At 34.3% G+C, this 72,089-nt stretch overlaps 2 protein-coding genes and 1 pseudogene across 2 annotated transcripts in view; 2 read left to right on the forward strand and 1 right to left on the reverse strand.

Annotated features, from left to right (window-relative positions):
• Positions 1–28,700: 28,700 nt before the first annotated feature.
• On the forward strand, positions 28,701–29,442 carry LOC114378936. The gene is made up of 5 exons (XM_028337538.1): positions 28,701–28,747; positions 28,820–28,924; positions 29,002–29,071; positions 29,171–29,266; positions 29,347–29,442. Exons 1-5 carry the CDS (start codon positions 28,701–28,703, stop codon positions 29,440–29,442), a joined length of 414 nt encoding a protein of 137 aa, XP_028193339.1.
• Positions 29,443–31,165: 1,723 nt separating this feature from the next.
• On the reverse strand, positions 31,166–47,270 carry LOC114379005 (annotated as a pseudogene).
• Positions 47,271–71,747: 24,477 nt separating this feature from the next.
• The window catches only part of LOC114379091 (transcription factor bHLH140-like), a 537-nt gene continuing 195 nt past the window's right edge, over positions 71,748–72,089 (forward strand). Inside the window, exon 1 of the mRNA XM_028337694.1 lies at positions 71,748–72,089. This exon is cut by the window's right edge and continues 195 nt beyond it. Coding sequence (XP_028193495.1) covers positions 71,748–72,089 — 342 coding nt within the window.

A 72,089-nucleotide genomic window follows, 5' to 3' on the forward strand; every position in this document is an offset into this window, starting at 1 on the left:
AATCTAAAAAAAAGCTGCAACCATTAGCAGAACAAGCTGTGTCGATGGACCAACCTTCCAGTTTACACTTCTTTCTCCTCCCATGTAGGATTGATCAGATATACTAATTTCATTAATCAAACTTTTGTTTCTGATATCTAATTTTCTAGTGTTATGTATGTTCAAGAAGATGAAAATAAAAAAAAAAATTAAAATTAAAATAAAATGTAAAAGATATGGAACTCATATGAGATCCATATAATTTCTGTTGTATTTTTCTCTTCCCTCAACCAAATACAACATAAGGGGTTGATGCAATATACAAGGGATCCAATATGTTTCACTTATAGACCAGCTTTCTCACAACTTTCTCACAACCATTGAAAAAAAACAATTCATCTTTGACAAAGCCCCAAAGATGTCCATTATTGTGTATGTGAGAAGAGGGAGTTGCTATTATTACCTCCTTTTTTGTTATTCTCACACCCTGGCCTTGTTGTATTTTTACTATTCCAAAAATATCCTTTGACTAAAACTTGATTTTGTTATTTATTATTCAAAAACAAAACCATGTTTCCATTACAAAGGAAATAATTATGCAACAAAACATGATTTTGATATATTATAACTATACCAAAAAAATTACATTTCCATTACATGATTTTAAAAAATATATATGAGGATGACATTTCTATTATATATATATATTTTTAAAAAAGCTCAACTAAAACTTGATTTCATTATATCTTTTATTATTTTTAAGCCTTTACTAAATATTGTAAATAGTAGCAATTTAATTAATAAGTCAATATCATATGGAAGGCATAACGATTAAATGACATGTGGATGGTCACTACTACGAAAAATAGTTTATATGTCGATTAATTTATGCATTTTACATTGATTATTAACCGTCGTCGTAAGAAAGTTTTCACTTTCTACGACAGTTTCATAGAGAATCATCTTAGAAAAATGTATCATTCTAAGACGATTCTTAGTTAAAAACTGTCTTAGAAAATACACTTTCTAATATGGTTTTTCAGAGAACCGTCTTAAAATGTATTTTTTAAAAAAATTAAAATATATTTAAGATTCTAAGATGATATTTTAAGAGAATCGTCTTAGAATGTAAGCATTCTAAGATGATTTTTCAGAGAATCGTGACTCAAACTTGCAAGTGCTAATTTACATTTTTCTCGACAATATAATTGTTAATTTGACTATCACACACAACCAATCAGGTCAAAATACCTTTAATGTGAAAAAATGCCTTTTGTCCAAGATGCATTCTATGTTTTGGGTTCAATCAAGGGAAAGAAGAATCAGGGACCACTGCGGAAATAAGACATTACCACATCAATTCAAGCTACCACTACTACAAAAACCAGATTTAACATCGGGAGATTAACATCGGTTTTTGATAAAACCGATGTTAACATAAACGCGGTGGCATAATTATGAATAGTGTGCATCCGTTAACATCGGTTTTCTTAAGATCCGATGTTAACGAAGTGACGTTAACATCGGTTCTTGTAAAACCGATGTTAACTTTAATTTGTTAACATCGGTTTTAGAAAAACCGATGTTAACCGATGTACGCTAACATTGGTTTTATGAAAACCGATGTTAAGTTATGACTAGTTAACATCGGTTTCTTGGAAAAAACCGATGTTAACGTTAACATCATTTTGTTAACATCAGTTTTGTATTGGAAATCGATGTTGGACTTATATTTTAAATTATGTCATACGCGACCTAGTTTGCTCGTGCTCTTCTTCTCTGTGTAACCTCGCGTGTGACATACCCTTTTTTTGCTCGCACTTTCTTCCTCTCCGTGTAACCTCTAAAGGTATATTTCGTCTAAGCTTCATATATTCAGCTTCATATCTTCATTGTAACTTAGCTGTGTCATTTCGGTTAACCCTAGGTACATTTAGTGGTGACTTGAGGTACGACAAAAGCTTCAAGTCTGCACGCCATTGTGACTGATCTCACTTCCAGTCTCGATGCCATTGTCACTGTTGGGTTCGAGGTAAGCTTCGTCTATTTTTCATTTCTAGTTTAGTTAGCAAACATCTTCAAGTTTGTTTCTGTTAAGAGTTTGATTTTTCTAGCAATTTATTACTCATTTGGTTTGCTGCAACCCAACCTAGATATTGAAGGATTAATGTGTATAGTTGTGTGCTTTGGTTTGAGAAAAGATCATGATTTCTTTGTTGTGTGCTTTGGTTCAATTTAAAAATACAATGTGTATAGTTGTGTGCTTCTTTGCTATGCTCTGAAGTTTGCAATAGAATATTACCCTCATCTGTAGAATGACTGTGTGTAGCTTCTTCAACACTTTTCATGCTCTTTCAATTCCTTGCACTGCTAAGACAAAGTCTTCATTTGCCTCGGATTTTCATCTCCTTCCCAAATAAGGAGCCTAAGATGCTTTGGTTTTAATACTTTAGTTTTAAGTATGTGATATAGAAACTATTTGCTTTAGTGTAGCAGCTGCTTTGCTGTACCAATATAGCATATAGGGGTCAGGTATTGCACTATATAAGGGTTAGGTACTGTAACAATATTGTTGTACCAATATAGCATACAATGCTCCTAATCTGGACATGGCTTAAAGCTATCGAGAAGGATTTCACACTGCATTTGAATCACTGGTCCACTCATCTCACAGAAGCTTTTCGTAATTAGGAAAGGATGGTATGTGAATGTATGTATACATGATTTTGATGATGTCAAAGAAGAATCTAACAAGGCTGCTTCAAATGATAAGCATTTGCTTCAAGAATAATTCAAGATTGCTTCAACAAACAAAGCCTTGTTTCAAGATTCACTAAAGACCAAGCCTTGCCTTAAAACAAAGTGCTTTCAAGACATGCAAGGCTCTGGTAATCGATTACCAGGAAGTGTAATCGATTACCAGAAGACAGGGTTGAGAAATAGCTGTTGAAAAAGGTTTTGAATTTGAATTTTCAACATGTAATCGATTACCATATGTCTGTAATCGATTACCAGCAACGAAACTTTGGAAATTCAAATTCAAAAGTCATAACCCTTCAAATTATAACTGTGTAATCGATTACACAAACATTGTAATCGATTACCAGTGGAAAGTTTTCAAAAAATCTGCCAACAGTCACATCTTTTCATTAGATTTGTGAATGGTCATCAAAGGCCTATAAATAGGTGACTTGGGCACGAATTTTAGACAGAGAGTATTTTTGGTCCAAAATGTCTTATCCTCTCAAAAGACAATGAGAGAGATTCCAAAAGAACTTCATTGTCAAATGCTCTCTCAAAAGAAATCCTTGACCAAACACTTGCAAAATCTATAAGGATTCTTACATGATCTTCATTGTAATATTCTTCTCTTGAAGAGAGAATTCTTCTTCTATTCTTCTTATTCAATGAGATTGGTTAAGAGACTGTGAGTCTCTTGTTGTAAAGCATCTGAACACAAGGGATGGGTTGTCCCTGTGTGGTTCAGACTTTGTAAAGGATTTTACAAAGATAGTGGAAATCTCAAGTGGGTTGCTTGAGTACTGGACGTAGGCACGGGTTGTGGCCGAACCAGTATAAAACTGTGTTTGCATTCTCTCTTCCCTTATCTTATTTATTTTGTTGCAATCAATTGTGTCTTGCATGTTTAAAGAACATTGTTAAATTGATTGTTGTTGCTTCTTCTATATTCTAAGCCTATCCCTCTTAAGATTATTGAGGCCACAAGGTCCAACAAGTGGTATCAGAGCAGGATTCTTGTATAAAGTTTAAAAACTTCAAGAATGGATATGGCATCATCCAAATTTCCATTTTCTGAGGGAAATTCTATCAATAGGCTCTTATGTTCAATGGTGAGGGTTATCATTATTGGAAAACCCGAATGCAGATCTTTATAGAAGCCATAGATCTAAAGATATGGGAAGCCATTGAATTTGATTCCTTTATTCCTACAATGGTAGAGAGAAATGCAACTATATAAAAAAAAACTAGAGAAGAAAGAAGATGATGATGAAAGAAGAAAGAAGAAGATTCCTCTTTAGCCCCAAAATGCTAAGTGCGATCAACTTGGGCACATGAGATTCAATTGTCCTGTGTTTAAAAGAAGAATGGAAAAATCCGACAAGATGAATTTCAAAGAGAAGAAAGAAAAGAAAGGATATATCACTTGGGAAGATAATGTCATAAATTATTCAAGTGATTCAGAGAAGAAAATCATAAGTTTGGGTATCATGATGAAAGACTATGAAAATGGAGAAGAACAAAGTCGATACATTGATAGCAATTTCTCCAAACACATGGCATGCATCAAAGTTTATTCATATTTCTCCCCAAGATAAATGAATATGTGATTTATGGAGACAACAAACGAAGGCCACATTTCTCCCCAAGAAAAGTGAATATGCGATTTATGGAGACAACAAACAAAGGCCACTTGATCAACAACCCCAACAAGTAATATCAAATGATACCAACAGGTCACTTGTCTTTGATTGATTACTTTTGATGTTTGTTTTCTACTTGAGTTTAGACTGTCCTTGATGATTGTGATTGAATTTGATTGACTGTGTTTGATGATTGATTGATTGTATTTTTTATTGTGTGTTTGATTGTCTTTGATGTTTGTTCCTGATTGAGTTTTTGATTGTTTTTAAAGAATCTATTAAACTTTTCAAATTAGTTTCATGTTTTAAGAAAACTATTTAATTTAGAAAAGGAAATTTTGAAATTGAAAATTGAAATTTGAAAAGTTAAATTTGAAAATTGAAAATAAAAATTTGAAATTTGAAATTAAAATTTGAAAGTTACTGGAAGTTGGAAGTTGGAAATGAAAGTTATTGGAAGTTGAAAGTTGAAAATGGAGGTTGGAAGTTGGAAGGGGAAGTTACTAAAAGTTGAAATTGGAAGTTGGAATTTAAAATTTAAAATTTAAAATTTAAATTTTAAAAATTTGAAATTTGAAATTTGAAATTTGAAATTTGAAATTTGAAATTTGAAATTTGAATTTTGAATTTTTTTTTAATAATAGAAATTATTGTGTATAGTTAGTTGATTGTTAATTTAATTAATTTGATTTGAAATATTTGATGATTGATTGTGTTTGATTGATGTGTTATTGTACTTGTTTTTGCTTGATTAATATTGAATGATTGTTTTAATGCCTTTTGGTATCACTTATTCTCATACAATTCAACAAGTGGTAACATCTTTCTCCTTTCTATTCATGATTTGTTTTTGATGTTGACAAAGGGGGAGAGAAAGATAAAATAGTAAGAAAAATTATCTATTGTTTTATGAGACAACTTTTTATATATGAAAAATATGAAATCTTCAATTGTCTCATATAAGCAATCATTGTAAAACCAAGGGGGAGTAAACTATATGCAAATAGATATTTTCTTTGTTGTTGCTCCTAACCTACAGGTGGTTGTCATCATCAAAAAGGGGGAGAATGTAAATCATGAAGATTTTGATGATATCAAGAAGAATTTGCTTGAGAAAGAGGGAGATGTAAATCATGCAAGCTTTGATGGTGTCGAGAAGAAATCACATGTTTGTCATCATCAAAAAGGGGGAGAATGTGAATGTATGTATACATGATTTTGATGATGTCAAAGAAGAATCTAACAAGGCTGCTTCAAATGATAAGCATTTGCTTCAAGAATAATTCAAGATTGCTTCAACAAACAAAGCCTTGTTTCAAGATTCACTAAAGACCAAGCCTTGCCTTAAAACAAAGTGCTTTCAAGACATGCAAGGCTCTGGTAATCGATTACCAGGAAGTGTAATCGATTACCAGAAGACAGGGTTGAGAAATAGCTGTTGAAAAAGGTTTTGAATTTGAATTTTCAACATGTAATCGATTACCATATGTCTGTAATCGATTACCAGCAACGAAACTTTGGAAATTCAAATTCAAAAGTCATAACCCTTCAAATTATAACTGTGTAATCGATTACACAAACATTGTAATCGATTACCAGTGGAAAGTTTTCAAAAAATCTGCCAACAGTCACATCTTTTCATTAGATTTGTGAATGGTCATCAAAGGCCTATAAATAGGTGACTTGGGCACGAATTTTAGACAGAGAGTATTTTTGGTCCAAAATGTCTTATCCTCTCAAAAGACAATGAGAGAGATTCCAAAAGAACTTCATTGTCAAATGCTCTCTCAAAAGAAATCCTTGACCAAACACTTGCAAAATCTATAAGGATTCTTACATGATCTTCATTGTAATATTCTTCTCTTGAAGAGAGAATTCTTCTTCTATTCTTCTTATTCAATGAGATTGGTTAAGAGACTGTGAGTCTCTTGTTGTAAAGCATCTGAACACAAGGGATGGGTTGTCCCTGTGTGGTTCAGACTTTGTAAAGGATTTTACAAAGATAGTGGAAATCTCAAGTGGGTTGCTTGAGTACTGGACGTAGGCACGGGTTGTGGCCGAACCAGTATAAAACTGTGTTTGCATTCTCTCTTCCCTTATCTTATTTATTTTGTTGCAATCAATTGTGTCTTGCATGTTTAAAGAACATTGTTAAATTGATTGTTGTTGCTTCTTCTATATTCTAAGCCTATCCCTCTTAAGATTATTGAGGCCACAAGGTCCAACATGGTAGTTGCAGGAATCTGAATAATTAGTGCAGGGCATTTGTAATCCTTATATTGGGGTCAGCTAGGTTCCTAATATAAATTGTTTACTCTAGTATTCAGAACCAGCTGCATACCCAATCTCATTATGTATCTATAGTACCTCTGGTACTCTTTAATATATATAATACTTACCTTTGCCGAGCAAAAAAAAAATTAGCTTTTACATCCAAAACAACAGTAGTTTTGACAACAGGAAATAAAAATATGTGTGGTATTTTGACAGGTTATTGGGATTTGGGATTTTAGTACCTTTGTGAATGCTGCTGGTAGTGATTGATAGCTTGCGTCATCCTGAAGTTCAACTTTGTGATGCTGATAATAGTTGTATTGATTTAGTGATTCCAGTTTTCAAAATCAAGTTGAAGGTTTATAATTTGTAGTTTCTAAAGTAAGCATTAGAAATTAGAAAAGAAAATTGTTTAGAGCTAAGGAAATAGACAAGGCAAGTGTGTAAGAGCTAAAAGGGTTTCAATTAAAAGGAAAGGAATATGGACTTACAGAAATGAGTTATGTGATTCTCCTTCAGCCACATAATGCATGAGTAGTGTAGTAGTGTTAATTGAGAGGTGTATATGGAAGTTTTTGTGTTGTGGTGCAGCTAGCTAGCTGAATCCATGAGAGCCATCATTATAGAAGCCACTAAAGGAGAAGTCCAAAGGGATAGCATGATCCCAAATAAAATTAATATTTTGAGTGAGAAAGAGAGAAGAACATTGAAGCTTGGATTTGGGATCAATGTGATCCCTTTGGATGCCTCCTCTAGTTGTAGTGGAATAACCAAAATCTCTCCTTCTTCTGATGAAGGAATTGGTTCAGAACCCTCTCTCTCTTGAGGGTGTTGAATATTTGTTGATATGTGAGGCAAAGTGGGTAGGTTTGAGTTTGAGGCCTTTTAGTGTAAAGAGAAACAAACTAGTAGTGCTTATGTTAATAAAGACTATTGTTTCAATCATCATTTTGTTTTTATAAATTTATTTATTTATACTTGTCAATGTAGATTTGCCAAATGAATCATCCGAGAAGACTAAGTTATTTTTTGTTGAATGTAGACCCCATTCCCTATCAATTCAAACACACAGAAATAAATATTACTCGGTATAAGGAGCTTAAGATGCTTTGTCCAAGATTTGATGTGTTGGATTGTTATTCTGTTTACATTTAACATAGTCTCTTGCTCTGTCTCTCCATAAGCTTATATGATAAGAGAGATGCCTTGTCCCCTTAAATGGTCCTCTCACATTAGTACTTATGTTGTCCTTGACCTCCTTTCTTGTTCCTCTCCTTATTAAAATATTAAAATCTGTTACATATTTGCTAAATTTGTTACATTGTTAGTTTGGTTTTTTTGCTTATGTAGCAAGTATCAGAAAAACTACATAATATGAAATTATCAAAGACTAAAAAAGTTCAAGAAGAAAATAAGAAATTCAAATGATAACCTTCCTTATCTGCTATTCTGAGTGTCAAAGATGCCATCATCTTCTCTTCTACCTTTGATTGTGGTGTCAACTTCGGCCAAATTGTCATCCTTTTCACAACCAAATAGACCAATTTCACTTACTTCGAAATCGTCTCGATGATAATCCAATTCAGATGCAGGTCCATAACCACTAACATTATCAGTGTCCCCACTTATTAACTTGTTGTTTGTAGAAGCAAATGCCTTTGGTGTTTTGATGATGATCATGATGATATGATGCAAATGATGCAAATGGGCTTTTCAAGTTTAAATTCAAGACAATGATTCAAGAATACAAGTCACAACATCAAGATGATCACTAGTATATTAGGAAGGGAATTCCTAATTGAATTAGCAAAAGGTTTGGCCAAGTAATTTAAATTATAAAGTGTTTTTCAAGAGATTTACTCTCTGGTAATCGATTACCAGAGGATGTAATCGATTACCAGTGGCCAAAAATGCTTTACAACAGCTACTAAATATTTGAATTCAAATTTTAGACTGTGTAATCGATTACACAATTTTGGTAATCGATTACCAGCAGTTAATAAACGTTTTAATTCAAATTTTAAAAGCTGTAATTGATTACACAAATCCTGTAATCGATTACTAGACAAGATTTTCAGAAAAATATTTCTAAGAGTCACAACTTCTCAAAAGGTTTTTTCATGATCACCAATGGTCTATATATATGTGACTTAGAACACGAATTTGCTGAGAGTTTTTCAGAACAACAAGTGTTTATTCTCTCAAAGAGCAAAATCATTTTATCCTCTTAAGAATTCCTTGGCCAATTCAATTACAATTCATTAAGGAATTATTTGAGTGCTCAAACTGTAAAATCTATCTCTTTCAAGAGAGATTCATTCTTCTTCTCTTTCTAATTCTCTAAGGGATTAAGAGACCGAGGGTCTCTTGATGTAAAAGAATTCTAAACACAAAGGAAGGATTGTCCTTGTGTGTTTAGAACTTGTAAAAGGAATTTACAAGATAGTGGAACTCTCAAGCGGGTTGCTTGGGGACTGGACGTAGGCACAAGGGTGTGGCCGAACCAGTATAAATCTGAGTTTGCACTTTCTCTTCCCTAAAACTCCTTTATTTATTATTGTTTTATATTCATATTCAACTTGTTCTATTTGAATCAATATTTAAGAAGTTCATTATTAAGGGAATTTATAACTTGAATAGAAAGTGAAATAGAATTTTAATTGGGGAAGTAGTTTGTAATATCTTAATTCAACCCCCCTTCTTAAGATATCTGAGACCACTTGTCTAACAAGTGGTATCAGAGCTTCATTCTTGTATAAAGTTTAGAAGCTTCAAGAAAAAGATGGCCTCAGCAAACTCCTTATTTCCAGAAAGGAATTCTATCAATAGACCACCAATCTTTAATGGAGAGGGTTACCACTACTGGAAAACCCGAATGCAAATTTTTATTGAGGCAATAGACTTAAATATTTGGGAAGCCATAGAAATAGGGCCTTATATACCCACCACAGTAGAAAGAGTTACAATAGATGGTAGTTCATCAAGTGAAAGCATAACAATAGAAAAACCTAGAGATAGATGGTCTGAAGAGGATAGAAGACGAGTACAATACAATTTAAAAGCCAAAAGCATAATAACATCTGCCCTGGGAATGGATGAATATTTCAGGGTTTCAAATTGTAAGAGTGCTAAGGAAATGTGGGACACTCTACGATTAACACATGAAGGAACTACAGATGTTAAAAGATCTAGGATAAACACACTAACCCATGAGTATGAACTGTTTAGAATGAATGCAAATGAAAGCATTCAAGATATGGAAAAGAGATTTACACATATAGTAAATCATCTGGCAGCCTTAGGTAAAGAATTTCAAAATGAGGATCTCATAAACAAAGTGTTAAGATGTTTAAGTAGAGAATGACAACCTAAAGTAACGGCCATTACTGAATCAAGAGATTTATCTAACATGTCTCTTGCCACTTTATTTGGAAAGTTACAGGAACACGAGATGGAATTATTGAGATTACGCCAACATGAAGAAAATGACAAGAAAAAGAAAGGAATTGCTCTTAAAGCATCATCTTCAATCCAAGAAGAAAGTGATAAGGAAAATGATCTAGATGATGATGATGATTTAAGCCTTTTTGTCAAAAGATTCAACAAGTTTATTAAAGTAAGAGGAAATCAAAGGCGACCCAATTTTAAATCTAAGAGAAGGACGAAAACTTCATCCTCTACTCTAAAATGCTTTGAATCAACCTGGACATCTGAGGGTTGATTGTCCCATCTTCAAGAAAAAGATGGAGAAGTCTGAAAAGAAAAATCTTAGTGAAAAGAAATTGAAGAAAGCATACATCACATGGGATGAAAACGATATGGAATCTTTTGAAGATTCAGAAAATGAAGAGATAAATCTCTGCCTTATGGCTAAAAGTTATGAAAGTGATGAAGAGGTAACATCTTCAAATAACTTATCTATTTCTTTTGATGAATTGCAAGATGCATTTGCTGATCTACATAAAGAGTCAATTAAACTTGCAAAATTAGTTTCATCTTCTAAGAAAACAATTTCAAATTTAGAAAATGAAATTTCAAAATTAAACCAAGAATTAGATCATCTTAGAAATGAAGTTTCAATTTCTAAAACAAATGAAAAAGTTCATATCTCTACTATTTCTGACAAGAAAATATCAGATTCTTGTAGTTGTTGTGAAAAATATGAAAAAGAAATTAAAGAGTTAAAAAACTCACTTGCAAAATTTTCTTATAGTAAAAATAATTTAGATGTCATATTAGGTAAACAAAGATATGTTTCCAATAAGGCTGGACTAGGGTATAAATTTGAAAAACAACAAAAGTTTCATAAAAACTTCTCTACTTCCACACAAAAATATAATTCTAGTTCTATCACGTGTTTTTACTGTGGAAGAAAAGGACATGGCATATCTACTTGCTACTTTAAGAAAAGTTACAGCAACATTAAAATGATATGGGTCCCAAAAGGATTCTCAGTTTATACTAACATACAAGGACCCAATAAAGTTTGGGTACCTAAGTCAAAAACTTGATTATGTAGGTGTCTTTGAGGAAGAAGTGGTACATAGATAGCGGATGCTCAAAACATATGACTGGGGATGCATCAAAGTTTACACATATCTCTCCAAAGAAAAGCGGGCATGTAACATATGGTGACAACAACAAAGGTAGAATCCTTGGAGTTGGTAAAATAGGTACAAATTCTTCAAACTCCATTGAAAATGTTCTACTTGTTGAAGGTCTTAAGCACAACCTGCTTAGTGTTAGTCAATTATGTGACAAAGGCTATCTAGTATCATTTGATTCTCTTAAATGTCTTATAGAACATAAGCATGAAATTACTATAAAGCATGTAGGACATAGAGTCAACAATGTTTACATGATAGACTTAAGCCTAAAACTAGAAAACAATCATTGTTTTCTTAGCAAAGATGAAGATCCATGGTTATGGCATAAAAGAATTGCTCACATAAACATGGATCACTTAAATAAATTAATTTCAAAAGATTTAGTAGTTGGTTTGCCTAAATTGAAATTTGAAAAAGATAAACTATGTGATGCATGTCAAAAGGGCAAACAAACTAGAGTCTCATTCAAACCTAAAAATATTGTTTCAACCACTCAACCCTTACAATTATTGCATATGGATTTATTTGGTCCGTCCAGAACCATGAGTTTTGGAGGAAATTACTATGCCCTTGTTATAGTTGATGATTTCTCTAGATATACTTGGACATTATTTATTACACATAAAAGTGATGCATTCCAAGCATTTAGAAAACTTGCTAAAGTTATACAAAACAAGAAAAATCTTAAGATTGCATCCATTAGAAGTGATCATGGGGGTGAGTTAGAAAACAAAGATTTTGAATCATTTTGTGAAGAACATGGTATTGAACACAATTTTTCTGCACCAAGAATGCCTCAACAAAATGGAGTTGTTGAGAGGAAAAATAGGTCATTGGAAGAAATTGCTAGAACTTTATTAAATGATATTTTTCTTCCAAAATATTTTTGGGCTGAAGCGGTCAATACTGCATGTTACATCATGAATAGGGCCTTAATAAGACCCATTTTAAAGAAAACCCCATATGAATTATATAATGGTAGGAAACCCAACATTTCACATCTACATGTTTTTGGTTGCAAATGCTTTATGCTTAATAATGGTAAAGATAATCTAGGAAAATTTGATGCAAAATCTGATGAAGGCATCTTTCTTGGATATTCATTACAAAGCAAAGCATATAGGATATATAATAAAAGAACTATGAATATTGAGGAATCCATTCATGTTACCTTTGATGAATCTAATGCTATCTTGTCAAGAAAGAATATGCTAGATGATATTGCAGATTCTTTAGAACAAATGCATATTCATGGACAAGATTCTAAAGGAAATGATAAAGGAAACAATGAAGATCCTCCAGAAGAAGTCAAATCCAATGATGAACTTCCAAAAGAATGGAAAGCTTCAAAAGATCATCCCCTTGACAACATTATTGGTGATATCTTAAAAGGGGTAACAACTAGACATTCTCTTAAAGATTTATGCAATAATATGGCTTTTGTATCTATGATTGAACCTAAAAATATAAAAGAAGCCATAGTAGATGATAATTGGATTATTGCCATGCAAGAAGAACTGAATCAATTTGAAAGAAACAATGTGTGGGAACTTGTAGAGAAACCTAAAAATTATCCCATCATAGGAACAAAATGGGTATTCAGAAATAAGTTAGATGAACATGGAATAATCATAAGAAATAAGGCTAGGTTAGTAGCAAAAGGGTATAATCAAGAAGAGGGAATAGACTATGAAGAAACATATGCTCCAGTTGCAAGATTAGAAGCCATTAGAATGCTCTTAGCATATGCATCCATAATGAATTTTAAGCTTTATCAAATGGATGTTAAAAGTGCTTTTCTAAATGGCTTAATTCAAGAAGAAGTATATGTTGAACAACCACCAGGTTTTGAAATATTGGACAAGCCAAATCATGTTTATAAATTGAAAAAGGCTTTATATGGCTTGAAACAAGCCCCTAGGGCTTGGTACGAGCGTTTAAGTAAGTTCCTTTTAGAAAAGAATGTTTCTAGAGGAAAAGTGGATACTACTCTTTTTATAAAGAGAAAATCACATGACATTTTATTAGTTCAAATTTATGTTGATGACATTATTTTTGGATCCACTAACGAATTGTTGTGCAAGGAATTCTCCCATGACATGCAAAGTGAGTTTGAAATGTCAATGATGGGAGAACTTAACTTCTTTCTTGGATTGCAAATTAAGCAAACTAAGGATGGTATCTTTGTCAATCAATCCAAGTATTGCAAAGAGTTAATCCATAAATTTGACATGGGAAATGCTAAGCACATGGCTACACCAATGAGCACTACTTGCTATTTAGATAAAGATGAAACCAGTCAGTCAATAGATGTTAAGCAATATAGAGGTATGATCGGATCACTTCTTTATTTATCTGCTAGTAGGCCTGATATAATGTTTAGTGTGTGTATTTGTGCTAGATTTCTATCAAATCCTAAACAATCACATCTTAGTGCTGTTAAAAGAATCATTAGATATTTGGTAGGCACTACAAACATAGGTTTATGGTATCCTAGAAATTCCACATGCACCTTAATTGGATATTCTGATTCAGACTTTGCCGGTTATAAAACAGATAGAAAGAGCACTAGTGGAACTTGTCAATTCATTGGATCTGCTCTAGTTTCTTGGCACAATAAGAAACAAAATAGTGTTGCTTTATCCACTGCAGAAGCGGAATATATTTCTGCCGGCAGTTGTTGTGCACAAATCTTATGGATGAAACAACAACTTTCTGATTATGGAATCCTTCTTGACCATATACCTATTAGATGTGATAATACAAGTGCAATTAATCTCTCCAAGAATCCAGTTCAACACTCTAGAACCAAACATATAGAAATTAGGCACCATTTTCTTAGAGATCATGTTCTAAAGGGAGATTGTGTATTAGAGTTTGTTGATACTAAGAATCAACTTGCTGATATTTTCACAAAACGTCTCCCCAAAGAAGCATTCTTCTCTATTAGAAGAGAATTAGGCCTCTTAGATGTTAGTGATTTAGAAAAATAAGGATTGATTGATTAATTTACTCTTATGATTGATTGTTTATATGTTATTTTGATTGATTTTGTTTAAATTCTTGTTATTATGATAGAATTTATGATTTCCTGTGTATTTAATGGTTGAATGATTGAATTAAGTGCATTAGTAGTGATAATTAATCATATTAGATGTGTTTAGCATAAACATAGATATTTTTCTTAAGAAACTAGCCTAGGTTAGGCTCTGGTAATCGATTACCATCTAGTGTAATCGATTACACATGAACAGGCAGCCTGTAATCGATTACAACATCCTGTAATCGATTACCAGAAGGCTTATTACTCCTGTAATCGATTACCAATCCCTGTAATCGATTACAACTCGTCTTCGTCTATAAATACTCACGAAATCAGAGTTGCTGCGTAGCCAAGACTCCCCTCACGCCTCCTCCATACCTAAATCTTCTAACCTTCGTATCTCACTCAAATCTTCACCAAATCAAGTCTCGTAAAGCCCAATCTTCCTCTTTTTCACTCCTCTTTCACTTCCACCGATTGAAATCCACTGAAACTTCATCAAAATGGCAGAACCATCGAAGAAGAGAAAGGGATCATCCTCCACCGCCGCTGCTGCTGCCCATCGCCGCCACGGACCATCCGGAGCACCCACAACACCTATTCATCCCTCTTTATCATCTCTAAGATCATCCACATTGTTTTTCATCTGATGATCAGCGTCTACGGTACCTTTCTCAATTTTCTTCTAGGATTATCTTAGACCCTAAGTACCTAGACGTAGAATTCTTTAATGATGAAACGTTTGATTGCTATCAAGTGTTTCAAAATTCTGGCCTTGTTGATTTCATGTCATTAAAATTGCCACATTATCCTGAACTTGTAAAGGTCTTCTACTACAATTTAAAAATTCAGGATGGCATTACTACCTCCGAGGTGCATGGTATTCCTATGGTCATTGATCAGTCATTGTTCTTTTCTTTAACTCATTTACCCAGTCAAGGTGCACCTTTTGAGGGCACCATTGTTGATGACTGGAAATTTGATTATTCTAGTCATGATGCTCGCCGTATGGTCTGCAATGATCAGGCTGAAATGACCGGTAGATTGCTGGCCAGGTCATTAACATTTGATAATTGCATCATGCACTATATAATTGTTAGAAAATTTTGCTTCCCCGGTCTTCAAATTTAGCACAAGCCTCTGAGGAGGATTTGATTCTGATGTGGGCTTTCCTTACCGGTCGTCAGATCGACTGGGCCCATTTGGTTCGGTACCGAATGCATAAGGCATTACGGGCCAATGCACCTTTTCCTTACCCTCATTTGATAACTTTGTTTCTGCGTCATTTTCAAATTCCGCTTGATGATGAACCATTTGTTCAAGTCAAGTGTTCCTTTGCAATTAGTGCTGGTGCAATGACTTCCTTTGGATACCGTAAGGATCGGAATGGTCAATGGCTAAAGAAAGACGCACTCCCTCCTCAAGATGAGCGTACTCCTTCACCTCCGCCTCAGCGAGATGATTCAGCACTCATGAATGAAGTCCTTACCAAATTACGAGGTCTTCGTTCTTATGTTGGTGACCGTTTCGACTCATTGGATACACGTTTTGCCGGCATGGATATTCGTCTCACACAGCTTGAAGAGGATGTAGGTTACATTCGTCAGAGTTTCGATCTTCCACCACCACCACCACCTTCTTAGAATTTAGTTTCTAATTATATATCTTTTATAAGCCGTGTATTTTGGCTATGCTACTTAGATCATTATGTTCAGTACTTTATTTATCTTGTAGAATTTGGATTTCAGACTTTTGTGCTTTGATACTCTGTGGTTTGGATTTTAAATTGTTTGGATTTTGTTTTGGTTATATCTAATTTGTGAGATTGATTGGTTATGATTTATACTTTGATATTGATCTATTTCCACTTCATTTTATATCCGGTTTGATTCCCATATACTTTGGCTTTTTGATGTTGCCAAAGGGGGAGAAAAATGGGGTGTAGAAAAGCTTAAAAAAAAACTTAGAAATCAAGTGATCATAAATTCCAAAACATAGGGGGAGTAAACGCAAATTATATATATATACAATTGTTTGTTGCTTGCTTGAATCTTGATTTCAGGACTTATATTGTCATTATCAAAAAGGGGGAGATTGTAGAAGCAAATGCCTTTGGTGTTTTGATGATGATCATGATGATATGATGCAAATGATGCAAATGGGATTTTCAAGTTTAAATTCAAGACAATGATTCAAGAATACAAGTCACAACATCAAGATGATCACTAGTATATTAGGAAGGGAATTCCTAATTGAATTAGCAAAAGGTTTGGCCAAGTAATTTAAATTATAAAGTGTTTTTCAAGAGATTTACTCTCTGGTAATCGATTACCAGAGGATGTAATCGATTACCAGTGGCCAAAAATGCTTTACAACAGCTACTAAATATTTGAATTCAAATTTTAGACTGTGTAATCGATTACACAATTTTGGTAATCGATTACCAGCAGTTAATAAACGTTTTAATTCAAATTTTAAAAGCTGTAATCGATTACACAAATCCTGTAATCGATTACCAGACAAGATTTTCAAAAAATATTTCTAAGAGTCACAACTTCTCAAAAGGTTTTTTCATGACCACCAATGGTCTATATATATGTATGGGACTTAGAACACGAATTTGCTGAGAGTTTTTGAGAACAACAAGTGTTTACTCTCTCAAAGAGAAAAATCATTTTATCCTCTTAAGAATTCCTTGGCCAATTCAATTGCAATTCATTAAGGAATTATTTGAGTGCTCAAACTGTAAAATCTATCTTTTTCAAGAGAGATTCCTTCTTCTTCTCTTTCTAATTCTCTAAGGGATTAAGAGACCGAGGGTCTCTTGTTGTAAAAGAATTCTAAACACAAAGGAAGGATTATCCTTGTGTGTTTAGAACTTGTAAAAGGAATTTACAAGATAGTGGAACTCTCAAGCGGGTTGCTTGGGGACTGGACGTAGGCACAAGGGTGTGGCCGAACCAGTATAAATCTGAGTTTGCACTTTCTCTTCCCTAAAACTCCTTTATTTATTATTGTTTTATATTCGTATTCAAATTGTTCTATTTGAATCAATATTTAAGAAGTTCATTATTAAGGGAATTTATAACTTGAATAGAAAGTGAAATAGAATTTTAATTGGGGAAGTAATTTGTAATATCTTAATTCAACCCCCCTTCTTAAGATATCTGAGGTCACTTGTCTAACATTGTTAATGCTGTAAATTCCATTCAAAGGTTGTCTAATTAATGGGTTTACTTCATAGAAATGTCTTTGATACTGCACAACTTTTGAGTCAAATCCATAATCATAAATTTGGAGAAAAGGGTCATCCAAGAGTTCCCTAGCGGAAAGTTTGAGGGACACAGTTGCTAAGCATTTCTCTACAAACTGCCTAACCTCTGTATTGTCTACTTTGTAAAGAGCTTCAGGCTTCTTCCCCTGTAAAATATGCATTCAAATAAGCGAAACAAGAAGAAAAACCACTGGAGGATCATAGATGTGCAACAACTTAGCTTCTATAGTTCTGTTATGCTCATAGTGTTCAATCTGCTGGCCTAGCAAGAGATTTGCTAGCTAGTGCAGTGATGAAGAATCTATTTCTAACATCGACCACCGCACCACCCATAGATTTGAACTCAGAGCATTCCATTTCAGTTTCATTGTTGTTTTCTGTTTCTTCTCTATTTGTATGTTGTTATGCTACATAGCATATGCTCTTTCTTACTGCTAAAGTTCATTTAAACTATTTGTTTGAGTAAGATTGGAGCCAATAAAGCAAATAAATAGTAAACTATTTATCAGACTTTGGAAATCAATAAAACTGTATGTCTAGCTGATACTTTTTTTTGTTAGCCAAAATTTACTTGTTATCATTAGACATGAGATGAGATAATAAGCATGGTGGACCTAACACATGAGATGAAATGCTTTTGGGTAACTAGGAAAGGATGGCAGCTGCAGGGATTTCTATAATAGGTGTAGGACATTTGTAATCCTTGTATTGGGTTCAGCTGGTCCCTAATATGAACTGTTAGGGTAGCATTTGGAACCAGCTGTGTACCCAATGTAATTATGTATCTAATATGAACTGTGGAACCAGCTGGTCCCTAATATGAACTATTTATCAAATGTGAATTGAATTCCTGCTATTTTGTTAGTGTGTTGTTGGTTCTAGGATTTGACATGTTTTGTGAATAGTTTTCTGAAAAGTAATGTTGCAGTATTTTAAAACTAAGTGTTAACATTGCAGTATTTTAAACTGCTATAATTATTAAAACTAAGTCCTATAGTCCTATATTTTAAACTGCCTTCTTGATAGAGATAAAACTGATTGATAGCAGTGATTGAAAATGTCAGGGTCGAAAAACAAGTTGTTGGCTTAACAACCCCTTGATATTGATAGCACTGATTGAAAAGGTTAAGTAATAAGTAGTTACAAATTATAGAAATATAACATCAACTTTCACCTTAAAATTTTAAATACACCAAGAATTAGTGGGCATACAATGAAGATATGAAAGACCACATAGAATACTGCTGCTTCACATAGAAATGGATGATGAGCTGGAAAAAGGGGTTGTTTGACTGTCGAAGCTGTGACATGCTGAAGGAACCCAACTTGTTGAGTCTCATTACTTCAGCCATTGATGGAAACACCAAAACTGCATCAAGCCTTTCCCTTTCTTTCTCCACTGCAACCTTTATCTTGAGGGCAAGCTCCTCCACAAAAATCAAGGACCCGATGAAGATGTTGGCATCCTCTATGTCCTTGTAGAAGGTCTTGTACGTCACCACGTCCCGAAGCTCCTCAACCAAGTAACCAAGAACCTCATAGGAAGCATGCTTCCTTTTGCTGTTGAGAGCTATCACTGCAGCAGTGAGGGATGATTGGTACTGAGCCTGAAGGTCCTCATACACAATTTTAACTGCTGGCAAGTTGTGGTCATTCTCTAAAAAAATTCTACAAACTTCTGGGGTGGTTTGAGTGAATAGGCCATTGCCAATGGCAGCACATTTCATTCTCAGAGAGGATTGTAATTGGCCATCTTGGGAAGGAAAGAGTGGAGAAAAATATGATTCTAGGCAAGAGAATGAAGTTGGTCAGGTTTAGAACTTGGTAGTGTAAATTGTGAAGATACTAAAGAAGCCATTAGTGGTATACTTCAAACACAGTTTGGAGATAAAAACTGAGTTAATGTTACATAGTCCATTCATCAAAATTCAAGATTGGCAGTATGGTGGTGGTATTTTATTGTTACTATTTTACTAGCATACAAAATCACAGGATTAAAATCCCTTGCTAGGTCATCTGTGACCAAAGTTGATTAATAGATGTTTGAATTGCTTATCCTTCAATTGGATTATGCGGCATGTTATTATTTACACAACTTGAATTGAATTGCTTCTCCTTGTTTTTTCCTTAACTCCTCAGCCTCTCTCGATGCATTTTCGTGCTGCATATGCAATTCATCTCGTTCATTCTTGTAGCTTTGTAACAAACCCACAGGAGATAAAATCTTCTGCTCCAACTCTTTTACCATAAGTTCAGATGATGCAATTTGACTCTCTAGTCATTCATTCTTATCAAGAGCAAGGAAGAGTTGTTCCTTAACCTTGTCTCTGAAGCTCTTCATATTCTTAAGTTCTTCCTTTTCTTTCCTAATATTTTCCTCTACTATTTTTGTCAGGTTCAACTCCTTTGTATATAAAGTTTCAAAAGGTTTAACCTGTCAATTAGGCAGTTTGAACATTGAAAAGGATTAGAAGCGGTATCAAGTTGCAATATCAGCCTATTACTAGATAACACAACTTAAAATGATTCCTATTGTTACTTGTTAGAACCCAGATTAGAAAATTAAGTTTAAATGTTATCCTGAAATTCATGAATTGCTGCTAATCGTTGTATCTATATTCATTGAGAACCCATATCAATATGAGAGCAATATGGTATTTAAATATTTATGAACCCAGCTGTTATACCAAAGCAAAAACAAATAACATACAACCAGCATCTCCCCTAATTGTGTGCTTATGCATTTAAATAGTTCCTAATCCTATTGAAAGCACTGTCTAATCCTGTTCATATTTTATCGATAAATAGTGCCTTTGCCGGTCCTACCAGCATCTCCCCTACATATAGTTACAATTAAAGCAGATTTTATAACTAATAGATAATTAGAAATGGTTATTTACAAATCATTAGTTGAAAAGTTTGTTGGTTGTTGATATTTCATCCATAAATAGTGCCTTTCTTGGTTGTTACTCGCTTCTTCTTATTGCTGCTTATTGTCTATTAATTGAAACCTAAAAGCTACATAGATACATAGATGCAGTTCAAACCTGAAAGCTACCAAGATGCATAGATGCACTTCAACAAGTTCAACTTTATATGCTTAGAAATATAGGCATTCATGAATTATAAAATTAACTATTGATGCTTATTGTCTATTAATTGAAACCTGAAAGCTATGTAGATACATAGAGTTATTGGCAAGTTCTGTTCTTTCTTGTTCAGCTGAGATTCCCATTGACTTAGTGGTTGTATTCACAAGAGGACAAGGCAAAGTTAGAAAAATACTTAATTAAGAAAAATTCTGATTGTATCTTAATTGTTTTTTATTGTTGAGATTATTAGCTCTGATTGATGTATGTTGTTTTGTCTTTGTCATGACAAGTTGTATTCTATGTTTGTACTCCAACATTGTAACCCATTGTTGTTCAGTACAATCCAGCATCAGCACAAGACTAGTTACAACCAGTCTCTGCTTGAAAAGCACAAGTAAGCCTTGTACCCTTCAATCTTTTCTTGCATTGGCTATGTGGCAATTTAATTTGAACTGGTAGACTACTACACGTTGTTAGTTAGAGGGAATAATTATTTATGCCAGTAGAGAATTGTGTAGTTTGTATGCATTGCAGTTGGCTAATTGTAGGGATATGCACTCACACACACACACATACACACACACCCACACACACACACATACACACACACCCACACACACACACACACAGCCTTCATAAATAAAGAAAGAAGGCCCTTACAGTAAAGTCACATGTCAATCTCCACATGGATTCCATGAGCTGTCCAGGTTCACTCTCTCTCCATAGATTCCATAAATGAAGAGAAACCCAAAAGGTGTACATAGTGAGTCACTACTACTCACCCATATTTTGAGACAAGGGAAAACTTTCTCTCTTGCATGATTTAAGGTTGTAAGAAGAAACCTTAGTAGTTGATAGTTTCTAATTAGGGTTTTAAAGTTAGACTTGTAGTTGTATTACAAATAGCAATGAAGAACAATTGTTGATGAACATTTAGTTATTTTAGTCTAATTAAGTTTATAGAAACCTTAAAAATCATAATATTGCATCTGCAATTGCGGTTGCGAACCACAATTTAAGACCATGTTTGCAATCTTATGCTTCAAGTCAATTTCCAAATTTATGTCCTCCCCTAAATTGAAATTGCGTACTTGGGATTAAGATACAATGAAGCGGCATGAAGATTGCTATGTAATTGCAAATCCCAATGAGTACCAATTATCTTCCACACTTTCTTATATCGTGACTCTTGATTCTTGTAATTTGCAGCTATTTCTTCTTTACCTCTATACATAGCTTCATAGATATATAGCATGACAGGTTTGGAGTGACACACTTAAAGCAATAGTGGATAGATTTTCAAAATCTTTAATCACACACACCCTCATGATTCCCGTTTGAGACTGAATGCAATGATTCTTGCGGACAGTTTGCATTAGTCATTGTATTTAGTCTTGAATTGTTCATTTGGACAGTTTGGGGAGACTGGTATTTTTATGTTAGATTCATTCGTTAAGGTTATTATTATTTTGATTAATTTGATGAAATTTTGGTACAATGCATTTCAAGTTGTTCTTTGAGTGCATACTTGATTATCGGGAAATTAATTTCATTGATGTCATGTTGTGTACTTGGAGACCAATGCGAAATGCTGCCGAAATTTAGTCAAATTGTTCAAAATAATGCTAACCCTAAAGTTTGAAGCTAACATAAAAGACAGTCTTCCTAAATGGGATAGGGCCACACCTATAAATAAAAAGTGAGATTTTCATGCATGGAATTGCTTAGATGGATCGAAGTTGGATGAATCAAAGTTGCATGAGCCCAGAATATGAGGATGGCGTCGAGCAGTTCTTGCAATTTGCTGCAGAAAGAGGTCGACCGAATGAAGAAGGAAAATATTATTGTCCTTGCATCAACTATTTGAACGGAAGACGACAACTACTGGACGACATACGGGAGCATCTATTGTGTGATGGGATAAAGAAGAATTACACGACGTGGATATGGCATGGTGAAGTGACTGACATGCAGAGTGGGTCCCAATCTGAACCGTTTGATGTAGAAATGGGAGATCACTTGGAGGACATGATTAGTGACCTTGGACAAAAGTCTTTTCAGCAAGCACACGCTCCTGTGTATGAAGGATTGTAGAGTGATTCAAATAAGCCTTTGTATACGGGGTGCAAGAATTCCTTAACCCTGTTGTCTGCGGTGTTAAGTCTGGTTAATGTGAAGGCCAGGTATGGGTGGAGTGACAAAATTTTCACCTCACTACTTGAGGTAGTGCACAATCTGCTTCCAGAGGACAACACGCTGCCTAAAACTTACTATAAGGCGAAAAATATATTGTGTCTGATAGGTATGGAGTATCAGAAGATTCATGCTTGCCCCAATGATTGCATACTGTATAGGCATGAATTCCAAGAAATCTCCAAATGCCCCATCTGTGGGACTTCACGGTACAAAGTGAAGGATGAAGAGGAAAGCCAACTTGATGAAAACTCAAACAAGGGCCCGTCAGCGAAGGTTTTGTGGTATCTTCCAATCATTCCAAGATTTAAGCGTCATTTTGCTAACGGGGACGATGCAAAATACCTTACATGGCATGCAAATGGAAGGATTTTTGATGGAATGGTCTGTCATCCAGCTGATTGCTCGTAGTGGAAGAAGATTGATGGTTTGTATTCGGATTTTGGGAAAGAGCCAAGAAATCTTAGACTTGGACTAGCCAGTGATGGAATGAATCCATATGGCACCTTAAGCACACAACACAGTTTATTGCCAATTATGCTAGTAATTTACAATTTTCCTCCTTGGTGTCTATGATGTTGTCTATGATGATATCGGGCCCAAGATAGTCAGGAAATGACATTGATGTTTATCTAAGTCCGTTGGTTGAAGACCTGAGAAAGTTGTGGGACGAGGGGGTTTTACTGTTTGATGCGTTTCGCAAGAAGACGTTTGAAATACGTGCAATGCTTTTTGGTACCATTAATGAATTTCCAACATATGGGAATCTCAGCGGTTATAGTGTTAAGGGTCATGATGCATGCCCCATCTGTGAAGAAAACACAAGCTACATAAAACTAAAACATTGAAGAAAAACAGTCTACAGTAGGCATCGCCATTTTCTACCACCTAATCATCCTTACAGATGACTAAAAAAAACTTTTAATGGAAGTCAAGAGCATGATATTGCACCGATACCATTGACTGGTGACCAGGTATACCAGCGGTTTCAACACCTGAATACTGTATTTGGAAAGACCCATAAAAAGGATAAAAGTCAGACTTGCATATGGAATAAGAGGTCAATTTTCTTTGAACTTCCGTACTGGTCTAATCTAGACGTTAGACATTGTATTGATGTTATGCATGTCGAGAAAAATATATGTGACAGTGTGATTGAGACACTCCTTAACATTCAGGGCAAGACGAAGGATGGCTTGAATACCTGTCAGGATCTAGCTGAGATGGGGATCACAGTTGCATCCAAGGTCTGATGGGAAGAAAATTTACTTGCCCCCAGCTTGTCATACTTTGTCCAAAAAGAAGAAGATAAGTTTTTGTCAGTGTTTTTGTCGGGTGAAGGTTCCACAAGGATACTCTTCAAATATTAAGAGCCTTGTGCAGTTGAAAGAGCTTAAGCTTGTAGGGTTAAAGTCTCACAATTGTCACGTGTTGATGCAACAATTGTTAGCCGTGGCTATACGAGACATCTTGCCAAACAAAGTCAGGTTAGCCATAACTCGCCTGTGCTTTTTCTTCCATGCCATATGTAGCAAATTCATTGATCCTGTCAAGTTTGATGAGCTAGAAAATCAGGCCGCAATTATACTATGCCAGTTGGAGATGTATTTTCCCCCTGCCTTCTTTGACATCATGATTCACTTGATTGTGCATCTGGTTAGAGAAATCAAATGTTGTGGTCTTGTTTATTTGCGGTGGATGTACTCGGTTGAGCGATACATGAAGATCTTAAAAGGATACACAAAGAATCTGTATCATCCAGAAGCATCTATTGTTGAGAGGTACATTGCAGAAGAAGCCATTGAATTTTGTTCGGAATACATTGAGAAGGATAAACCTATTGGCCTTCCTGAGTCTCAGCATGATGACAAAGTGGGTGGTAAGGGTTTAAGAGGACTGCATGTCATCACTCCGAGTCTAGAAGATTTGTTACAAGCTCACTTGTATGTCTTGAACAACAGTAATGAAGTTTTGCCATACATACTTAAGCATAAGCTTATGTCAAACAGAATAATCCAAAAATGTCAAAGAATTGGGTGTTGAAAAAGCATAACAAGACTTTATGTGATTGGTTTAAAGATACGATCTTTGCATATGAAAATGCTTCAAGAACTTTAAGAAAGCTAGCAGATGGGCCTAAAAGAAATGTTATAACTTAGCAAGCATACAACATAAACAGGTATTCATTTTACACAAAAGCACAAGATGACAAATGAACAATGCAAAACAGCGGGGTAACCCTAAGAGCTGAATCTCAACACTTCGCAAGTGTGCACGACGCCAATCCCTGTGTAGCTTCAATCCCTTACTTTGGGTTTATTGATGAAATTTGGGAGTTTAACTATGTGAAATTTACTGTTTGTGTTTTCAAATGTAAATGGGTTGACAACAACACTAGTGTGTGCATCGATGATATAGGATTTACGTTGGTAGACCTACAGAAACTTGGTTACCACAATGACCCTTTCATCATGGCAGAACAAGTTAGACAAGTATTTTACGTGCAAGACCCTTGTGATGAAAGGTGGTCTGTGGTTCTACAAGGAAAAACAATTGGTGTTAATGTAGAAGATGATGATTCATACATGGACACCTATGTTAGTCCTTTGTCCACACAAGTCACTCCTAACATTGTCGGAGAAGAAGAAGCTGACGACGTTCATGCTAATCATAATGATCATGATGAAGGAGAATTAGTTAACACCGTCTAATGTAATTTTGTATTTATATATTTGATTTTGATAGATTCATTTACATAAGTCATACAATTATTTTTTGTAAGGTTTATTAACCTGTGTTGTTTGTTGCAGGAAGTAGCTACAGAGGTGGTTCAAAATTCAGTATCCACGTGAAGCATCAACTTTGTTTATTAAGGTGAAATCTGAAGACCAATGTATTTATCCCATTTTATAGTCTTATACATAGCATGTGCAAACAAATCAATCAAATTTCAAATACACACTATACAGAATCAACATTTATATATACATGCCTCACTGCATCATTTGAAGTTAGGAAGAAAGATCTTACCAAAATTACAACTTCTATCTCACCATCACACACCCCATCTTACAATTGACAATGCACTTACCTACAAATTGGATTCTGTATGGTTTGTTCTTCAACATCACACACCCCATCTTACAAATTGACAATGAACTTACCTACATCACACACACCATCTTCAACATCTTTGTTCTTGACATTATTAACTGAACCACCCTCGATTTTCATTTTTGAATTCTTTATGGTTTGTTCTTTGTCCTTATCTTCAAATTTACTGACTTCATTATAGTTGCTTTTCATGATATTCTCTACACTACCCTCATTTGTGGCACTAACTTCTCCATTTCATAATTTTTCCTTGTGTGTTTCAGTTCTCCCTTCGTTGCCCTTATCTGTGGCACTAACTTCTTCATTTGATAATTTTTCCTTCTATGTTTCAGTGCTCTCTCCTTACTGTTGATTTATAATTCACTAGCTGCAACATCTTTGATCTCATCATTTGGTAGGCCAACTTCAGTTTTATGTTTCTAAATCTGCCATATTTCAAGTTTGTGCAATCTCTTGACAGGCTTTATTTTCAACTGGAATAGATTCCCTATTAGATAAAGGATCATGGCTTCTCCACCAGCCTCGTCTCCTCCTCCTCCTCCTCCTCCTCCTCCTCCTTCCGACGCATCAGCTTCGCAGTCTGGCGTGAAGCGGACACAGAAAACCTCACGTCTATGCTCCTTGTCAACTAGACCAGCTGGTGTCGAGAGACCAATGGTCCACGTTGATCTTGCCACTAGCAAGGCCGACGGTCCCCACAGGAAGAAATTAAGAACATATTTGGGGATTATGGCGCGTGATAAAGTGGACATGACGTACGAGAACTGGAAGGAGGTCCCTACTGCTCAGAAGGACTTGATTTGGGAGGATATTTACGTATTTTTCTTTTCTTATTTGATGTTCTTTAATTAATAGCCAAAAAATACATTATTTTAACAAATAAACCTTATTTGTTATTGTCAGGCGGAATTTGAAATCCGAGAGGCTTCTGATAGTAGGACGAAAAAGAAGTTACTTAAGACTGTTGGCAAGAGATTGAGGCAGTTTAAATCAGACCTCACGAGGAAATGGGCCCTTGCAGCCAATTAGGACGGTGTGGACGACAGTGTCTGTGAGAAATATGGCATAAGCAAGGAAAAATGGGCCTAGTTCTGCCAGACTCGCAGAGACCCTTCTTGGGAGGTATGTACTTTGCCATTTAAGTTGTTTTTCAAAAAATATTAACTTGTTATAATTCATTCTAGCAATTTGAAAGACCATTGTTTTATTTTTGCAGGTTGTGCAAAAAAAGCCACAGGCCATCCAGAAATAGAACACTGCCCCCCACGTTTTGTCTCGTGGGGGTTATGAATATTTGGAGTAGAAGCTCCTAGCTGAAAAGACGAAGAAGAAGCTGGAGGAAGCTGCACAGTCAGGAAGCATTGATGGCGTCATCGACCCTTCATCCCCCGTCAGACGCCACGTGAAGTGGAAGATGGCCCATACCAAGAAAACAGGGGAGATGACGACTGAGGCCGCAAAGGAAATCGCTGAGAAGATCGTAAGTCATTTTGAACTAACCATTACAATTATATTTCAATATTTTGTAAATGCCATGTACAACCATGTCTTTTCTGTGTTGTATTCCTTTGAGGAGCAGGGGACACAGGGATCCTTCATCCCCCATGGACGTCAGGATGTTCTCACTGCTGCTATTGGACGTCCAGAGCACCTTGGACGTGTCTGTGCTGCTGGAGCCGGGGTCACCATCAAGCAATACTTCGGATCGGCTCCACGGACGTCCCGCAGCTCATCCTTCTTGCCTCCTGAAGAATTGCAGCAGTTGACCCAGCAAATCAGGGACCAACTAGAGGAGTCGATCACAGAAAAAGTGACTCGGCAGCTCATGGCATTGTTCAGCCAGATGCAGTCCCAGATGCAATCTCAGGGACTTGCACTGCCTCCTGAGCCTTTGGTTGGTCCCTCAGGTCCTCGAGTGAGCACAAAGGGGAGTTGTATTGATCTCTCAGGAAATGATCCTAAGACAGGTGACTCAGATAGGTGCGGCTTGTACATCGAAGCAAATCCTGTCCGCTTGGTTGCCCTGGGGAGTGTTTATGAGGGATCCATTGTTGTTCATAACACTCCTTTGTTGCCTGGCCAAGTAAAGGTGGGTATGGAGGAGGTTAAAGATGCAGATGCTCCAGTTCCTGTACCCATTGTTGAGGTTTCCTTAGTGGGGCAGACAATTCACACCTTCCTTGCTAGGCCGACACATCTGGTCAAGTCTTTATCACAGCAGGTACTTTACTCTTACTATATGTTTCTTCTTTTTGAATTAATTCATTCAGCGTGCCTCAAATTAGACCATTTAACTTTGTTTCATGAACATGCAGCTGTGTCTCCGGAAAAACCACCTCAAAAGCTTGATCCGGTGGTAGATGATCCGCTTTATCTAATGACATTGACCATCCCAGAGTTTTTCTTGAGGCCTTACCAGGTTACATGGGATGCCACCGTGTTCGGGGTCTTTAATCCAGACTTCCCGCTCTACATAAAGCACGAAGACCTCTCTGAAATTGCACACGGTGGTCAATGTCTTAGCATATCAGTGTTATAGTTGTGGATTCTGTAAGTCATTTTAGATTACTTTTAATTACCCAAGTTATTGCTTTCAACTCATAAATATTTAACATAAACAGACATCTGACAGAAATAAGTATGCGAGCAGGGAATTTGGATATCTATGGATTCCTTGAGCCACAATCCATTAAGAGGTCTGGGCAATCATAGTTTGAGACTGAAAGTTACATAAAGAGTTGGATGCAGAGTTCAAAACGCGATGTCTATCTTGGGGCCTACCTGAATGGGTAAGTCACACAAAATAACTGAATTTAATTAATGTTTACTAATATGCTAATCCATATTCATCCCCACTGCAGCGAACACTGGCAGATGGTGGCCATTGTGCCCAAGGAACACCGAGTTGTTTGGTTTAGTTCATTGCATATTAGGCTAGACAGCTACCTTAAGGAAATAATTAACAGGTCAGTGTTCTTTTCAATTCATTTGCATTCAAATACCTCAACAACACCACTTTTTAATTGTTACTCGCCTAGAACAGTGCTTTAAAAGGTCTTGATGATGCTCCACAGCCTAAATCAAAGGTTCCTGCTAGGTGGATTATCGTCAAGGTACGTCATTTACATATATAAAACTTCCACTTATATATACTTCTTATGTGTCTGTACACTAATTGTTTAATTAATATCCAAATTTCATTATGTATTTAGTGTAATAGACAAAAAGGAAGTACTGAGTGCGGCTATTGTGTCATGCAATGGATGTCCACCATTATTTTAGGAAGTTTCAGGAATAACTGGGAAGCGGTACGTTTATTTCAAACAAATTCGATTTTTTATAATTTGTATTACATTATTAACATATTATCATTTATTTTATCATGCAGTATTTTAACGATGCTAGACCATTGGAGCCAGAGAGATTAAAGGCGTTGCGGATCCAATGGGTACAGTATTATCTTCGAGTTAAAGATCAGAGCTAGCATTTAGGGACATTAAGTTTAGCTTAGTTTACTTTGGTTTAACATTTTTGACATTTCCTATGTAATTTGAGCATTGAATTCATTTGTTGATAGTTGTTTATGATAAATCAATTATTCAATGTTTATTGTGTGATTAAAACTGCTTGAAAGCAGAATAAAATGTTTATTTGCTGTGAATTCAATCTGAAATTGCATTTTACAGGTACAATTTTGGGTTTATTGTAAAAACAGAAAGTTTATATAAAAAAAACTTGAAAACAACATCGGTTATTAACAAAAACCGATGTTAATAAATCAAACAACATCGGTTTCTTACAAAAACCAATGTCAACATGCACATTAACATCGGTTATTTATAAATAATTGATGTTAATGTACACAGGTTAACATCAATTATTTATAAATAACTGATGTTATATATAACTAACTAGAAAATCGATGTTAATATATTACATTAACATCGGTTTTTACAGAAAACCGATGTCAACGCCCATCATGCATACACTTATTTTGTTGTACTTCTTTGTATATAACATCGGTTATTTAGAAAACCGATGTTATCGTTTTTATGTTAACATCGGTTTTTCAAAACTGATGTTAACGATAATACATTCAACATCGGTACTTTTAACATCAGTTTTAAAACCGATGTAGAATGTCGTAAATAACCGATGTTGAAAGTGTATTTTCTAATAGTGTACTACTATGAAACATAATATTGATAAGGCACTTACATTATATGTAGCTCAACGTCATACTTCATACTTTATTTTGCATCCATTTTCTTCAATAGCTTGCTCTAAGAGTTTTCCTCCAACTTGAAACAACCTAACACATGACATAAAGGAAGAGATGAAAAATACATTGCACACCACATAAGCCACTCAAAAAACCAAATAAGAAACTAACGTCAAATTAGTTGACTACACAATTGGGTGGGCAATCCATAAACTTGACCAACTTAAAGGTTCAACACAACATTTTATTCATCGCAAAAGCTCACATAGAGCAAATTGTATAAAAAGCAAACCTTTTTGGGCTCTGTTCTTTCAATGTAAATTACAATTTCAGAAACATATTACTCCCAGTCTTTTAGGGGAATTGTTTATTTGTTAGTGAAAGGATACTTGATAGGAACTTAGATATATACTATAGAATTATAGAAAATACAGAATCAGAACTGATAGTACAAGAATTGAAAAAAATACCATAGAAAGGAAATTCAGAAAAAGAAAAGATGTCAGAGAAGAAAGCTCCTCTGCCCTAGTGGCATTATCCACACCCTAAACCTTTTCCTAAAAAGTGCACACCAATCCTCATAGTGCCCCCTCATCTTTTTTGATATTCACATTCCCTTGGATGACTCACAAGAGTCACAACACCATCTCCAATCTCCTTCTGTCTGCAGTCCAATTTGCTAGCAGGGTTTTGTATACTCAATTATGCCCTTTTTTCCTTCTCCTGTACACCTAGATTGGAGGCCCAATAAAAAAATTGAAAGATACTACTTAGATGTGTAAAAAGGCACATTACATAAGTAATTAGATCCTAGTAGGCCAAACAACAACACCCAACTTGAGAGAAAATGTTTCACAAGGCAGATAAGATACAGTGTGCAAAAAAACTTCAAAGTTCAAACTATTTGTTAATCATGCAAAGGCACCTTTTTCTATGTGCTTAAAACATTTGTTTATAGGTTAAAAACAAAGACTACCAGTTACCCTCAAAACATATCAACTACACCCATGAAGAGCAACACATCTCGAATATTGCTAACCTGCATAGTATTTTCCAATCTTGCTACATCAACCAAAAATGGGTGATCAATAACGAGATCTACTAGTACCTACAACCAACCAATTTTAAATTATAATACATTCCCACCTGTAATAATTAAATATAAATTCACAATATCAATCTAAATCCATTAATGAGCACAAGTATCTTGCTTACCCAGGGGTTAATTTTATTACAATCACCATCTAATTTGTCCATGAATTTCACATACAAGCAAAATCAACAACTAGCACAAATGACTAATGTTTAACAATAGAAATCTTTTAGTCACAAACATTCCTATAAATTTACCTTTAACCAGTCAAATGGTGTTCTATCCTCATATCAACGGGGTACCTCTAACTAGCCCCAAAAAGGGTCTTCCAGTTAGAAGTTGTAACAGTATGACTCCAAACGAATATACATCCGATTCTGGTGTAAGCTTGCCAATGACAAAATACTTTGGATCCACATATGCCAAACGTACATTTGAGTTATTACATATTGTGCTTGTGTCAACTGAATCCAAACTTCGCTGAGCTAAACTAGGAATGCCCAAGTCACTAAGTTCGACAACAAAGTTGGCATCAAGGAGAACCTTACTAGGTTTCAAATTCCCATGGATAATATAAGGCTCACTAGGGTGAAGGAAGATTCGAGTAGAGCATATGTTAGTAGCAATGGATATTCAAATTTGCCATGGAAGTGGATTCTTTTCTTTGTGGGCAAGATGGCTTTTGAGGCTGCCATTGTTTATGTACTCATACACAAGTGACCAAGACTCTGCATAGCTTCCCATTAGTGTTAATAGGTTTGGATGTCTTACCCTATTCAAGACCTCTACTTGAAATCCAACCAATAATATAGCCAAAGCAAAATAAAAATTTGAGTTCCTCATGGACAAAGAAGCTACAACAGAATCATTCAGTCAAGGTTTTTTTGGATCATCCACTCAATACAATTTAATCTCATAGATACTTGAAGATCAGAAGCTTGGAATTTTAGTGTCATACATACATACACACACACACACACACACACATATATATGTGTGTGTGTGTGTGTGTGTGTATGTATATATATATATATATATATATATATATATATATATATATATATATATATATATATATATATATATATATATATATATATATAAAATTTAAGCAGATAACAGGAACCAATTAGACCAAACTGTAAAGTGAAAAGAAAATAGAACTCCAGACTCCAGAGACTTAAATAACAAATACATCAAATTATCCAAACATCTTCTGAAAATGAATCATGTAGAAAAATACCTATGCATTCGTGCTACTATACCTATGGTATAAGAAACCAAACCAGGAATAACACGAATTTTTATTTACCTGAGATGTCGATCATGTAAGCTATGAAATTAACCACAACAGAATAAGTAATTCATGTTAAACGTTAAAGAAAAAAGAATATCATATGTATAAGTTGTGATGACATGTGCTTGCACAATGCAGAGTACCTAAACAAAAAGGAAAAAGATAATTGTGACCATGGACAAATCATAGCTAGACCCACAAAATGAAAGATGCAACATTACCGTAAACTCACCATGACCCAGTTTAAAAAAATAAAAATTAATTAAAATAAAAACCTGAAAGATATGAAGCTCTCCATCCAAAACTTTTGCTTTGCAAGCTTGTAAGATTTGTTAAAATCATGTTTTCTCCAAAAAAATTTCTTCAAAGAGAAATGAATTGGTTTCCCTTACGTCTTCCCCCCCCCCCCCCCCTCATTATATCAAGAAGAAATTAACCACTAGAATAAGAAAAAATTGCAACAAAAAAAAAAAAGAAAATCGACAATTGCAAATTGGAGATGAAAGAAGCCAAGTGAACTTAAAACCTACGCTATGGAAATGGAAATGGATTGTGGTTCTTAAATCGCAATGTTCAGTGAATTTGGTTGCACAACAGATAGGAATTGAAAGAAACTTAGAGGAAATGAAAAGAGACACACAGAGAGAAAAGGAACCGAAAGCAGAGAAGAGTGAGTGAGGGAGAAGAAACAGAAATGGGTGTGCGATAATGTGGATTGAACCATTGTCACACAAAGGAGAAGAAAAAGAAGCAAAGCGACCATGAAGGAAGAGTGAGAGGGATTCAAAGAGTTGGAACACCAATAGATGTAGTTGCGGCTTCGAACCCTAGAGGGGAGTCGAAGAGTGAGAGTGATTATATTTAATTACAAAAATGTCACCGCCTGATATACTAAGACGGTTCTTAAGGAATCGTCTTCATTTTGGTATCGTAGAAAATAATTTTTCTACTAATGGGTGCACGGACATGGATCAATGCAATTTGGATTGTTGAATTCTTTGGTGTAAATATGAACTTTTTGTTTTTCTGATACACATGACAACTATTTTTAATGATGAACTAATGCGTGGACACTTCTTTGAATCAGTACAATCTAAATCCCATATTTTGTTGGTACAATCTTGATTGTTTCTTTTTTTCTGAGCACAGGACAAAGCTTGTAGTAATCCAAACACTTAAATAGTTTATGCATTTGTATATAACAACAAAGGTAGCATAAGACAACTCATTGTCTTCATATTCACTATTTTCCTAACAAAATGGATAGATTCTTTGTTGTTGTGTATTACAATTGTTGGACATGTGGCCTCAATAACTTCAGAGAGGGGGGGGGGGGGGCTGAATTAAGTTTCAAAATTTCCTAACAAACTTTTACCCCCCCCCCCCCCTTTCTAAATGATAGGCTCAGAATGCAGAAGAAGAAACAACAATCAATTTAATAATGTTCTTTAAACATGCAAGACAAAATTGATTGCAATAACATAAATGAGATAAGGGAAGAGAGAAATGAAAACTCGATTTATACTGTTTCAGCCACTTCTCGTGCCTATGTCTAGTCCTTATGCAATCCACTTGAGATTTTCCACTATCTCTCTAAATCCTTTACAGACTTTGAACACACCTTGGGACCGCTCACCCTTGTGTTCAAAGATTCTCCAAGAGACAACTCGTCTCTTGATTACAGCTCTCACAATCCAAGAGACAACAGTCTCTTGATTATAACTGACTTTTTGAGATGAACAAAAAGATTTCTCTCCTTTAGAGTGGATGATACAATTTGAAGTTCCTAGTGAAATTTCTCTCTTTTAGAGATGATATTACAATTTGAAGTTTCTGGATGAATTCTCAATAGATTTGCAAGTGTTTTCCCAAGAGTTGTTGAGAAAGCATTTGACAATTAAGTTCTCTTAGAATCTCTCTCTCTTTCTTTTTGAAGTCAGACACACATATATAGGCCCTTCATGCCTTTTCAAAATGGTTTGAAGAGACGTGTCTTTTCAAAAAGCTTTTTCTGAAATTCTTTATTGGTAATCGATTACAGGTTTTTGGTAATCAATTACACAGTTATATTTTGAAGGGTCATGGCTTTTCAAAGTGTTTTTTGAAGTGTCGTTGCTAGTAATCGATTGGAAACAATGTGTTTTGAGGCAAAAACTTGATCAACCAATGAGATTGTTTGAGGCCTTATCTTTTTCTTGATCTTGTTTGCTTGATCTTGAATTAATCTTGAAACAATGCTTAACCTTGGAATGTTTGTTGAGTTAATCTTGAAAGCAATCTTGTTTGATTATTCTTTGGCATCATCAAAACCATGTATTCATACATTCACAACAATTGTGATATGTTACCAACTTATAAACTCACTTCACAAGTCATACTAGAGAATTGGCAAATACAACAAATTCTTGCTCATGTGACCTCTTGTTCAAAAAAGCATTTCTCATTTTTTCTTGAGAATCATGCCATAACTCTCATCTATATTACATTATGAGATGAAAATCTTGTAAAAAAATTCATTGACCTATTTACACAAACAAGAGACAACCAAATAGATTGCAAGCTAGTGCATGCAAACCTCTTCAGCTTTCTAGCTTTCTGTGTGGGGATGGCAATCATTAAAATGAACAAATAACAAATGCATTGAATCTCATCCAAAGTTTGGAAGTTACATCCCTTTATCTCATAGAAAGCAAAACCAACCAATATGCTTGCAATCAAGTGCCCATAGTTAATTAAATTCCATAGAGTTCTTGAGTGCACACAAAAATATATGTATGCATGTGTATATAGCTAGAGAACATATGAACTTACGTATTAAGCTTTAGAAACTGCTTCAGTTTTCTTATATAAGCATTGTTAGAAACATTAGTTTGGTGTGCCAAAAGGATTGAGCAAAATTTTAGATATGGATTATAAATATAAATTTTAAGTATTTTTGCCACAAGAAAGTGTCACATTGTACTTACTAGGGGTGTTCTTTGTACGAAAAAGCATGCCCTAATAACAATGTAGCAGAGTATGAGAACAAGGCCTTTCATGTAGTGAGAAGTTCAATCCTACAAAGATATACATGGAAAAGAAATAGTGAATCAAGATATATACCAAATCTAATTGTGATGTTTCAACCAATGAAATGATGGTATACAAGTATACATGTAATATGAAGGTTGTGATTATTATGGCCAAAGCAAGAGATCTTGTTTCTAGGAAGTTGAAGTTAAGGTCCATTTTGATACCCATAATCCAAGCAACAATCACACATAAGGGAACCTATAATAATATCAAATTTTGTTAATTAAAACATTTATTAATCAAACAACAAAGCTAAATGGAAGCATACATTTTTTATTAAGGTAAATGCTTACCACAAACATGCTAATTTGAGTTGAAGAACCCAAGGAAACACCCAACGAGATGTCCTACAGTAACATCAACAACTTAATTAGTCTCAAAGAATTAAATCACGTGCATTTTTTGTTTCTCACATTAAAAAAGAAGTATCTGAATTTTACAAAACTAGCAATTAAAGTTGGTACCAGTTTGTTCTTGAAATCGGTTGCATTGCCAACTATTGGAAGCAAGATTATGCTAAGGAAGCTAACGAACAAACCCCAGGAATCAAATGCATCCTGTTCAAATTCACATTTTAATTTTATAGAGGGGAAATAGGAAGGAAACATGTACTGTTTAGGGTCCTCAAAATACATGTGTTATGCTATGTGATACTTCAAGACACGCGTCAATCTTCCATGTCACCACACGAGTACGGACGTTCAGCCCTTAACAGCCTAGCTCTCCAACCTCTTATTATTTGAATATACCGTTATCAATGTGTTTGAAACATTCGCTGAAATTTGTAAAGATAAAATAAAAATAATTTATTTTCATACATTTGAAAATTTAATGCTTGTTATTATTTCTCAACTGTTTTCCCCCTCAAAATAGTTATCCCCAAAATACCCCCAAACTTCTTTACAACTTTTTTCCAACTTCATACCCTTTTTCCTAATTTCTTGACTCATATGAGAAAAAAAATTGTATATCTTAGACTCAAATATAAAAATATTTAACTAAGTTCACTCTAATTTAATGATAAGATTCCTAAAATACCATTCATTTAATTATAACTCTATTTTTAAGGATATTATTTTATTTATAATATCAAGTTCTAATGAATGATATTTTAGAAATAATCTTATTTTTTTACTTGAGATTAGTAAAATTAAATAATTTTAATCAAACATTTTTAATCAATGTGAAAATAATTATTTTTTCTTATATTTAAGTCCAAAGAGAGGAAATAAAAAAAATTATGTCATCCCAACGAAATTAATTATAAACAAATAAATGGTTGGCATTATAATTGATTATAACAATAATCAATTATATATAATTGATTATTGAAATAATCAATTATATATAATTGATTATTGAAATAATCTATTTTTTTTATAATAGTTGTCTTAAACACTCTCTAATTACGAATAAGAATGCATACATTTTATGCTTCAAATAGCTCCCGGTGAGTCCACAATTGGAAGACAAGGTAAGCACAATATGCAATCACCATAACAATGCTAGCAGCTCTAGACAACTGTAGAGATGAGTCTGCAGTGTCACTTGCTGAGGCACCAACATAATGTAATAGTAATGGCAGCAAGTGGCACAGCAATGCCACAAACAGCATAAGCAAGTTCATATTTGCCTGTCTCTACAAGAAAATTGCAAAACATTCAACCCCTTCGTTAACTCTAGCCAGTATTTGACTATAAAGTTCTTAATAGAGTGCAGGGCTATACTCTGTCATATTTTTGTTCTTGTCTAAGGTTTGCAAGGCCACCAATGAATAGAGAGGTTCGAAGAACAAGAAGAAGGTTAGAAATTATGGAACCCAAGAGAGAATATTTGACCAAAGAAATTTTGTTATGGCTAAGGGCGAAAATTGCTATGATGAGCTCTGTAGCATTCCCACAAGTTGCATTCAAAAGTGCTCCCACTGTGATTCAAGAAAATAAAAGGATTTAGTAACATGACAAATGATTTTACTAAAGTTTCATTTCTATTTCCAACACTGATATGACCAATTCAAATCGCGTGGTAATTCGTCTCAATAAACAGCTTTTACCCCATAGCATTTTGTGTGAAGACAAAATCCAAAGAGAGATTATGTAACAAGCATTGACATCCTTTTATTCTATATTTTTCTATGGTAACAATTTGACATTAATATTTAGTCCAAATTAAAGAAAAATGACTAGTAAAGTACATTGTGAAGAACTTCCAAAACAGATTGCTTTAATAGTACAGCTGTGGATCCATACACACCTGCAGGACCAGTGTAATAAGCAACTTGTCTGCCAAATACCAAGGGGACAAATAAAACAAGAATCAGCACAAGAACATAAAACGGTAAAATAAAATAAAAATTGTACCATGATTATTAATGACTAATGTACGGTCTAACTATAAGTAAAAATGCAACAACTAGCAAGGTTTCCTTACTCTGTCAAGAAGCTGACTCGTTCAGCAAGTGGAGTTAGCCCGAGTAAACTCAACACAAAAACCCAAGACTGTACGCAAAAAAAGAGAGCACAGGGTTCATATCATCCCATAATATAACATTAACAACCTCAATGGTCGATTGACAAGTGATAGCAAAATCCAACCTACATTATACAGTTTCTCTTTTTTTTTTACAGATACATTATATTGTTTCTAGAAATACATTTATGCAAAAATATGAAAAATTCACGATATAGATACCTTAATTTTATTTCCTTTTTCCCATTTAATTGAAAAGATTCCCAAGAACACATTAACCATCTCATCATACAGTAAGACTAATTATCAAAAGTGATTGTTATGAAATAAATTTCAATGAATAAACCAGAATAGATATAACTCCATGATTGACACATTGGGTAGATAAAAACACTAGTGGATTATTAACCTTTTGTAAACCCGGCTAATATATATATGTGTAATTGAAGTTTTTAATTTACTAGAAAAAAATAATAAAACTCAGTTACATATTTCAATTGGTGGGACAATTCATATTTCCTAAATCATATGAAAACAAAAATTGATGCAGTTGAAAAGAAACGAACTCATTATAAAAACATAATTTTGATTTCATGACCGATGTGAGGATCTTGTAAGTAAATAATCTATAAGCATGATATGTCATTGTTTTCTTCTATTTCTTAACCTTTTTTGTCACCATTTTAATTACTGATTAGCCTTAATTGTCAAATTAATTAGGCAGTTTTATCATTTGGGTCTACTTGACTAATTTTGTGTTTTTAATTTAATTTTAGGAGAATTATAAGCAATTTGGCTTGAATCCAGAATTGGGCTTGGACTTGAAGAGAGCAGACAATTTTATTTTATCAAATCTTATCTTATCCAGATTTTACTTCATCTAGATTTTATTTCGTCCAGATTTTATTTCATCCAATCTTATCTTATCTTGTCCAGATTTTATTTTATTTTGTTTATGGGCTTGGACTTAAAACAGATTTGTAAGCTTTGGAGCTGAGGACCTATATAATAGCACCAGGGTTTTAGTTTAGAGAGTTTTGGGAGAGGAGAATAATTTTACGGTTTTGCAATTCCAGTTTTTACTATTCATGCGCACTGTTCACGTAGCAATAAAATTTGTTTTCTGCAATTTCGTTTTCCGCTTCAATCTGCAATTTCATTTTTTGCTGATTAATGGAAGGCTAAGTCTCCAACGTTGTTTTCTCTTGAGGATCAAGCACAACTCTCTTTGAGGTTTTGTTATTACTATTGAATTTTGATCTGTTTTTCCTCTTCATCAATTGTTCTGTATTTGTTGCTATTAATCCATGCATGCTTAGTGTTTGATTAATTGCCTCTGTGCTTAATTTACATTCATGCTTAATGATCAGTTTCGTTCATGATTAATTGGTGTATGTGTTGCTTAATCACATAATGACAACCTTATGTTAATTTTCGCTTAGTAATTTAATTAAGGGTTGGACTAAGTGGTTGAACTGATTAGGGATAAATCCTTATAACCTATGATAAGAGACTTGCTTGTGAATCAAGGGAAAATAACATGTTTTAATTCTGTTATTTCTTTAATTTGAATTTGCTTGTGGTTTAATTTACAAAACAAACAAACCCTCCCAATTCGTTACTATTTTATTACTATATGTTATGAACGTTTGATTGACCATTACTCGTTGGGAGACAACCTAGGATCACTTTCTAGATACTGCATTTTTAATGTTTATTTGATTCGGGTACAGCCTCGATCAAAGCACTTCTGTACATTCTGTACACACTCTCTGAGGCCTTGAGGTCTATCCTCACTTATTGAGTCCTGAGGACTCAACTCACCTAAACTAATATGTATAAAAAAATAAGGACTCAACTCACCTAAACTAATATGTATAAAAAAATATATTTCCTAGATCATATAATAATTTCTAGATCGGGTATAAGTAAGAAATACAAAATTAAGAAAGAGAACTCACTCTTCCAAAGCCCTAGCATTCAGCAACAATGGCAAGGGGAATGGCTGGGAAAAGAATAGAGAGCTTGGTTCCAAGGATAACCTCTTGTAAATTCACCAACACATTTCTGACGTGCACTATTAGAAAATACACTTTCAACATCGGCTATTTAGAACATTCTACATCGGTTCTAAAATCGATGTTGAAAGTGTCAATGTTTAATGTATGAATGTTAACATCGGTTTTGTAAAACCGATGTTAACATATATATGATGACATCGGTTCTCTGAATACCCAATGTTAAACACAATGAACAACAACAAAAAAGTGTACGTATGATGAACGTTGACATCGGTTTTGCAGTACAACCGATGTTAATATGTTATATTAACATCGGTTTTTTAAAAAAACCGATGTTAATATATTCCATTAACATCGGTTTTTCTAGAATACCGATGTCAACGTTGATGATGCATACACTTATTTGGTGTAGTTCTTTGTGTATAACATCGGTTATGTGTAGACAACCGATGTTAATATTCAAATGTTCATATCGGTTATTTATAAATAACCGATGTTAATATACAAGAGTTGACATCGGTTATCTACAGATGGCCGATGTTAAAATACAAAGGTTGACATCGGTTATATACAAATAACCGATGTTAATATACAAACGTTAACATCGATTGTCTATTACAACCGATATTAAAGTTCATGTCGACATCGATTTTTGTAAATAACCGATGTTGTTTAACATATTAACATCGGTTTTTGTTAATAACCGATGTTGTTTTCAAGTATTTTGTTTTATATATACTTTCTATTTTTATAGTAAACCCAAAATTGTACTTGTCAAATGCAATTTCAAGGCCAATTCACAGTACTTGTCAAATGCAATTTCAAGGCCAATTCACAGCAAATAAACATTTTATTCTGCTTTCAAGCAGTTTTAATGATAAAAAACATCAAATAATTGATTTATCATAAAGAACAATCATCAAATGAATTCAATGTTCATATTACATAGAAAATGTCAAAAATGTTAAACCAAAGTAAAATAAGGAAAAAAACCAATGTCCCTAAATCCTAGGCCTAATCTCTAACTCGGAGATAAAACTGTGCCCACTGGATCCGCAATGCCTTTAATCTCTCTGGCTCCAATGGTCTAGGATCGTTAAAATACTGCATGATGAAATAAATCATAATAAGTTAATAATGTAATACAAATTATAAATAAATCGATTTTGTTTGAAATAAACTTACCGCTTCCCAATTATTCTTAAAAGTTCCTAAAATGATGGTGGACATCCAGTGCATGACATAGTAGCCGCACTCAGTACTTCCTTTTTGTCTATTACACTAAATACATAATGAAATTTGGATATTAATTAAACAACTAGTGTACAGACACATAAAGAAATATATATAAGTCAAAGTTTTATGTAAATGACGTACCTTGACGACAATCCACCTAGCAGAAGCCTTTGATTTAGGCTGTGGAGCATCATCAAGACCTTTTAACGCACTGTTCCAGATGAGTAACAATTAACAACTGGTGTTGTACGATGAGGTATTACAATGCAAATGTATTGAAAGGAACACTAACCTATTAATAATCCCCTTAAGGTAGTTGTCTGGCCTGTTATGCAATGAACAAAACTAGACAACTAGGTGTTCCTTGGACAGGATGACCACCATCTGCCAATGTCCACTGCAGTGGAACCTAAAATGGGTTAGTACATTAGTAAACATTAATTAAATTTAGTTATTTTATGACTTACCCATTTAGGTAGGCTCCAAGATAGACATCGCGTTGTGAACTCTGCATCCAACTCTTTATGTAACTTTCAGACTTAAACTGCGATTGCCCAGACCTCTGAATGGACTGTGGCTCGAGGAATCCATAGATATCAAAATTCCCCACTCGCATACATGTTTCAGTGAGATGCCTGTTTATGTTAAGTCAAAGTTAAATATTTATGAATTGAAAGCAATAACTTAGGTAATTAAAAATAATATAAAATGACTTACAGAATCCACAATTGTAACACTGATATGCTGAGACATTGACCACCGTGTGCGATTTCGGAGAGGTCTTCGTGCTTTATGTGGAGGGGGAAATCTGGATTAAAGACCCTGAACACGGTGGCATCCCATCTAACCTGATAAGGCCTCAAGAAAAGCTCTGGGATGGTCAATGTCATCAGATAAAGCGGATCATCGACCTCCGGATTGGGCTTTGGAGGTGGTTTTGCCGGAGACACAGCTACATGTTCATGAAACAAAGTTAAATAGCCTAATTTGAGGCACGCTTAATGAATTAATTTAAAAAGAAGAAACATATAGTAAGGACAATAAGTACCTGCTGTGATAAAGACTTGACCAGATGTGTCGGCCAAGCAAGGAAGGTGAGAAGTGCCTGCCCCACTAAGGAAACCTCATCAGTGGGTATAGGAACTGGAGCATCTGCATCTGTAACCTCCTCCACACTCACCTTTACTTGGCCAGGCAACAAAGGAGTGTTATGAACAATAGTGGATCCCTCATAAACTCTCCCCATGGCAACCAGGCGGGCAGGATCTGCTTCTATGTACAAGCCGCACCTGTTAGAGTCACCCGTCTCAGGATCATTTCCTAAGGGATCAACACAAATCCCCTTTATGCTCACTCGAGGACTGGAGGGACCAACTAGAGGGTCAGGAGGCACTACAATTCCCTGAGATTGCATCTGCGACTGAAGCTGGGACTGCATGTGGCTGAAGGAAGCCATGACCTGCCGCGTCACTTTCTCTGTGATGGACTCCTCTAGCTGGTCCCTGATTTGCTGGGTCAGCTGCTGCAATTTGTCAGGAGGCAGGGAGGAAGCGCCGCGGGACGTCCGTGGAGCCGATCCAAAGTATTGTTTGATGGTGACACCGGCTCCAGCAGCACGGACACGTCCAGGGTGCTCTGATGTCCAATAGCAGCGGCGAGAATATCCTGACGTCCATGGGGGACGAAGGATCCCTGTGTGGCCTGCTCCTCAAAGGAATCCTGCACAGAAAACACACAGTGGTACATGGTATTCACAAAATATTGAAATATAATTGTAATGGTTAGTTGAAAATCACTTACAATCTTCTCAGGGATTTCCTTTGCGGCCTCAGTCGTCATCTCCCCTGTTTTCTTCGTGCAGGCCATCTTCCACTTCACGTGGCGTCTGACCGGGGATGGAGGGTCGATGATGCCATCAACGCTTCCTGACTGTGCAGTTTCCTCCAGCTTCTTCTTCTTCTTCTCAGCCAGGAGCTTTTGCTCCAAATAATTATAACCCCCACGAGACAAAACGTGGGGGGCATGATTCTACTTCTGGATGGCCTGTGCCTTCTTGCGCACATCCTAAAAAAATTAAACAATAATGTTTGAAATTGGTAGAATGAAGTATAACAACATCATTTTATTTGAAAAACAACTTAAATGCCAAGGAACATACCTCCCAAGAAGGGTCTCTGCGAGTCTGGCAAAACTGGGCCCACTTTTCCTTGCTGATGTCGTATTTCTCACAGACAGTGTCCTCGACACCGTCCTGATCGGCTGCAAGGGCCCATTTCCTCGTGAGGTCTGATTTAAACTGCCTCCATCTCTCCCCCACGGTTTGCAGTAACTTCCTTTTCGTCCTACTGTCAGAAGCCTCTGGGATATCAAATTCCGCCTGATAGCATGAAATAAAGTTTATTTGTTACAATAATGTAGTTTTTGGCTATTAATTAAACAAAATCAAATAAGCAAAGAAAAATACCTGAATATCCTCCCAAATCAAGTCCTTCTGAGCAGTAGGGACCTCTTTCCAGTTCTCGTAGGTGACGTCCACCTTATCACGCGCCACAATCCCCAAATATGTTCTTAATTTCTTCCTGTGGAGACCGTCGGCCTTCCCGGTAGTAGGATCAACATGCACCACTGGTCTCTCAGCACCAGGTGGTCTAGTGGACAACGATCGTAGACGTGAGGCTTTGCGTGTCCGCTTCACGACAGACGGCGAAGTCTATGCTTCCAAAGGAGAAGGAGGAGAAGGAGGAGTGGAGACAGGTGGAGAACCCATGATCTTTTATACAATAACATACAACAACATACAAAATAGGATTAATCAAAAGAGGATCAGTCATAAGTTTTTTTTTGGAAGGCAAAAGTATAATATTATTAATAAAACATAACAGCTTATCATCAACAAGTTTAAGACCAAGTTGGCATCTTGGAAGCATACATGTCTCTCGATGGGGGGTACAATCACCATCATCAATTTTGTTTTGACAGCTTTGCCCATCTACTTGCTGTCTTTTTACAAAATCCCCAAAAAAGTAGTTCATAAGATATTATCTATTCAGAGAAACTTTCTTTAGGGAGGTGACAATGAGACAACTAAGATCCCTTGGGTCAAATGGGATACAGTTTGTCTTCCTAAAATCAGAGGGGGTTAGGAATTAAAGACTTGAACAAGTTTAATCAGGCCTTGCTTGGCAAATGGGGTTGGCAGTTGGCAAATAATCAGCACCAGCTTTGGGCAAGAACCTTATTGTCCAAATATGGAGGTTGGCATGCCTTACTATATGGCAGAAGCAGTGCAGACATTTCTCCTTGGTGGAAGGATTTAAAATCTGTCTTCCAGCAGCAGCACCACAATAGTTTGACCAGTAACTTGAGGTGGAAGGTGGGTAATGGGGCCAAAATCAACTTTTGGAAGGATAAGTGGAGGGGGGATGACTTAAACCTCTAAGATAAATATCCTGCTCTGTACCAAGTGAGTCAATAGCAGGACTGTACTATCAGTCTAATGGGTCAATATGTTGACAATAGGTGGGATTGGAAGATACAGTGGAGGAGAAATTTCTTTGAGCATGAAATCGATATGGTGGTAGCTTTCATGGATGAGATTGATGGGGTTCAGATTCACCTTTCTAGCTTGGATTACCTCACTTGGAGGGCTGATCCTACTGGGTCTTATTCCACAAAGTCAGCATACAACCTCTTGATGGATGATGGCAGTTCTGATAATGAAGACAAAAACAGCAAGTGTTGGTCACGTCATGTTCTCTTGCACAAGAAATAGGAGTCTTTGGTGGGAGGTTTTGAGATGGGTTAGTAGAGTGGGCCATTTCCCCATTGACCCTAAAAATCATACAATTCTCTCATTGGAACAGCAAAAGCTATATAGACAAGAGATGGGCAGTGCTTTGGATAGCTTTATCCATGACTATTTGGAAGCATAGAAATTTAGTGGTTTTTAATAACCAGATTTTCAACCCCGAAAAAGTCATGGATGAAGCTTTATTCCACACTTGGTCATGGTTAAAATGTATGGACAAAGATTTCCATATTCATTTCAACCAATGGTCTACTAGCTTGAGGGAGGAGTTGTCTTAGGGGGTTGTTTCCTTTTTGGTTTCAGCTAATCTGGTTATGTAACTTTCAGATGGGTTAGGCAATTTTGCCTTGTATTTTTTTAATCCTCTCTTCAGTACACCTAGTACTATATTATATATAATACTACTGATTTTTGCTGTGCAAAAAAAAAAACCATAGAAGAAGAAAAAATGTTATTCAAGAAATTGAGGCAGCTACCAGATTTTTAGAACATACAACAAAGATTCATATTCATCCACATTCAGTAGATTGCTGGAAACTGAGAGCAGAACCTAATGGACAGTACACAACAAGGAGCGCATACCTTTTGATGCATGGAGAAGCAACTAAGGAAAATAGTGATGGAGTGTTTACGGAGTTATGGAAATTACAAATCCCACCAAAAGCAGCTATCTTTGCAAGGAGATTGGTTAAAGACAGACTGCCAACCAAGCTTAATCTAAGAAGAAGACAAATACAACTCAAGGGTTAATGTGACTGCAAAAAAACTAGTAGTTATGCTTTAGAAGACTAGTTCAAGAAAAAAAAATCTAGAAGGAAATCAACAAAATACAAAATAAAACTATACTTTTTTGGTAAAATACATAATTAAATATAAAAAAACATGCATTGGATAGTTGACCCTCAATCAATCACACCAAATTTTGTTCCTTCAAGCTCATATCCCACCAAATACTACGAATCAATGGGGATATTAAAAACATCAGGCAGAAGTTAAACATCATCCAAAAGGCTATGAACAATAAGGCCAAACAACTTGAATAGCCACTATCCCAAAAAGCTATAAGATATGAAGCATGGAAACAAAAACTAGAGCATGAAAGAAACGACTACACAACAACAGTGAAGGAAGAAAGTAGATGCTTCCAAGCAACAACTCAACAAAATAAGACAATATTTTTACACAGCTTTCCAAGCAACACTACCTGCATTCCAAACCCTAGCTAGTAGTAGTAACTAAATAAGAAACTAACTAACAATCTATAAGAACAAAGAGCACAAACACCACGTACACGGAAGCACAAACTTACAATGAAGACATGAAGCTTACCTCGAACACAACAGCGACAATGCCGGTGAGATTGTACCTCAGCTGACCACAAACACCACGTACTACCAGTCAAATGTACCTCAGGTGACCACCACTTTGCCAATCCTTGCACCAGAAACCAAAAAAGGTCCTTAGCTTAACCACGAGTTCCAGAAACAGACCTAGCACGGTCACGCTCTTTAGTTCAATAGAACAACACAGGTAGACGAAGCGTACCTGTCACGGTCTTCAGTGCAATGGAGAACAACAACCTTTGATGTTAACAGTGCAATGGAGAAGAGAGCACGAAAGGGTACACAGAGAAGAAGAAAGCGCGAGAGGGTAAACGAAGAAGAAGGGAGCGCAAGCGAAATAGGTCGCGTCAAATATAAATTAAAATGTAAGTTTAACATCGGTTATCAATAAAACACCGATGTTAACAAATTGATGTCAACGTTAACATTGGTTTTATTCAAAAAACCGATGTTAACTGATTATATGTTAACATCGGTTTTCTGAAAATCGATGTTAACGAATCGACTATAACATCGATTTTCTTGAAAACCGATGTTAGAGTCACTTCGTTAACATTGATTTTCATAAAACCGATGTTAAGAAATACACATTATTTATAATTATGTCACCGCGTTTACGTTAACATCGATTTTTGACAAAATCGATATTAATCCGCCGATGTTAAATCAGCTTTTTCTAGTAGTGGTGGCCAGACCAAACCTTGGACACGAGAATTAGGACAGATTTCTTGCGCAACGAAGAAGATGACATGTTAGTGCTGTTCTTTCATGTCTCATTTCCTTGCTCAACCCCTTCATGTTGTTCCCACCACCACTATTTTCCATCACCAATGATACCTCATGGTTTGGAGGAGCCATTTCTTCTAGACCTGAAATTATGTTGTATTGAATGACTAAGCAAAAGTTTATGTATATGATAACGTGGCAACCTATTATGTATGAATGACTAGCCACCAGTAAAGCAAGGGGTGTCACATGTGGGCACAAAGTGCAAGTTACAGATATAGGTTCCTGTTTGCTCACATAATTAACACAGACATTATTAGTGAAAAGTCAAACATTTTACATAATTGGAATTGGAATTGGAAAAGAAATGAAGAAAGTCACATGCTAAAAATTATTACTAATAATGTATATACATTTAGTTTAAAACATATGAACAAGATTAATTAAATTACAAGTATATTTTAATCTAATTACGATTATATTATTAAAATAGGTCGGGTGTATTAAATTAGAAACTCATGAATAAGTGATCAAACCCAATTATAATTGGATGAGTTAATTTAAGTTCAACTTAACTGATGACTCAATTCAACCCATTGAAATGGAGTTGAGTTGGATTAGGTTAATCAGTTGAAGAGTCGTGACCAATCCATTTATACTCTTAAAAAAATTCACTAATTATCAAAATGAGGTAGATTATGAAAATTTATTCAATTTTACTTCATAAATGTGTACGTCGTGGATGGGAATCACAGTTTTTAAATGGGATGTCGTCCTATATTTTTTACTTCATAATTTTTTTTTTTTCAATTTTAGATGAACATCCGATAAGGCTTATGAAAGGCATGGGTTTATTATGATCATCACTCTTTCAATTCAAGACATCTGCATAAATTGTATAGGTTATACCATACATAAATATGTAGGGTCTCACGCATAATTCTTAGGTACGCAAATAGTATTCCTTCTAAAAAAAAGGTGCGCAACAGTATCTCTTACAAGATGTTGCTACTCTATACCAATTTCTTGCTGATTAAAAAAAAAGGACGCTATCAAATTCTTAGTTGATTATCAGAACTAGTGTCGCAAGTGACTTGACTACTGTCATCCTTAACCACCAAATAATCTTCTCAATGTACAATTTAGTGCATGGAATCATGAGCTGGCCTATGGTGACTGCATGCTAGCTGAATTTATTTCATATTTGACGATCAAGAATTTTTATTCAGATTGCTATGGTTCTTATTCAGCTTATGCTCAAGTCTTGTTCAACTCCTAAGGATCAAGCTTTGGTGAATTACAAGGTTAGAGCCAACAAGACTAGCAACAATTAAGTAACTCTCTTGACAACTTTGCTTTGGATTTGAGGAACAACTCATTTAATAGTGATTTGGGTGTATATGCAGACAGTGTAAAATTATTGATTTTAGTTTGGAGGAGCCTTAATTAATATTTTATTTTGTTATTAATTTTACTGGTTGTATATAGTTGCATGCATTAGACTCTTTTTAACTGAACTTTGTGACGATCCATGTATAAGACTCTTTTTCGTGCATGCTACTACAGACTTTTGGGAGACAGATGATATCAACAACAATGTATTAAATTACGAGTTGTAGTCTTTTTCTTGGTTAGAAGGAAAGCTCTAATTAAAATGTGTTGTTTAGAATATTTTAATGCTAATACTTTGTCCTTATTCAGAAAATCTGGTGATGACAATGTTCAACCTCCTGCTCATTCTCATCCTTTACCTTCATTAGAAAACTCAAAACGTCACTTTCTTTCCCCCTATTCTCCATTTTTAGCATGCTATTTCTCAAGGGTGTGATCTCATTATTTTAGTATGAATTTGAATTCGGGCTTCACTCTAATATTACACTTGACTCGCTAAGGATCATCCTTTTGTTCAGTTTAGTTTATTAGGCAGCAAAATAAATTGCTTCAAGTAATATTTTCTGACAAATTTGCAGTTCACCTCTAATTATATTTGAAAATTTGTTTTTATTTTTAAAAATCCACAAGAATTTAAAGAATGTAAGGACAACCAAACAAATAGACAAATCGAGCTTCTCTCAGGAAAATAAAGGTGTCTCTTTTGGATGCCTCAGGGGTCATTCCTCCCCAAATTTTTAAAACTTGAATTTTATGTTTTCTTTAAATTTTGAACTTTCCCCCCTTGAATAAAATTTCTCATCCAGACCCCTTCACAATTTTCCTCTAACTTTACCCGTGTCAAGATAAATTACAAGCAACAACACAATCTAAGCTCATTCCTTAATGTAGTTTCTGGTTCACAATGTCACGAACATATTTGATGCCAAATCACAAAACTATATATTTTACCTTTTAAAATTGTAAAAAGAAGCCTTTATTGAGTAGAATAAATTTTTTTTTACTTGAATCTATAAGTATAAACTATTTATATAAAGGCCTAGCTTTACAAAGTGATATTGAGATTGACGGGGATGTCACAAATGATTTTTTAAAATTCAATTTTAGATAGGATTGTACAAAATGAAGATGGAGTTGATGAGTTCAAGCTTACGTACTATACATGGTTTCATTGATTTTTTTTAAAAAAAAATTTATTACAGAATAGTTGAACTAATAAATACATAAATAAATAAGAAAACATAAACCTAACAGCAGGAAGTAGAGAGTGGGAAATATCTTACTTTTAAACTCACATTTTTAGCAGCTGAAAATATATGTGCGTATAGAATCTGAGATCTCAAAGAATGGCTTGTAAAATAATATACATATATATATATATATATATATATATATATATATATATATATATATATATATATATATATATATAGCATATGACTGAGACAAGTATGCGAGTAGGGAATTATGATGTATATGGATTCCTCGAGCCACAGTCCATCCAGAGATCTGGGCAATCACAATTTGAATCAGAAAGTTACATGAAGAACTGGATGCAGAATTTGAAACGGGATGTCTACCTAGAAGCCTACTTGAATGGGTAAGTTAAACTGAACAAATGAATTTAAGTAATGTATAATACTACAATAACCTATATTGGTCTCCACTGCAAGGCACATTGGCAAATGATTGTCATTTTGCCTAAGGAAAATCTTGTCGTCTAGTTTTGTTCGTTACATAATAGGCCAGGTAACTACCTGAAAGGAATAATTAACAGATCAGTGTTGTTTTTCAATACATTTGCATTAGCATTAGTTAGGAACATCAATATATTAATTGTACAATAAGCATCCATGTTTGTATTCAACAACTCTTTAAAAGGACTTAACGATACTCCACAACCTAAATCCAAGGCTGGAGCTAGGTGGATTGTTGTTAAAGTAAGTGATTTAGCAATGCTTCTACTTATATATGTTTTATGTGTGTGTACACTAATTTGTAGTTAACGTTGAATATCTAAATTTCATTATGTATTTAGTGTAATAGACAAAAAAGGAAGCACTGAGTGTGGCTATTACGTGATGCACTGAATATCAACTATAATCTTATGAAGTTTTAAGAATAATTGAAAAACGGTAATTGTTTATTTCAAACAAATTTGATTTTGTTATGATTAGCATTATATTATTAACTTATGTTTTATTTTATCATGCAGTATTTTAATGATGTTAGACCATTGAAATCAGAGAGATTGAAGGCACTTCGCATCCAGTGGGTAAAGTATTATCTCAAAGTTAGAAGTGAAACTTAGGATGTTAGGCAAATTTGTAATTTTAGTTTACTTAATTAGTTTACTAGCTTGCTTTACATTTTTTACAATTGATGTTTCCTTTTAACATTGAATATTCTTTATTCATAGTTATTAATAAATTTGTCATGGAACTTTTCTGCTAAAAACTGTTTCAAAATAGAATGCAAATGATATATGTTGTGTTGTGTGGGCTGATTTCAAATTTGCAGGTTAATTTTTGGGTTTACTAAAAAAACAGACCGTGTATTAAAAAAAATTCCTAATAACAACATCGATTTTTTTAAAAAAACCGATGTTAACCTACACAAACAACATCGATTTTTTCAAAAACCGATGTTAACTATCAACGTTAACATCGATTTTTTAGAAAACCAATGTTAACATATGATAACAACATCGGTTATTTAACAAACCAATGTTAACATTGCCAATTAACATCGGTTTTTGTTAAAAACCGATGTTAACATTTTGGAAGTTAACATCGATTTTCTACAAAAACCGATGTTAACTGCCAACGCTGGTATGAACATATATACCTTTTTTTGTGTAATTCTTATTATATAACATCGGTTATTTAAATAACCAATGTTGTCATTTTGCGTTAACATCGATTTTCAAAAATCGATGTTAACAAGCCGATTTGGACTAGTCATGGTTTAGAGATATCACATGTTGATTTAAATGATGGCAATAGTTACATGGATGCTTTAAGTAGTTTAGAATATGTGGCTCAAGAAATGGTGTGTGATGCTCTCAGGCAACCTAAGACATTTGAAGCTCCAAACTCAAATAATAAGGAAGAGCCTCCAAATAAAGCTACTCAAAGATTTTACAACTTATTGGTGGAGGCAAATAAGTCATTATATGAAGGGGCATCAGACTCAAAAGTATCAATATCCATGAGGCTTTTAGTTTTCAAGTCCAATTGGAATGTTCTTAACCTGTGCTTAGACTTTATTTCAAAAATGCTTTTGGATGTAACACCTATAAAAGAGCATTTGCCAAAAAAAATTAATGATACTAAGAGGTTAGTATCGAAGTTGGGATTGAAGGCTAAGAGGATTGATTGTTGTGTGAATGGTTGCATGTTGTATTATAAAAATGATGAAGCGTTAACTAAATGCAAATTTTGTAACAAGCTCAGATATTGTGCCAAGACTATTGGGACAAGTAATAAAAACCCAGTTCCAATTAAGGTGATGTTCTATTTGCCTGTAATATCGAGGTTGCAGAAAATGTTTGCATCAATGCAAACTGCAAGCCAAATGACATGACACTATTAGAATAAAAGATCTTTAGGCATGTTATGTCATCCCTCTGATGGTGAAGCCTAGAAGTACTTTGATCGAGTGCATGCAAATTTTGCTATTGATCCGCAAAATGTGCGACTTGGTTTATGCACAGATGGATTTAACCCATATATTCAAGCATTATCTTCACCTTATTATGGTTGGCCAATCATTGTTACCTCATACAATCTTCCTCCACAAATGTGTGTGACTAAATCTTATATGTTTTTTGTGGAAGCAAAGCTTTCCAAGTTTATTTTGATGATGCCAAAGACTTAAGTCAAGAATCAAGAGTCAAACAAGTTTCAAGAATCAAAGAGTCGCTCAATCAAGATTCAAGATTCAAGTAAAGAATCAAGAGAAGACTCAATTAAGATAAGTATTAAAAATGTTTTTCAAAATATTGAATAGCACAATTTTGTTCAAATGAATTTTTCAAAGAAAAATATTTTACCAAGAGTTTTACTCTCTGGTAATCGATTACCAGAAGGCAGTAATCAATTACCAGTAGCCAACATTCTTTTCAAACTGATTTACAAAAGTTGTAATCGATTACCATGAGCATGTAATCGATGTAGAAGCAAATCTTCATGATGAATCAAGATTGATTCAAAGATGTTTTGATGATAACAAAGATGATGACAAAGGTGATGACAAAAAGCTCAAAGATCAAGAACAGTCAAGAACACTTCATGATAACAAAGATGATGATCTCAAGGTTCAAGGTTCAAGCTTTCAAGAATCAAGAATCAAGATCAAGATGTTCAAGATTGAATCAAGAATCAAGATTCAAGGTTTAAGTTTCCAAGAATCAAGATCAAGATTCAAGACTCAAGATTCAAGAATCAAGAGAAGACTTAATCAAGATAAGTATGAAAAAGTTTTTTCAAAAACTGAGTAGCACATGGATTTTCTCAAAACAATGTTTACCAAAAAGTTTTACTCTCTGGTAATCGATTACCATATTGCTATAATCGATTACCAGTAGCAAAAATGTTTTGAAAAGTTTTCAAATTGAACTTACAACGTTCCAATAAATTTCAAAAAGTTGTAATCGATTACAATGTTTTGGTAATCGATTACCAGCGCCTTTGAACGTTGAAATTCAAATTTAAATGTGAAGAGTCACATCCTTTCACATAAAAGCTTTGTGTAATCGATTACACTTATTTGGTAATCGATTACCAGTGATTGTTTCTGAAAAAATCAAAAGATGTAACTCTTCAAATGGTTTTTGACTTTTTCAAATTGGTTTTAAGTTTTTCTAAAAGTTATAACTCTTCTAATGGTTCTCTTGACCAAACATGAAGAGTCTATAAAAGCAAGACTTTGATTTACATTTTAAATAATCTTTTTAACAATCCAATCAATTCATTACAATCCTTTACAAGCCTTGAATCTCTTTGAACTTCTTCTTCTTCTTTGTGCCAAAAGCTTTCCAAAGTTTTCTGGTTTTCTAAACCTTGAAAACTTGTGTTATTCATTCTTTTCATCCCTTCTCCCTTTGCCAAAAAGAATTCGCCAAGGACTAACCGCCTGAATTCTTTTTGTGTCTCTCTTCTCCCTTTTCCAAAAGAACAAAGGACTAACCGCCTGAATTCTTTTGTGTCTCCCTTCTCCCTTGTCAAAGAATTCAATAAGACACAGTCTGAGAATTCTTTTGATTCTTCCCTTTCCCATATACAAAAGATTTCAAAGGACTAACCACCTGAGAATTCTTTTGTATCTCCATTCACAATGTTTCAAAGGTTTAACAGCTTGAGATCTTTGTCTTAACACATTGGAGGGTACATCCTTTGTGGTACAAGTAAAGGGTACATCTACTTGGGTTTGACTGAGAACAAGAGAGGGTACATCTCTTGTGGATCAGTTCTAGTGGAGGGTACATCCACTAGGGTTTCAAAGAGAACAAGGGAGGGTACATCCCTTGTGGATCTTTGCTTGTAAAAGGATTTTTACAAGGTTGAAAGAAATCTCAAGGGCCGCAGGTCGCTTGGGGACTGGATGTAGGCACGGGTTGTTGCCGAACCAGTATAAAAACTCTTGTGTGTTTGTCTCCTTCTTCCCTACTCTTTTACTTTCCGCTGTGCATTTTAACTTCCGCTTTTACTTTTGGTTAAGATTCTCTTCTACTCTTTATTCTCTTAACAACATAGTAAAAGCCTTAAAAGAGTAATTTTTTAATTAGTAAAGGTTTAGGAATAATTAATTCAACCCCCCTTCTTAATTATTCTGAGGCCACTTGATCCAACAATCGATTACCAAAGTTTTAAAACGTTAGATTTCAAATTTCAAGAGTCACAACTTGTGTAAAAAATTTTCAAATCATTTCAAACTTGTGTAATCGATTACACAATACTTGTAATCGATTACCAGTGTTTCTAAATGTTTTGATTTTCAAATTCAAACATGAAGAGTCACATCTGTTGATGTGTAATCGATTACACTATGATGGTAACCGATTACCAGTGACTTATTTTGAAAAATAAATTACCAAAAGTCACAATTCTTAAAGTGACTTGTTTCTGAAGATTTTTTCAAAAGTCATAACCTTTAAGTGACTAGTTTTCAAAAGAGTCACAACTTTTAAAAAGTGACTAGTTTTAAAGAAATTGCCAAGAGTCATAAACTTTTAACTTGAGTCATCAAATGACTATAAATTTGTGACCATGGCACGAATTTTAAAGTGAGAATTTTCAGATTTCTTTCATTCATTCAAAGCATTCTTCTAAGAGTTTTTGTTCAAAACTTTCTTTATTCAAGAAAAGTTCATCGTCCAAAAACTTGTGTTATTCTTCTTCTTCATTCCTTCTCTCTCTTGCCAGAAGAATTCAAAGGACTAACCGCCTGAGAATTCTTTTGATTCTTCCTTCTCTCTCTTGCCAAAAGATTAAAAGGACTAACCGCTTGAGAATTCTTTTGATTCTTCCTCTTCCCTTTAAACAAAAGATTTCAAAGGACTAACCGCCTGAGATATCTTTTGTTTCCCCTTACAAAGATTCAAGGGACTAACCGCCTAAGAATTCTTTGTCTTAACACATTGGAGGGTACATCCTTTGTGGTACAAGTAGAGGGTACATCTACTTGGGTTGTTATACTAGGAACAAGAGAGGGTACATCTCTTGTGGATTAGTTCAAGTGGAGGGTACATCCACTTGGTTGTTCAAAGAGAACAAGGGAGGGTACATCCCTTGTGGATCTTTGCTTGTAAAGGATTTTACAAGGTTATTGGAAATCTCAAGAACCGGTGGTTGCTTGGGGACTGGATGTAGGCACGGGTTGTTGCCGAACTAGTATAAATCTTGTATTTGTCTTTTTCTTCCCTACACTTTTTATCTTTCTGCTGTGCACTTTTTATTTTCGCTTTACTTTTGTCTAAGTTATTGTTTATGTTCTTTACTTTCTCATAACTTAGTAGTAAATCCTAACTGAATCTAGTAATATTACAAAGGATAAATTTTTAATTAGTCAAGACACGTTCATAATTAATTCAAGCCCCCCTTCTTAATTATTCCGAGGCCACTTGATCCAATATTTTTGAGTTGTGTCGTACTAGGCCCATTTAATCCAACGGTTGGTATTGATGCTTATTTACAACCTTTGATTGATGATCTAGAGAAATTGTGGAATGGTGTTCTCACTTACAATGTTTCAAGAAAATAAAATTTCATGATGAAGGCAGCTTTGATGTGGACTATTAATGATTTTCTTGCTTATGGCATGTTATCTAGTTGGGGGACACATGGTAGATTGGCTTGTCCATCTGTATTGCATAAAGGAAACAAAGGCCTTCTAGTTGGAAAATGGAGGAAAAATTTATTAGTTTGATTGTCATCGTAGGTTCTTACCAAGTGATCATTGTGGCGTCCCTAAATTAATGACTGGTTTAATAGTAATAATTTAAATAACAAAAACCATGGTAAATTTTTTTTTCTTCTTCTTTTTCTTTTTCATATCTTTCTCTTTTCACAATAACTAGGTTTAGAAGGAAAATCCTCACTATAGAGTCCTGAATGGCCAGTTCACAACTCTATTCGGAATCATTTCTTTCTTACCGCTCATAATCTCTAAACTATATTGCTGTTTCAAAAGGAAGAATGTACCAGCCATTACTTTAGGTCGTCACGTGAAAATAAAAGAGTAAAATACGGTCGATAAACTCTTTTGCAATTGAAGTTTGCTAACGCTTTCTTTTCAAATAACAAGATAAAACATAAATACATTCATCATTTAACGCTGTCCAAAACATGGGAGTTTTACAAAACACATAGTGTCATCCAGAGCAAAAGTATCCACTGTAGTAACTTCAGCCACATGTATACAATCATCAAATTCCTATACAATGGGTCTACCCATACAAAACAAAAGAGTAAACCTAACAGTCAGTCCTAGATACACCCACCCTCAAAAAGTATATAAGACTAGTCCAAAGAGCTGTCCACTAGGATGAAGAGCCTCCACTGATCGCCATCTCTCCAGGGCCACTATCCTCTGTAGAGTCAGCCTCAGATGCCGACATGACGTCCTCGGGAGATTCCACCTCAGGAAGGAGATCCTCATCACCCTCTAGAAAGTCAAGAGCATCCACAGCAGGCTCAGGAGGTAGCTCCTCAAGATCCTCCTCAAGATCTTCCTCAGATGACGTTACCTCGATCACTTGGACTGGCTCCACTAGACGATATGGTGTAGGCGTGGGTAGTATCCACTCCACAGTGCGCTGAAGCGTACGCGCGGGTTCATCTGGATGCACCAATGAAGTAGCCGTGAACCGAATCGTGCCCCGAAATCAGCACCTCGCGTTGCCTTCGAGGGTCTCCTAAGCTCCCTCTAGGCACTCCATCTTCACTCGATCATGGATTAGTTGCACCGCCATCCCGATCTACAAGAAAGAAAAGAAAAGGGTAGACTCTTTCACGCGATATCTAACTACATAGCAACACAATGTGCCTCATAACCACTACATGCAAGTAAAAGGGGTATCTCAAGGCTTTTCATCTCTGGTAATCGATTACACAGCCTTGGTAATCGATTACCAGAGGCCAAACTCGAATCACACAGCTTCAGGACATGAAACCTGAAAAGAAGCACTGTGTAATCGATTACACATACCTGGTAATCGATTACCAGTGACCCATTCCTCTGTGTAATCGATTACACAGACTGGTAATCGATTACCATAGGCCTCCAATCTTCCAGTCCCATTTCTAAGCCTGGTAATCGATTACACTCCCTTGGTAATCGATTACCAGAAGCCTTCCTAGCTTCCAGACCTCGTTTTCAAGCCTGGTAATCGATTACACCCCTTGGTAATCGATTACCAGAGACCATCTTAGTCTCTTGTCTTCATTTTTAAGCCTTGTAATCAATTACCCACCCTTGGTAATCGATTACCAGAGGCCATAACCCATATATCAATCAAAGTTCACAGCTGGCTAGCCACCACACAAGCTTCCTTGCTTTGTGGTCTTTGTTCCTTTATCTGTTGACTGCCAGGAGCTCGCCTGTTTAGGTACATCACAGGTTCTCACTGACTGACTATGCTCGGGTTGGGTCGGGATTGGTCAAGCTTGGTTTTGGGCAATAGCACCCCACCTGACGTCCCCAAGGTCTCCTGACCCCCGCGACATATCTCCAGGTACCACTCTGTGGTCAACGAATAAAAGCAGGAAGTTTCACCCTTCTACACTTCCTCATCTCAAGCTTGTAGGATTATGGGGTACCCATCACATGTGGTACTAGGTGGCGATCAGGCGATGGTGCACAACAATTCTCCACATCCACAAATCACGTATAAAACCACCATCCCCTGTTGCCCACCTCCAACTGAGCTCACGTACTCCCACGTAGCCCTTATCCTCGTTCCTCTTAACGCCGGGTCCCCATCAATCCTCCCAAGCTTCCACAACATCCAGGCAATTCAACATCCAAATCATCACAAACTAACAAACCAAGCAAAATAGGGCAAAGGCAGAAAACTCTGCCCAAAACTCAAACCAAAATCACAGCTTTTTCTCACTTAAAGATTCCAGTAACATTTCCTTCTTTCCAATACGTTAACCGTTGGATCGACTCGAAAATTTTAATGGAAGTCTCTAGTACATAAGTCTACATTTTGACCATTGGGATCTACTAGCAAACATCCAGAACTCATTCTGTACTACTCTTTCCACAGCCAACCATACACAAGCATTTTTCTGCACAAGGCCAAAATTCTGCTGCACCTATTTGACAGCAAAATTCTGCATAAGTGCAGATTTTCGAAAACCACTCTTGCCTTCATCCAATCTTGCCCAAATAAAATCCTACAAGTCCCAAATCATGTATCAATCATGTCTAAACCAAAGTCAAGCTTCAAACCACAACAACACGAAATCTAGGTATCCAAAACCCCTCAATTTAATGGATTTTCAAGGTTTGAAAAGTGAAATTGAGAATGGGATAAATTTGGAGCAAACTCTCACCTCACACAAGTCTATAACATCGATTTAAACTTGTTCAAACTGGATTTACACCTAAAATTTCACTGAATCAAAATTTGACTCCTCAACACCCAAATTTACCCTAGAAATGGCTCTTTGTTCACTTTGGTCATTTGTTTTTCTCTCTAGCACAGCCCAAACTTTTTCATAAGTCTTAAATGACATTTCAAGCTAGGATTAACTCACTCTAACCTCCAAATACCACTAAATCCAGATTTGGCCTTCCAACTCTCAAAATCTCACTCTTTTTCCACTCACAACACCATACTCTCACCTTCTAACCCTAGGTTAATGCTACCCTTCATCTCTAATAGTTTTCCATAAGTAATTTCAGCACATAAACATCACAAGCATCATCATAAAAACCCTAAAATAGAATGGGTATGCTTAACTCATCCAAACATGGCAAGTTCAACATGCTTTCAACAAATTTCTTCACAAATAACTATCATGAAGCAGAATCCTAGCAAAACTACCCATCATATCTCCCAAAACCCAATACCCACGAAAATCAAGAGAGAAAGAAGTCCACCCAAACCTGAAATTTCGAGGTCCCACACGTAGAGATGCGCTTCATGACTCCGAAAATGCCCTCCTTTCATAATTTGGAGCAGAAATGATGACCAAAGGTTGGAGCTTTGTTGGGGCTTCAATGGAGAATGAAGGAGAAAGAAAAAGAAACGTGAGGGAGAGGGAGAGAGAGCTGTCTGAAATTTGGGCTGAGTGAGGAGAGAGAGAGAGTTGCTTTTTAGTTTAAAAAAAAGGTTTTTTCCTCTTTTCTTATTATTTTATTTAAGCTATGCCACATGTCTCCATTTGAGTGGAGCAAAAAGGGTCCACTTTCTCTTTTGATGTGACCCATACACAGCCATAGAAAGTGAGAAAAATCTGACCTTTTTGAAACGCTAAAATCCTGCCTCGGTTTGCATGTCGTTTCTCTGGTTCCAGTTCCTCGCGTTTCTCTGCGTCCGTCGGGGCCAGTTTTCGAAAGTAGGCAATATATATATCAAAACGCTCAGAATAAAACCCCGAGCGTGGTTCAGAGGTTGGTTTTGTTAAATTTTAAGTCACACGCAAAACGATGATTTTTAGACTAATTAATTAAGAATTAACCCATAACCTCCCAGTTATGGATTTCTCTTCCTTAATTAGCCTAACCCGCGTATCTTGCCCCCACTATTCCTACTTCTACCAAGAATATATATGCATATACACTGAATAATACTTATATATATATAATCATTCAAAATACATCGTTTCCGAAAATTCCGGGTAGAAATTTCCAGGGTGTCACAATCATGCATTTAGGAGGAACAAAAATGCTTTAAAAAGGGAAAGTAGAAATGGATGAGCCACTGCGTATGTTGACACCTACACAAGTTTGGCATAAGGTTAGGGATTTGCCAAAAGTCACAGAAACTGGTTTGCCACCACCAATAGTACATGAATATGGGGAGTGTCATCATTGGACAAAAAGAAATATCTTATGGGATCTTTCGTATTGGAAAGATAATTTGTTGCGACACAATCTTAATGTTATGCACATAGAAAAAAATTTCTTTAACAACATATTCAACACTGTCATGAATATCAGTGGTAAGATAAAAGACAATGAGAAGGCTAGGATGGACTTAGCTTTGTATTGTTGGCAGGAAGACTTGGAGCTGAAGTCGGGGCTAATGGGAAGTTGTTAAAGCCAAAAGAAAATTACACTTTAACTGCAGGCCAAACAAAGTTTGTCTGTCAATGGATAAAAGAACTAAGAATGTCAAATGGTTATTCTTCCAACTTGATGAGATGTGCCAATGTTGATAAGGAAATCATGCATGGGATGAAAAACCATTATTGTCATGTATTCATGGAGTGTTTACTTCCTATTGCTTTTAGCTCATTATTGCCACATGTCTTAAATCCGCTTATTGAAATAAGTCATTTCTTCAAAGATTTGTGTTCTACAACTTTAATGGAGGATGACCTAAGTAGAATGGAACAAAATACTTCATTCATTTTGTGCAAGTTGGAGAGAAAATTCCCCCCTGGTTTTTTTTATTCAATGGAACATTTGCCTATTCATCTGGCATATGAAGCTAGACTTGGTCGACTAGTTTAATATAAATGGATGTATCAATTTGAAAGGTAATAAAATCATCATTTTATTTTATTTAAAATTCATTTGTTTAATGCTCATCAATCATGACTTGGTTATGCGAATTTGTAGATTCATGGATGATTCTAAACAAGTAGTGAAAAATAAGGGCAAGGTTGACGGATCCATTTCCACGTCTTACTTACATCATGAGACAACTCATTTTTGTTTTCCTTATTTCAACAACTTTATGTTGTTGCAGTGCAATATTAGGAATCAAATTCCAATTGAAACTAAAAGGCGTCCACCAATGTTATCAGTGTTTGACTAGCAAAGTTATCCTTATGTGAAGGAGTTCATTCACTAGTTAACCGATGAAGAGAAAGACTCAATCCATGTTCATGTGTTGATTAACTGTGTCGAAGTTAAGTCATACCTTGAGTAAGTTGGACCATCTATGCCCTATAGGTTTCAAAAATTATTGTTGTCAATTGCATTATACTCCAAATATTAACCGTCATGCATTATATTTGGATAGTTCATTATTGCAATCCCAATCAAATGCCTCTACTCATAATCTACATGCATATTTTCCTACTTGGTTCCAGGAATAAGTATGTATGTTATAGTTTATTTTATTTTTCTATTTTATGGTAAATAAAATATAACTGTTCATACTCTTTTGTATTTGTAGGTTATAAATAAGCCTATAAATGTGAGAAACCAACACTTAAAGGATTTATCGTATGGTCTTATGAGTTACGTTAGAGAATGACACACATATTTTGTCAATGGGTATAAATTCCATACTCAAGCATGGATTGAGGGGAAAAAAACGATAAATAGTAGGGTTCACGCAAAGGGCCTCACAGAAGGAGGCATAAATGATTTTTATGGGGTCATTCAACATATATATGAGCTAGAGTATAATACTACAAGCTATCCTAAGCGTTTAGCATTATTTTATTGTCACTGGTTTGATCCAACAAGTAGAGGAACAAGAGTTGATCCTAAATATGACACTGTGGAAGTTCGAATGAATACAAGATATAATTTGTTTGATCCATTCATCAGTGCACATAATGTAAGGCAAGTGTATTATGTGTCATATCCAGCAACAAGAAGGGACAAGCGTGGTTGGTGTGTTGCAATTAAAACAAAGCCAAGGGGTTACATAGAATCCGATAATGTACAAGTTGATGTGCCTTGCTAAGTAGAGGAAATGTCACATGTCAACGAAGTCAATGAAGTTGAAAGTATTTTATTTTTGTGTGAAATGGAAATCTGTTAGTTATTTTAATTCATCCTAATATTCTATTTGATTAATTATTTGTAATATTATTTTTCTATGTATAGATATGTCATCAGGTGGTACTGACCCTCTTCAACCCCACGACTCCAATGGGAAAACGACAAGTAGGAAGAAAAAATGATATGTGGTTAGACTACTACCACCCAAAGATAGTTTGTCATCATTTATCCTATCCCTGTCTACTGTATCCATGCCAGTCAAATCTTTCAATGTTGCACTTACACCATCTCCATCTCCGACTGAAGTTAAACCATCTCTTTCTCATCTTGATGCTCGTGGACCATCCCCGGTACCTACATTCACACCATCCCCATCCTCGGCTGTAGCAAACATGCCTATTGATGAAGACGTTCCAAATTTGGCCATAGAAGACCCCCCCCCCCCTCAATGATTGTCCTATGGTTACACTTATTAATGGAGCGTAAGTATTGCAAAATTTGTATAATTATCATTATATATGATACATCATTTGATCTTTTACTTTTCCACGAATTATTTTTTCTATTTTGGTTTCATCCATCTAAGGTTGTGGCAAAGGCTGTCACATTGTCCATTAGGCAACAATTTGGTCACCCATCACCTACACGGGGAGTAATTCCAAAAGATCATTAAGAACTTTTTTTTCCCCAACATTTTAAGGTAACTTATCCTTCTGTTAATGAATTAGTTCAATGGTTGAAATGAATAATAATGTTGATTTTGTTTTATTTGATCTGAAATTTTAAAATTGGTATTTTGCTAATTGTGTAACATTTGATAAATTTGTCACACTTTAGAGAAAATTGGTCTAGAGACCCGACAAAGAGAATGAAATTAAGAAAGCTTTTAACTTAAAAGCCTTTAATAGACTTTCTGAGATGCTTAAGGATGCTCGAAATGAAAATAAAAGGCCATATTGAATTGGAGATCGTGTCTAGAACAATTAGTTATCACATTGGAATGCACTTGGGTATCGTTCCAAGTGTGCATAGGCCAAAAAAATCGAACATCTAAAAGGGGTGGGTGTATGCACACAGGTGGTTCTATTAGCTTGTAGGATCACACCATTTGCTTGGTATGTACATTAAAATTATAATACATACTTCTTTGTACTTGTTTAATTTATCGCTTAATGTTTATTTTGCAATGTTTGTTAATAGTCAGAGGAGCTTGGTCGATCTGCATACATAGATGAGGTCTTTCAGTAAACTCATTTAGAAATCATACTGGTCAATTTGTCGATGATAGATCTAGGCAGACACATGTGAGATCATTATATTGCATTTTTTAAATGTTTATTATATTTATGAAATAATAATTGTTTATGAATGACAAGAAGAATTTGAGGCTAGATTATCTCAAGTTAGGTCTGATGTTGCATCAAGTGTTGGTGAATCACAACTCTCTCCTTTAGACCCTGCTGAAGAACAAAGACTTAGGAGTCAGTGTGGGGTTGGAGTTGCGAGGCCAAAGCGTAAGGGATACCTTTATGGTGTTAGAGATCTTGCTCATTCTTATAAATGTGGAAATGATAACATCATTTAGCATACACAAGGATCTTCTAGTCGCATTCAAGATTCAGCGAAGATTAACTGACTAAGGGAGGAGCTTCATCAATCAAAGGAGGAGATACATGTATTTTAGTCAGTTGTCCTTTAATTCCTACCTCCTGAAGTGCGGAACATTATTTATCAACATCAACAACCTCACTAGCAGCAGGACTAGTAGCAGGAAGAAGACAATGACCAACCAGATGACCAGTAGTCAGATGACGAGTAGCAAAACGATGACCAACCGAGACACTCTTTCAATGAATATTTTGATTATTGATTTAGCAACACAAAATTACTATTGACATATTACACATTGTGCTTTTCTTTTAGATTTATTTTCAATTTAACTTAATGATTTATTTTACTATTTGTTTTGAATTTATGAATTTGAGTATTTCGTTAATTACATGTATGTATTAATTAAAATTTCGCATTAAATAATATAAATGCAAAAAATAATTCTTAAATTATCGATGTTAAATAATAAAAATAAAAAAATGAAATAAACAATTCTTGATAAAATAGAATTACCAATAGATTTTTCGACGAATATTTTTGTCAGAAATTACCAACAGATAGTTCGGTCAGAAATTTCTGACAGACGACAAAAATCAATTGGTTAGAATTTTCTACGACCATTTTTCTATTGGATTTTTGTTCATCGAAAATTTTGAATTACCGACGAATTTTTGAGGTTACCAACGAATTTTGGCAGTCGAAAATACTCTTTTTTTTTGTAGCACACTACTGTCATCACTCTCATAATCACCATAGTAGTCACCGTCACCATTATTATAATCACCATTGTTGCCATTGTAACTCCATTGTCACCACTACTATTATCACCGTTGTCATCACCGCCATCCATCGATCTCTATAGTTCATATCAAATTGAAGACAATGTATACCAAACAAACATTAGATAGAATTAAAATTTATTATATGCTTATTTTATTATTCTTATTCTACTTTTATATTTTATCATATAATATCTTGACCATTAAACATGTCGGTAAGCCTTTGTTGTTGAAAATGGACATATATTTTATTCTTTTATTTTCTTTTAGAAGCTGTCAAACATGACTTATATATTTACCATTATTGGTATTGAGTTATATTTTAAAAATAATTAAATTATAATTATTTTTTAATTTATTTTTAAAAAAAAATTATTTATTTTAAAATTAATTACTATACTTCCGTATTATAACTATTTATATTTTCAAATTAAAAAATTCAATTATCTTTGTACACATTTTTTTCAAACTTAAGCATTCCTAAGTTATTTTATATGAATTAAACATACATAATTTTTTTTTTATCAATTTAAGTAATTTTCTTTTGACCAATACTTTTTAAATTTTATACTATTTAAAAATAATCATACAATGTATTAACTTATTAATACTTTAATATCTTTATAATCCTTCAAAATATAATTTTTTATTAAATAAGTCCCTATTTAAATTTTAAAATTTATAAAAAAAATTAGATTTAAACATATTTTTAATCCTTGTAATTTAGTATTTTTTTTGTTTTTTGTCTTTGTAAACTTGTTTTTAGTCCAAGTTATGTTTGTTTTATTTTTAATCCTTAAAATAGTTTATAGAACACTTTGAATAATAAAAAATATTGTTTAAAATTTCATAAAGACAAAAAATAAAATAAATATAATTTGCAAGATGTAAGAACTAAAAATAAAAAATAATTTTGTAAGGATTAAAAGTAAAAAAATAAAACATTAAATTACAAGGATTAAAAAGATGTTTAAACCAAAAAAAATTATATACTTTTGATCTCTAGTGATAAAATAGAAGGAAAATATTTTATTAAATATAACATTAAAATATACTAAATTTAAATAAAATCAGAAAAAGAAATTATATAATTAGAGGTATTAAAAACACATTTGGAGGTATGCGTGTTTACCTGGTCCTTTTGCTATGATCTATAGTCGAATCATAATCAAGACATGATAGTCGAACAGGCCATACGGCCATCCTCCAACAATTGAGTTTCCTCATTCATTGAATATATATTCTGGAATCTCTGTGTGAATATGTAAGAATTAAGATTGTAGGTGTTGGCTGATATCAATGATACATAGGAGTATGTAGCATTAAGTGTTGTTCAATGTAGGCTCGTCAATGGAGTGGGGCTTGAGTAAAACACGTATCCACTGTACATTAGACCTACATTTGAAATGCACAAGGAAAATAAAATTTTGTTATGGATTTCAAGCAATAAAATCATGAGTTATGTAATTCATATTTGGATATACTTATCTCGAGGGGAGTAGGAGAGTTCATTCAAAGCGAACAAAATATGATCTAAAATTTAAGATAAGTATGCCAACCAAGAGAATTATTTCAATTGGAAGTGACAGTACCATAATTTCTTTAAAACACGTGGGATGGGAAGCATTTAAAAATAGAATTTTTGTTCTACAATCGAATATCAGTTGACGTATGAAAAAGTTATATAAAGACGTTTAATAGCATTAAATAAAGATATTTAGGAATCTTGTTGTACATATGTCAAAATCACATAATTTGATGGTTAGTATTAAAAATTTATAAATAAAATTGTTAATTATCAATTTAGAGAGAGTTAAAGCATTATCATTTAATTCTTCAGCAATTCCTACCATTAAAATTAACTAAAAGTTCAAGAAGTCATTATATATATATATATATATATATATATATATATATATATATATATATATATTCAATTCTCATCTTTTATGAATTTATATTTTTTTACTTTAATATATGTTTTTTAACTTATTTCTTTTTAAAATTTTTACTTTTTCAAACTTTTTATTACTTATTGAATCACTATCCAAATAGAAGTTATTATAAAAATAACCTAACACCCCGCTAATATTGATGCTTTTTATCCCGCAAAGCTATTTTCTAGTACGCAAGCATGTTTGGAATAATTTATAATCTAAAATTGCAGCTGTTTTCTTTTTTCAAAAATAAGTTATTTCCAAAATAAGCTAGATGTTTGAGATCTTAGGTTAAATTTATTAAAAAAATTATTTAAAAAATTTATTTTTATGAAACTCGAAATTTGTTATTTATGATTATTTTTCAACAGTTTATTTTTCCTTTCAACTGTTTTATACTATTTTACTTTGTAAAACCTAATTTTTTATTGCATCCAAATAAAATTAATTATTTTCAAATTACTTTTCAATAAACTTACCTAAACAGAAATTAATTATGATTTTAATCGATTATTATAATAATCTATTTTCACGGTTGTCTCAACACACACCCTAAATCTAACACAGGTTTGAATTTTAAGAATATGATTAATTTTAATTTTTCTCCCATTCTTTTTGCAACCCCTTTCTTCTATCTCAATGATCACCTAAGAGCTAGGGATTTCGCTAGGCCCACCAAGGCTATGTGTGGATACTGACTAGTCTTTACTCGATCACAAAACACAAGTATTAGGCAAATGAATTTTTTATTTAAGATAACAAAATTAGAGTTTGTTCTATTTTTATTTTTATCATTAATATTTTAATAAAAATTCTCCTTTATCCTTTTTTTAATTCAGAAAAAAAACCTCATGCTTACCACCATAATTGATAATACCCACCTCTGAACTTCAATACACCGCCCCCATGCTTTCCTCCCTTGCAATTACATTTACTATTTTTCGGGTTATTTTTTAATATTTTTTAGAGCGGGTTATATTTTTTACTAATACACTTTAATTTTAATTATTATGTTACTTATATTATTTTTTTCAAAAAAATAATTTAATATTAAAAAATGGATAAGAGTTAAAAATAATAAAATTATAATTATTTAAAATTATCTTTTATATGCAAAATAAAACAAATTTTATATAAAAATCATATATATATATATATATATATATATCATTTGATATTTATAATTTATTAAATAATTAGTTGTATCAAATGCTTTTAATTTCATAAATTCAGTTTAAAAAATTAGTTAGAAATGAAAATTTAGATTTTAAATAATTAAATTTTAAACTAATTTATCTATTATTTCTACTTAAAAAAAAGCAAAATTATAAATTGGTTCCCCATTTTATCTCTAATTTCAGATTTTATGTACGAGTAAAATTATTCACGAATTTTGTCCTCATATTTAATTAAATCAAGCAATTTTAGTCCCTCAACCTACAATTGGATGTTGACTGTTATAAAATAATGTTGACTGTCACGAGTTATATTTTTATTGGATGATGATTGCCACATATCATGTTTTGATTGGTCAATGAAAATAACAATACATTTCATCTTCCATGAAGTTCACAACATGACACGTGACAATAATCATCCAATAAGAATGTGACACGTGATAGTTAATATGTCTCTTAACCGTCAATGCTTAATTGTGGGTTGGAAAATTAACCTTGTATGTTTTGATTAAATACAATAATAAAATTCATAAATAATTTTATTAAGAGATAAAATTTGAAATTGAAAAAAAAAAGAGTAACTAAAAATATAATTTTATCTTAAAAAAACTGAATAAGAACCCTGCCTTACTTAAAAGGTAATAATGTGTGGCGGTCAATACCCTACTTTTTGGTAACGTTTCCATTACTCAAAATATTGTGAACTGTTTTTTTTTTTTTTCGTCACCACAACAGTTGGTAACTGGTAACCATAACCATATACATATATCTCTCTCCAAAACAGTCACACTCTCGCAATTCTTCAGAACTACATCAGACCTTGTTAGGGCCAATGTCTCACTATTATTAGCAAATTGCTATCAGATTTTTACCACTCTGACTGTGGGACCCAAACCTAATCAAGCAATCTATCTCTCTATCTTCACCATCAAATCAGTTATCCAAAGGTTCACCTACTCCTTCACATCTGATTTTTGTTATCACTTATCAGGTCCAATCCAATCAAAATCAACAGCTACCCAGTTCACTAAATTCACCAAAATTAATAATTGTCCACTTCAATGATCTTCGTTTCCATTTGCATCTGCAAGGAAAAGAACTGGTGGAGTGACTGATGTGTGTGGTGTTTCACTTTATTTTTCTTTGCAATTTTTTTGTTAGATTTTATTCTATATTTTTGGGGGACAGAGATTGATGTGTTTGAGTAGAGAAGCTGTAAAATCAGAGTGCATATGAAGTTGGTGAATTTTATATGCAAAAGCAATAAGACATGTAATAAGTGCAACTCGATGGTCTGGAAAAACCTACAGTCATTTTAAAGGGGAAGAAAATCGAACCTTATTCATTTTTTTATATTTAGAAAAAATATCAAAAAACATTAAATAAATAATATAAGAATAAGAAATATAAAAAATAAATCAATTATAAAATATGGTGCAAGAATATAATGATTATTGGAGAGATGTTGATAATTATGTCAACATGTTGGACAATTTTACACAACCATTTTCAAACAAGATAATTTTATGAAATCAAAATTTTCTAAGACATAATAAAAGTACACCTCAGAATATAGAATTAATGATGTGGAAAGAGAATAGAAATAGACAGAAAAAAGAGAGAGAGAAGAATGTCCCATGTAAAATAATGGGATAAGAAAAGAAAAAAATAAAGTAGAAAAAAAGATAAACGAAAAATTGAGTATATATATTTGAAATATTTCTAAAATTAATTTTTATAAATACTCGTCTAAATATACACATTTTACTTACAAAAATCATATACCCTTGTTATCAACATGTTAATTTGAGTGATGTTAAGCTGAAATTTAAATTTTATAAATAAAAAATTAAAAGAGTGAAGTTAATAACTATTTCATATCAATATTATATTCACCAAAAATATACACACTTGTTTCCCTCTCCTATCTGGCTATCATAGAAGCCAGATCCACATGTGGTTGTGGTTGTACACTTGTACTCACCCTTTGTCTGACTACAAAAAAATTTCCATCTCCTATATAAGTTACTTGTTACTACCAATATTTCAGCTTTGAGTTCTCACGAAGCTTCTATGTCATCATTTATGTATAGCAGAACAAATTCTGCTCCTGCAGGGCATTATTGTGGAGTCACAAAACGCAGAGGAACTCCTAAATCTTAATTAAAGTTTACTTATACCGTGTGACGCAACAAAGAGAGCATTTCAAGCACTATCCGAAAGGAGATAATATAAATAAAAAGAAGCAACTTAAGATGAAGTCACTTTGTTCAAATTTATCGTGCATGCTGGACCCTTCCATAGTAGAAAAAGCGTCAGGGAAAAGAAATTAATGTTATACAGTGAAATGTAGATAAAACATTGCTTTTGGAAGATGCAGGTGAAAAAACAGAACTTTGTTTCCATCGGGATGTGTGGGATTTTAAAATTGGAGGGTTTAAAGCTTTAATGTTGAAGTGGGATACTTTGGTTTTGTATTTTTCTTGAAAAGAAATGCTGATTGCTTGATTCCACCTTAAGCTCTTTCCCGATCTGATTAAAAAAAGCAGTCTACAAATGAAATAAAAACCATGAATAGTTGTAGCATTGGTTAGATTAAAATTGAACTCAGATTTTTGACGTAGGATTTTGACTTCGAATTTTATAAATAAAAACAATACTTAATTAAGAAATTTTTTATTAAAAATAATCAGTTAAATTTTTAACAAAAACTAATAATCGATGAAGTCAAAATACTTTTTAGACAAAAGGACATGAATAGTTGTTATTCTCTTTTAACTGTGTGCAACCTGATGAAAAGCACAAACCACACACAATAAAGGGAGGCAACTAATGGCTTATTTCGTCACTCGTTTTAGACATGCCTGCAACAAAAATACATTTTGCTTCGATCTCAGGGGAAAGGGACTTACTTTCTCTTTGATCATCACCTCTTGACCTTTGGAATCAAAAGATAAATTTGAGGGCCTAATTAATTTCTCTCTCAGTCACTAGCCAAATGACTTTGTGATTTTGCTCTCTTTCTAGTCTTCTTGCAAGTGGGTCATCATGTCACACTGTGAAGGGATATTTGTACTACACCTAATCTAAGAAATTATGGAAGCCGAAAACTGAAGCGCAGCAGCATATCCAAAAGAAGATTAAAGAGGGAAAATTAAAAAGAAAAGAAAGGAAAAATTAAGCTAATTAAGCTGTACCTTGGGTGGGCCTAAGCATCGGGTCCCGCTTAAATCAGAATAATTATTATTGCCTGGCCGTCCAATTCCAAATATCTATAACCATAAATAAAAAAGAAACTCTCAAATTGTAATATGTAATTGTAATTGCGGCCGAAATATTAATATTTTGAAAATCTCTTCGCCAGTTAGTTTTTCTTTTTTCTTGATCATATTTACCAATATCTATAACCATAAATTTGATCATATTTACACCAAAATCGTATTTTCTCTTGACCAGTTAGTTTTTCTTTTTTCCAAAACTAAAAATCAAATTTTAAAAAAAATTAGAAACTTATAACATAGTCAACTCAGTCTTTTACTAGTATTTATGTTGTTTTCAACCTTCAGTAACATTAAGATTTAAAACTTACTCTGAAGGAGAATAAGGACAGATGATTGGAATAAATGCATGAGAACTTAGTTTTTTCATTATCACCGTTGAATACAACAGTAAAAGTAAAAATTGAGGATGCAACTATTGATAATTTAAGACCTTTGAACAAACAATAATTAAGATTCGTTTGATTTAAATGAACAAAAGAAATGCGAAAATAAATTAAAATGTAAAAAGATAAAATATATTTAAATTAAAGCAAAATATAAAAATATACAATACACATCAATTTTTAAAACTTCTTTATCAAATGCACCTAGACTTAATTAAACCAAGGGGTACTTTAAAATTTGGATCAAAATTATACTGACCTCAAACAAGAAATACTTCATTTACTATCCATGCGTCATGCATCCACCTCCTACGCCAAAAACTGGCAGACTCACACGTCCACATCTCTCCTTTTTCATTCATTCAAAGATCAAAATCGAAATCATTGTACCACGGTCATACTCTTCTATCGATATAAATCCTCCTTGAAAGTGACCCTAATCCCCACCAAGTCCAAAAACCAACTCATTCCATTCCACTACCTTCTCCCCTCATCTCAGCATCACCACTTCCATCATCTTCTCCAATGGATCACCACACTCCTTCCACTAACCCTACCTTATCTCAATTCTCTTCTTCAAAATCAAACAAAAGTTTAAACAAAGAGAAAAAGGGTGGTGCCAGAAAATGCAAAGGAGTGAGGCTCTCCACTGACCAACAAAGCGTGGCGGCGAGAGAACGAAGGCACAGAATCAGTGACAGGTTCAAGATCCTGCAGAGCATGGTCCCCGGTGGAAGCAAGATGGACACGGTGTCCATGCTGGAAGAGGCCATTCAGTATGTGAAGTTCCTCAAGACCCAGATTTGGCTTCACCAAACCATGATCAACTTCATGGACAATGATAATAACAATAATAATAACTATGAG

The sequence above is a fragment of the Glycine soja genome, chromosome 1 (genome assembly GCF_004193775.1).
Source record: "Glycine soja cultivar W05 chromosome 1, ASM419377v2, whole genome shotgun sequence".
Lineage (NCBI taxonomy): Eukaryota > Viridiplantae > Streptophyta > Magnoliopsida > Fabales > Fabaceae > Glycine > Glycine soja.

Coding starts and splice junctions, on each gene's coding strand:
- LOC114378936 (XM_028337538.1), top strand. CDS start 28,701: ATGCAGAGTTCAAAACGCGATGTCTATCTTGGGGCCTACCTGAATGG. Junction 28,748..28,819: donor CTTGGGGCCTACCTGAATGG/GTAAGTCACACA, acceptor TCCCCACTGCAG/CGAACACTGGCAGATGGTGG. Junction 29,267..29,346: donor TCAGGAATAACTGGGAAGCG/GTACGTTTATTT, acceptor TTTATCATGCAG/TATTTTAACGATGCTAGACC.